We start from the raw sequence: 72,089 nt of genomic DNA on the forward strand, positions 1-72,089 counted from the left end.
TCTCTTTCCTTCTCTCTCTGCCCCTCCCCCACTCATGCTATCTCTGTCTCTCTCAAAATAAATAAATAAACAAACAAAATTAAAAAAAAAAACAGTACAAGGTGACTTCAAATACAATGATTTTATACGAATATTATTTCATTCCTGTAGACTACTAGATCTCCTTAATATCGTCATCACATTTGTCTTTCCATTTGGTATTGAAACCAGAGTTCCCCATTACAACCCTCAAATAAGAGTTCCCAAGCAAGGTTCTTTTTTGTTGAACTTCCAAGGAATATTAGAACATGGATATTTCTACTCCATTTGCCAAACCTCTTTCCATTTTCTTAGTATAAAGCTTTAAATGTACCTTCATTTCTTCCCAAACTCTCTTGCCCCATGTCAACCCCCTTGGTTCAGCCAAATGTCCCACACCTCCTATAGGAAATGCCAGGAATCTCTGGTGGGTACTTCGGTAGTTCTTAGATCCTCTTTGCCATCTTTTCCTTCTGTGAGATAAACACTTCTGTTGAATTGAGTTTGGGGAAAATGGTGTGTTTACACTTTCAATTTATGATTCGATTTCACTGCCTTTAAGCTAAGACAAACACTTCCGAAGCCATTTTAAATTTTGAAGGAGGGTTTGTTTGTTTGTTTTTCCATAGCTGTAAGTAGATTCAAAAGTATGTGGTTATAATAGTTTAAAGAAACTGGAGTTCTAACAAGCAAAGCACTGCTTTCTGAACTCTGGAGTCACCCCCATTATATCTGGGGTCCTCTGGCCTGGAGATAACAATAAGAAAGATAAGCCTGGAGAAAATATACTTCCTCATTCCTGAGCCAGAACAGGGGCATTTAGAGAGTAGAGAGAGCAGCTTTTCTTACACAGTACGCCTCATTAGAATCACCTTAGGCAACTTCTTTTCAAAACTCCAGTATTTGCCATTGGTATAGTTCCCAGAGATTTTGATATATTGATATTAGGAGCTTTCGGTGGATTTGTGGAATAGTTTTTGTAATGTCCAAGTACCATGATTTGAAAAAAAAATTCATTTGAATGCAATCATCTTAAGACCACTGTGTTTGCAAGCAGCACCCCTGGTTCAATGGAATAATTTTTCTCTGTTTATTCCCTTAAAGGTTCACAGAAATAGAAAAACCATGTGAGATTTCTTGGTGCAATTTCTTCAAATATTGAAGTCTCAAATTTAGGAGGCAATATAAAAGGAAGAAAAGGAGGAATATGTTGTGCTGATTAGGTAACAAATTGAAAAACCATGGGGCATTTCTGCTTTGGAGAATGAGGCTTGTAGCAGTGGGAAATAAAGCCCTATGTAAATCACTGATGGAATTAATACATTTTAAAGGTTATCAGAGCAAAACTGCTGAATTCTGTAGTTTGTCATCAGTAAATTAAATGCAAAATCACTAATTTAATTTGTATGAATTACCAGTTGACTTCTAATGTATGGAATAATAAGAACTAATGCTACTTTATGAGCTGGAAATAAGATTTTTTATTTTCAAAAGAGCAAAAAGACAAGAAATAAAGTTGATTCAGAGCCTAAACAGTCTTTTAGTTATAGTAATTTGTTGACTTCTGGCAAAAAAAATTCTGAGTTTTATTTTGCAATGTTTTCATTCAAATATAACTTAGATGAAATGTAGGGATGCAACTGACTTCCTTCAGAACTGGTCTGGTTCTGACCCACGAGAAGAGGATTCCAAGTCAGGGGAATGTGGACACACTGCAGTTTACCGAGGGGGAACCATCTGCACTCTAGTTTCTCATCCTTAAATTTGATTGAGAAGAATAAAAGTTGGGTGATTCTTCTTTCATATGTTTTTCAGTAAGCATGAAATTCTGAACTGCATGAAATTGACTTAATGAAAGAGACCTTAGTGGCAGTATCTGGGATAGCAGGAAAAATTCAAATTCTGAACTCTAGTAAAAAATCAGAATTACAGAATGTTAGAACTACAAGGAATTTAAGGGATTATCTTTGTCCACCTACCCACTTTGTAGATAATGAAGCAGAGACTCCAAGAGATGAGACATGGGAAGCTGTGTACCTAGTAAGGAGCAGAGCCTGAACTTAAAGCCATGGTTTGAAGCCAGGGCTCCTGACCTTTACTTAATTGCAAGTTTAAGAGATTTCTATTGGAAGGGTACCCTCTTCTGCATAAATGTAATTTTCCCTTACACACACAAGCACACACACTCACTCATTCCTACTTGTGGGGGTTGCTTGGGTAATATTTACAACCATGATCTCATACCTATGGTGACTGAGAAGAAACATACTGTGTAACAAAGGCTGCTTTCTCTTGGAGTCATATTTTTCCCTGAACGCATCTCTTGAGATATAATGTGTTTAGTATCTTCCTTAGCTGAGGGGAATGGGGCGGGGGGCAGGGGGAACTTGCCTTCAGAGAAATGAGCTACAAAGTGGCTTCCCTCTGCCTGTTCAGACACCTGAAGGATGTGCCTGAGCAGCTCTGGAAAGTAACTTTATTTATCTAACTGGCAAAAGAAGTAAAGGATAAAAACCCAAGAGGGCCTAACAAAGGATGAAAAGTAATTTTATAAATTGTTCCCATAATCAACTGATTTAAGAAGTGATGATGAATTCACTTAAGAGACACTGATATAGAGGGTCATTTGGGTTTTAGTAGGTGGTGGGCAGCCTTGTGCTTCACTGGTCAGTTCTGTGGTACAAGGCTTTTTTTTTCACTTTTTGAAAATGGATATTTAGCCATCAGAAATGCAACAATTCCCTTTCCCATTGAGTTATTAAAGCTCATTTGGATACATGCGACAGAATTAACAAAATAGGAATCAGAAGGGACCATAGTGAATATCAGAATCAAACACCACTCTTCATTTCATAGGTAGGGAAATAGTCCCAGTGACAAGGCAAGGTTCTCTAGGTTGATAAAAATAAGCAGGAATGAGAACCCATGTTTCCCGATGTCCGTATTTTCTTGTGCCTTAAACCAGTCATCTGGCTGCAGGAATGGTATGTTGAGTGGTATGCAGGCTCTGGTAGGTGGGAGTCTCTGATGAAATCCCAGCTCTGACTCTTACAAGTATTATCCAGGTGAAGTTACTTACTTTCTCTGTGCTATAGCGTCCTCACTGTATCATGGAAATAAAATAGTTCTATCACATCAGGTTGTATGAGGATTAACAGGTTTAGCTCAGTAGGAACACAGTAGTAACTCTTAGCTCTTAGGAGGAGGAAGTCCTAGACCAGTAGCAGAGAATGATGGAAAGGAAATCTCTAGTCAAGAGTCCTCTACCTACAAAAGAATTCTTCCTAGATGTCTCTCATAATATGATGTTGATGATGATAATGTATTAAGCCACTTAATCTCTCTAATATTAAAATTTATTTTATTAAACTGAAGTTACCATGCAGATGTTTTATTCATTCGGCAAACATTCATTAAACACCTTCTACATGCCACCTACCAGAGAATCAAAGGTACATAATATGGTGTCTCTGTTCTCAAAATTATTCACAATTCTGCAGGAAAATAAAATCCCAAAGGATGAAACACCATAATAGAGTGTGTGGCAACAGCAATGTTAGGATATAATGTGTCTACATTGTAGGAAGGGGACTGAGTGAGTTTAGGTTTCATGGGAAAGATGATCCAAGTCTTGCAGCATGAGTAGGCATAATCCTGGAGAGGAAGTGAGGGGAGGGGGGCATTCCAAGCAGTGAAAAGAGCATGTTCAGAGGAAGAATGGCATAAGGGAACATGACATACTGGGGGAAGTACAGGTAGTTCAACATGGCTAAACTTGAAGTTTAAAAGAAGGAATGGAGTAAGGTATGACAAGTGGAAGTCAAGTCCAGATCATGAAGTTTCTTGACTGTTATGCTAGGGACTTCCAATCTTATCCTAAAGGCAGTGAGGAATCTGTATGCAAAAGGACATGGACCTTACTTGATCAGATCCTTATGTAAAAAAGGTAAATCTGGATGTCCGTGAAGCATTGATTGGAAAAAGTGTTAAGTGGAAAAATGGAGAAGAGTTAACAGAAAATAAAAGCCAAATGAGGCAGGAGAGGTGAGAATGGAAGAGAAAAGATGGAGTCTGGTGACTTTGATGTGTCATGAGTAGGTTGGTAGTGAGGCAGAGAGAGGAGTCAGGGATGACTGTTTGCTTTCTGATTTGTGGTTCTTGGGTTAATGAAATGAAATCCTGTATGAGGAATAGATCTTGGGAGCAGAAAGTTAGAAAAGATGTTGAATTTAACATTGCATATGTTTAGTACAAAGAACATATGAGACCTGTGTTTGATTGAATTGGACCCAGAAGAAGGGCTGAATGGTAAGTATCAATTTGGGAGTTTTCAGGATTTGGGTAAAGAGCAGTCATATTCTGTGTCCCTGTATGGATTGGTAAGGCTGTGGTTCTCTGCATCCTCTGATTTGTATTTAAGTCACTGTTTTTAGTAATTTGTTACAACAGCCATAGAAAACTAATAGATCTGACAACACCCAAAAGGTCTGGAGGACAAAACTCTTTGTGGAGGTGTTGGTGCCCACGGGGCAGACTTTGGTCAACTGGGAAAGGAATTAGTGGGCAAATTCTTCTTCCCTGCTCTTCAGTCTCTTCTGACACGCTAGGATTTTATACGGTCTTTTTGAAGCCAACAGTGAGATAGCGAAATCAGCTGTATTTTACACAAAACTGAAGGAGTGATCTCCTTGTATTCCTACTCCTCACCCTTTGTGCTCATTCATGCTTCTCTGAGGTTGCACTTCCTACAGAAGTAATGGTATGTAAGGATTTGCCTCCCTCAGGCTGCTTTCTAAATGGTGTGGGAAAGTGATGACCGCTCCCAGGCATTTGGATGAGGCCAGCCAGAAAGTGTGTGCAGGGTGATCAGAAGAAGGGTCAAGGCACAGATTTCTGGGGAACCAGTATTTAAGATCTATGTGAGATGCAGGGAGCCTGAAGGAAGCTAAGGATGGGGCAGGGAGGGGGAAGTAGGAGCCATCAGTGGAATCAGAGATGCAGTGGTGGTCAGTGCACTCAAATAAAAGAAGAATGGACGTTTTAAAATTAACACCTTGGAGGTCATTGCTGACCTTGGCCCAAACTAGAGACAAAGCCAGGTTACTGGAGATTTAGGAATGAATTGGAAGAGGTGGAATATAAGCAGCAGGTGTTGACAACTCTTCAAGGGTGTTGGTTATGAAAGTAAGAAGAAAGTGGGATAGCTAGAAAATTATATTAGGTGGAAGGAAGGATTTTTAATTTCAATTTCCTTTTGTTTTGTTTTAAGATTGGAGAAACCTGAGCATATTTATATTATAAAGGAAATGAGCCAGCACAGAGGACTGCTTAAAGATTCACACAATAAACAAGGAGACCACACAGACATACATCTACTAAAAGAGTGCAGCATTTTTCTGTTACTTCCCTTGAATGCTGACCCAAATGCAGAAATGTGTTTCCCTCCCCCAAACTAACATCAGAAGTTTGGACACAATATCTGTTTGAGGAGGTGGGCAGCTCTGTTTCTAAGTGAGTCACAGGAAAGCAACATGGGCCTTTCAGGGCTGCTCTGTAGAGCAGATATAGTCAGTGGACTTGGCCCTTTGGCCTTCTGGCTTGAAACCAAGTGATCTGAGCACCCAGTGAGTTAAAACCAGCAGAAGGCAAGGTGCACTTAGGCTTCTGGAATGGAAAGAGATTTTTATTTATAAACTCTTCAGAATTCTCCTGTAGGTTATTCCAGAGGAATAAAGTCACAGAATGTGATGATTCTAAGGTAGGACAACCCAAGAACCTTCTTTCCATTAATGCTGTCCGAAACATACACACTCACACACTGAACAAGAATCAAATGAAGAGAAAGGTTGTACAATTCTCCCCTTTTAAGAACCACAGATTTTTAGTGCTTGGAGAACATTTTTAGAATGATTTAGTTCAGTACTCTCATTTTACAGTTGAAGAAATTGAGGCATAATAACAACATAATAATAACAGCATAACAATAATAAATTATAGTTATAATGTGCTTTCACATAAATGAACTCATTTGATCCTCAGAGAGATTTTGAAAGAAAGGGAACAAAACCAAAGCAAAATAGAATGCATTGAAATTGCACCTTAAATATGTTACTTTTTAATCGTCACACTTTTATCAAATGGGAGCATTTATCTTTCTCTTTTTCCTGCTTGATAAGTTGAATAAACTGTTTCCATTTTACAGGTAAAGAAATATGGTGAAGAGATATAAAAGGATATGCTTGATGGCAGACAAATTTCCTGCCTCTAAAACTCATGTCTTAATCTACAATAGACCTCAGGATTCCTCGATTTCAGGGACTTAAAAAATATATATTTTATAACATTTTATGCTTGTCAAGATAGTTTCACTTACATAGTTTAATTAGTCATCATGACAACTCTGTATGATAGATGAAACCACAAAGGAACTGAAAAACTTGTTCAGTCTCATAAGTAGTTAACCATGTGCTAGTATTAAAGCAACAATTGGACTCTGAAGTTTCTTTTCTTCCATAACAGTTGTTCTCAGTCCTGCCTGCAAATGGTAATTATCTGAGGAGCTTTCAAAAAAAAAAAAAAAAAAAAAAAAAAAAGACAAGTGTCTGGGCCCCGCCCCAGACTAACTGAATCAGCATCTCCAGTGAATGAGGGACCTGAGTGTCTGTATTTTTTTAAAACATTCCAGGTGATTCTTATAGCCTATGTTGAGAATCACTGCAACACGTCATACATTTAGAGTTATTTTTTGTTCCACACAGTCTGATTTCCTCTTCTGCAGTAATAGCTAACATTTTAGTAGCATTGTAGAGGGAATGTGAGATTCATTGCATTTTAGCTCTCCACTGAAGAGAAACAGTGCTACTGTGTGTACAAGCATCTTGTAACATAGGTTACCAAAGTCCTATGGAATTGCCCACTCTAACAGCAAATAAATAAATGAATAAATAAATAAATAAATAAATAAATAAATAAATAAATAAAATAAGATAAAGTAAAAAAAATAAAGGAAAACAAAGTCTTCAACCTATGCTACTCTAAGGCAGTCAAACACTTTATTCATATGGCACTAGATGACAAACATCACATTGCATGGGTAAAATACAGAGGAACAAATATTACACAGAATACTTTTGTTCTAATTGCTGATGATGGTGGCTATGGCGTGAGCAGAAACTCCATTGCAGGATGAGACTCAGACGCAGATGAGCACAGAGCTTGCTGCCTCTTATGCGGGAGCCCCTCGTGTATTATTGCTGGTATCCATGTGTAACAGATAGTATTGTGCACTGAGCTGGAAGATAATAAATAGATGTGAGATGATGATTTACAGAAAGGTGCTTAGAACTCCTTGAACCAGCAGGAGAAGAAACTGGTGTTGCTACAAGGTTGTACTGTCAAACTCAAAATCTTTTTTTTTCCCCTTTTTCTCCAGAGGGTAAGTTCTCCAAGACATTACTTGCTTTCTTCCATATCATCTGGAAGTTTGGTGGTTAATTACTAAAATGCCTGATCCACAAGTCTCTATCTGTCCTATTTTTTTTTCCTCCTTTTGGTTGACTTTCTTAAAAGAATGTCTCATTTTAAAAGAAATAATTCTCATTAAAACTGCCTGTACTTACGGGTTTTTATATAACTATTTCCACTTCCTTTTAGAATCCTCCCTTATTTAAGCTAGTGTGGCTTAAAGAAATTGTATATCTAAAATATATGATTTGAGATCTTAACGACAGCAGCCAAAAAAAAAAAAAAAAAAACAAACTTGAAATAGAAACAGTGAATTCTTTGCATGATTTCTTATGGCACAGTTGTTTTATTTCCTATGATTCTCCTTGACAGAGAAAGAAACAATTCTGGAGAAAGTGATGGTGGTAGATATATTAATGTGATTAATGATATTGTTAGCTTGATGGCTCATCTGTATCAAATGAAAAATAGATTATTTGCCAAGACTCTGCTTTTTTAAAAAATCATTCTAATATTAAATATAATCACGAGATGAAAGCACTACGTAACATTGCCAGAAATGGAAGGTGATTTATTTAAAAGCTCATCTCAGACCAGATGTTCCATGGAAAAATGAGTTGCTGTTAGAGGTGAGTTTTATATATAGGCTAAGCCAACTAGCCCTTGCCTCTCCCTCGTAGCAGCTTAGTTTAACACAGTGATTAAGCACACTGGCTTTCTAGTCACAGTAGTGACTATAAATGCCAGCTCCAACACTTGCTAGCTATGTGAGTTGGGCAAATAATGAAACCCCATCATGCTTCCGTTTCCTCATTTGTAAAAATGAGAATAGAAAGAGTACCCATTTCACAGAGTTGTCATGAAGCTTCAAGGGGCTAACATTCAGTGTGTGCTCCATAAATGTAAGCTGCTACTATGATCATCAATCTGGCATGTTCCCTTGTCAGTTATTTTGTATTCAGAAGGCTTGTGATAAGATATATACCTTCATGGGAAAACATGAGCATGATCTACCTGATTCATATCTCTGGTAATTCAGTCAATTCATCACCCAGGATAGGGGGTGCCAGTGTAGAGAAAAGGGGAGTCAAGGTGTGCTGAAGCGAGACTGTGAGTCACTGTCTGCAAGAGTTTGGCTATACAGAAAGCACTGGGGTGCAGGAGAGAGCATGGGTGTCCGACCAACATGCGTTTGAGAATAAGCTCTGCCTCTGGGGGTGAGAGCTTTAAAAATTATTGGATCTCTCTAAGTCTCTGTTCACTCGAAAGTAAAATGTTCTGAAGATTTAAATGTGATCATGTATTGTGAAATACCTAGCTACATGTTAGTGCTCACTTATTATTACTGTTACTATTTTTAATCTTAGGAGAGAAGATACAGGGCACTGGACAGCTGGTATAGGGAAAGATTAGGAGCCGTGTAGGAGGGCAGAGGACAGATTTGGGACAGTTTATCAAAAGGGAAGTAGTCAAGGTCTTTAGACACCAGCTAAGCCCTTCTGTCCCTCTGCCACTCCCAGTGAGCTGCCAACAGCCATCATTCAGACAAGTATTACTGAGTCCCCGCTATGGGTTGGGTATTTTTCTAGGTGCCAACTTTAAAGTAGTGAACATGACAGGCAATTTAATAAGCACTAAGCTCTTAGGGAGCTTGTGTTCTATGTGCACTCACAACAGGTAAACAAATAAGTGAGGCAGACAATTTCAGAGTGTGAAAAGACAATAGGCAGAGAATGATATGGGACAGGACACCTTAGCGAGCGTCTAAAGAAGACCAACTGCAGAGGTAAAATTTCACTGGTTTGGAAGGAAGAGGTGCCAGCCACATAAAGACCTGGGAAAAGAGCATCCCAGTCAGAGGGTCTTGCGCGTAACAGGCCTTGAAGTGGAAATGATCTTGGCCTATCCCCAGGCTAGTATGACATACTGGATCATAGTGGAGGGAGCAGCAGAGCCCAGGTTGTGGAAAGACTTGAAGGCCCTGAACAGAGTGCTCTGTGAAGCCAAGGGGGCCTCCATGGGAAGCAGGGGAATGAGACCATGGATTTACAATACAGGCTCTTGCCATGAGCTCAAAAATAGCATCAACATGTAGCCATGTAGAGTTTACAAGACTCATCTCTGTTCATTTGTTCATGGCAACAAACAAGTGGAGGTGGTAGAAATAGAGATTTTATTCTCCCAGTTTGAGAAATAAGAAAACTAAGGTTCAGAATGTGCAAGTGCCTCCAGCTAGATGCCTTATCAAGGCAAAGTAAAATTAGTTAGTGTCGGAGCTGTGGGGTCCAGTTTAGATTTTGGGATTCCAATCTTGAGCTGTATCTCTTACAAGGAATTCAGATCCCACTCGGCTTAGCAATCAGATTTATTCTATTAACTATATATTTTAAATTTTGATTATTTTTATCCTGTTTGTTTTTCACACCTTTTGATTTCTATTCGATTTCCCATTAGATCCTGCCAACTAAGGGTAAACTCCTTGGATGTATGTGTTAGGCTTCTGTGAGTGGTAATAACCACAGTGCTACAAGAATCACTAGATGCATAAATATGACGTGACTCTTCTCGCCATCTCCATCGTAACAGTGCAGACTGAGCGGAACGGGAAGCCTAGTGAGTAGTTCAGATGGGTCTGTAGACAGAACCATGTCATGGACATCAATGAAGATTGGCCCTTCCAGACCGTTCTCACAAACTGTGCCTCTCATTAAAATGTAGGCACAGTAATTTGTACTATTTGCTAATCCCAGCATTTGCGATTCAGTATTTGAAGTGTTTACAGTTTTCCATTTACTGATGAAAAAATGCACGCAGCCCAGATTGACAGCAGTCAAAGACAGCTTTACATATGTGCTCCGACCAGGAAAATGAAAGGAATTTCTTTAAAATTTAATGAGAGGCAGAAAGAAACACTGGTTCCTTTCAAAACTGTAGGATTGGCAATACTGGTGATGGCAATTGTAGGGATTTAGCAACTGAAGGTATATATACACTTGTCATAATGGTAAAGAGTTAGGAAAATGAAGCTGTATTAATCAAACAAAGTAAAGAAAATTTTCATTAACGCATAGTTTGTAAGCGCCACATTTTTTTTTCTGTTGGTTAGGAAGATGGAGGCATGCACTGGAAACACTAATTCTAATTATTACTGTAAGTGGGAGTTTTTGGCACAAGGTCAAGAAATAATAGGGGAATGTGTGAATCTCACTATTGAGCTGCAGTAAGCCTAATCATTTGAATAAAGCCAGTTGTTTTTTCTTGGACCGTCTCTGGGCTGTTCAGTGTTCTGGATGAATCTAACACAATCAGGCTGTTCTCTGGTGTATAACCACTTCCTGCTGACTCAGGGCAACTTGCTTCCTCTGTCGTTTATTAAAATGAAGCATTCATATTAAAACCCCATTTTTTAGTGATGACCAAATATACATTAGTAATGACATTATTAAAACTATTTTGTTTAAAATGAACTTTCACACTAACGTGTTGCAAAGCGGCACAAACAAATCTATCTAATTTTGCTGGAGATGGTTTTAAAAAGCTTGCAGATCTTTCTGGCACTATTACAGAAGGGGATTTGATGTGTGTTTCAGGAGACAATCTAAGTTTTTATGGCCATAAAAAATGAATACTGTTTCCACTACTCCACACAGCAAATAATGTATAATTCATGATTTTTCATTAACATGCAAATGTGAAATAGTGTCTTCTATGTTTGTATCTACTAATAATCTATTAAATATTTAGAAGCATAGTAAAGAATACTAAAAATATTTGGTCTGGATACTGTTTAAGTAGTTTTTTCTCCTCATTTTTTATTTGTCCATATATTTACACATGTAAAAATGTAGGAGACACAGAGAAGCAAATAATCAATTCAGTATCTGGCATTTGTAATATAAGACAACAACTCTAATGTTTATATAGTTGTTAGTACTTTTAATAGCATTTTCACATAGAGTGTCTTGGCCAACCATAGCAACAACCACATGAGGCTGACATTATCCCCATTTCATGGATCAAAAAACTAAGACAGTGATTTCCTGGCTTTTTTGGGTAAATATTTGCCCACTCAGCCAAGAAAACATGCCAAGTGTCTTGATTTATAATTTGTTGCACCTCAGGAACTCAATAGAATTTTGGGTATTAAATCAGAGTTCCAAGTGTTTGATAAATATATTTGGCTAAGACCATTACATATAGCTCACATTGGCTGAAGCATCTAAAATTTTCAGTATTCTTTCTAGGCTGCCAAGATTCTTCATTGGTTCATTCTACAAATGAACATTTGAATAACACACTATGCTCCTATGTGTTCAGCATCCTTCCAGGGGCCCGATGGGAGCTGGAGTTGAACACCAGCCACAGGCACACCATTAAGGGTAGAAGTGTAGAGTCCAAAAGACAAGCCAATAACTTGATAGAGCCCATGCCGTCAAGGAATTCATCTTTAGTCACTGTGCTGGAATCTCCATTTAGAAGAAGTGAAACTAAGGACAGTATCTCTCCTCTACATGCAGACCTGGTCAGCTGCTCCTTCTGCCAGTACAGGAGATTGGCTTCCATTATAAATAGTAAGCATATTAGAAACAATCTATCAAGCTGAAATTTTAGCAAAAGAATGGAGAAGTAGCTGCAAAGATTATACAAACAAAAGCAAGCACTATGGTTTAAAGTCATCCCAGACTATTTTATGAATATGCTTCAGTGACAGAGTACATAGGCAAGGTTGGGAACCACAGGTATGGGCCATGTAATTCTTTTACCCAGGTGTGTTGCCATTCCAGCAGGTCCACTGACCTGTTTCCTTTTGTTGGGATCCTTTCTACTAGAAATCTGGCTCTGAGAATGTCATTTCCCCTTTGCTGGTGAATAATTTTATGCTCCAGTATATTTTTTGCTGAGTACATTTTTAATACTTTTCGTCTCCAGGCCTCAGCGAAGCTTCCATGTTATATTACTCCTCCCAGATGTTGTATCACATCCACAGGTACCATGTGGTATTTTGCATGGAAGCTTAGGAATTTCTTCTCAGACTGGCAAGCGCTTCTTCTGCTCAGTGGCCTGAGTGTAGATTGGTGAATTCTTTGGGTCTAAATAAAGCCAAACTTTTTCTTTTCCTGCTGGGGTCATTTCCTGTATAGTCACTGTGATTGGTTCCTTTGTGTATTACTGGTGTCTCTCCCTCTTGAAGTGAGCTCTCAACCTTTATACAGTTCTCTAGGGGACCACACCCTGCATATGTAGGGTCAGACAACTGCAATAGACCTGTTACAATGAAGGATTTATTGTATTATTTTCATTTTTATAAAATAAATATTTGTACTTCGCTAATTTGATAATATCAAGAACGTCTTCACATTTCATTCAAATATTCCAATTATTTTTGCTTTGGGATTTACTTGTATCACTAATTCTCAATCATACATGACAATGTATATATCAGTCAGTGTTCAGCAGGAGAAGCAGAACACCTTTAGAGTGCCTGGTATAGAGTAAGCTCCTGGCAAATAATCACTTATACTGAATAAATGATCCTCTGATACTTAGAAAACAAAACGGATTGCTAATTTCTGTGACCAGAGAAATAACAGGAAAATCATCACAAAATGAATTTATGGGTGTAATTACCATCTACTATATCCTTAGCAAACATATAAAATCTCCTTTCTTGACAGAGTAAAGTCCTACAAAATGAACAGGAAGCACAGCAATAAGCTCCCTTGGCTTTACCAAAGGACTGACATCTTGTCCTACACAGGTTCCTTGTCTTTCAAACAGGGTAAGTGCAGTTTAAATGGTGGTCCTCGTTCGAGCCCCGCGTCGGGCTCTGGGCTGATGGCTCAGAGCCTGGAGCCTGTTTCCGATTCTGTGTCTCCCTCTCTCTCTGCCCCTCCCCCGTTCATGCTCTGTCTCTCTCTGTCCCCCAAAAAATAAATAAAAACGTTGAAAAAAAAATAAATGGTGGTCCTCATATCAGCATATCGGCAGACTCAGGCTGGGCTGGCTGGAGAGGGAACTTGTTTAAAAGATCTTTTAGGGGCGCCTGGGTGGCTCAGTCGGTTGGGCGACCAACTTCGGCTCAGGTCATGATCTCGCGGTCCGTGAGTTCGAGCCCCGCATCGGGCTCTGTGCTGACAGCTCAGAGCCTGGAGCCTATTTCAGATTCTGTGTCTCCCTCTCTCTGTGACCCTCCCCCGTTCATGCTCTGTCTCTCTCTGTCTCAAAAATAAAGAAACGTAAAAAAATTTTTTTTCAAATAAAAGATATTTTTAAATGTTAACAATTTTCTCATCTGAGAATTGTTTCCCTTAGCACTGCCGTGACCATCCTAATTCAGTAAGTTTGTGGTAGGAGATGAGAATAAACAGTTTAATATGGTTCTCTGGATAATTCTGCCACATGATCCGGGCCTCTAGCATGCACAGATGGCATCAGGATCATTCATGGTTAGCAGTGGATCCATGGTGATCTGCGTGGGGATATTCAGGGAATCCATGGGCAGTTCAAACCCAGAAGAGAACTTTTTTGTATGTTGTAAATAAGAGTTAAGCAGAAGAAACTATGGCTGTTATAGCCATAGTAATAAAGCATTGTTTTTATAGACCAACTTGGAGTTTGGAAACAAAGCTGTTTATATGGGAGCCCTTACCACTACAGTGTTTCTGTTGTGAGTTACTTGTCAGGCTAGGACACACAGCAATCTCACAGAGGAGCTCGAGGGATCTTGGGAGCATTAGGACAAGCAGGAGTACCTGCTCAGTGGCAAGGGGAGTCAGCAAATGTTTTTAAATAACATTTTTAATGCTGATTATTTAGCATTTTAGAGAATCTTGAGTATGAAAGCACAGGAGATATGACAACCAGTACTTCCAAAGATGGTACACTTCCAGAGAAATGTACCATTAGGTATAAAAGAAGGCAGTGCTAACTCAGTGGTGACTGGTAATGAGTGTAGATTCTATGGTAAGATACAGTAAGACCAGAGAAATGGAGATCTGTTCTTTTTGTTTGTTTGTTTCTGGTTTGTTTTGTGACTCCTCGGAGGCCAAACATGTTTTCCTCCTTGGCTAAAAGAGCAAACAACAAAAAGACAACCAACCAAAAAAACATTCAATGCTAAGCTATTGGCATAGAGAAGAGAATGAGCTGCAGGAATTCAGGTGTTCTCCTTTCGCGCTGTGAAGTCTATACTGTGTGCAGGATCCATGTAGTGAAGAGAGTAGTCACAGCTAAGGCAATCCCAAAGCAGCTTCAAGGCCCCAGAAAGCCGAGAAAACTGGAATATATACCCAGGATGACTTAGAGTAGTACAATAAAGAGTATAAATATCAAAGAGCACTATAGTGAAGAATATCAGGGAACAGTCTCAAAGCCAGATCATTTCTCTCATGTGTAGACACTGTGAGTGAGGTGAAGGACACCCTAACTACTGGCAGTCAGGTGCAAGCAATGGCACAAGAGACTAATTGCCTTGTCTAACAACTTCCACCTAACTCACTGTTATGAAATACTTTTTTGTATTTAATTCCATTACTTAACACTGTGCTAAGTGTACATCAAAGAGGGTGAAAAAAGGACCCTGCATGGTTCTGGGGATTGCTGTGGCTAGTTAAACAGAAACAGAGGTGATGTTCCTAAGAATCACAGTCTTGGCACTTTGAGGCAGTGAAATGACCACAGTAATTATATAAGAACTACTGATGGCTATTCGGACATGGGGGTACCAGAAACCAAAAACTACTTCTCAGATAAGATGAACAACCTAGTAGATAAGTTGAAAAATATTTCTATTCTCTGTCTCTCTGCTTTCATGTTCTGCATCTTCATGATAGTGTACCTAATAGCCATAAATATCGATAGAATAGCACTTGAGACTGTGAGGCACAATGTTGCTTAAACTCTTACTTTCAAAGAGCATGATTTCTTCCAGACCTGACCTGATTTTTGTTGTTGTTCTTCTTCTTAGCCCAGAGCTTGTGCTGATTTACATATCTCTACTAGCTGAACCACATCTGTTTCTCAGGTCCAATTTTCAAGTTCCAAGCATTAGCAGTGTGACCACAAAGATCTGTGATCTGATGCTTTATTTGATTTTTATGTGTTTGTTTTAATGGAAGAGTAGAAAAGGAGGGGGAAGGAGGGGGAATATTTGATTTGCTGTCTAGCCGACACAATTCCAAAAAGCATTAAGCTGAAACTGCTACAAGTGTTTATTTTCTAACTCTTTCTTGTATAATGGGAACAGTCAAGATCTGAACACAAGTCGATACAAGGTTTGTGGTTTTATGATAAGCATATCAGCCAGTGGATAGAATAAACCCCAGTGACAGCTGTGATGGTTCTTGGAATCAGACATCCTTCAATAACATGTTCCCCCCATAGCTTATAGACACTGTTGTAGAATAGGGTCAAGGCTTATGGCAGATGTTGAATATCTCTGAGCTATGTGAAATTTCTCTCTGTGGATCCGTGCCTAACAACCATTACATCAAACCACAGGTACAACGAAGCCTATTTCCCTCCTTGACATGCTATCGTTGTTACTCTAGAGGCAGAGCCTTATGTTATTGCTAGCTGAAAAAGACACCTCTCTAAAAGCTGAAAGAGTGCAGACACAGAATTGGGAACAGTTGGGCTATTCCAGCCATCAGAATATAAAGAAATGATGTCATCCATCACAAACCCCATAGCTCATTACAGTGTGATGTCTTGGAATGATACCTGAAATAATAATGACAATACAAAAAATAATAAATTCTGTGGAAATTTCTGTGATGTTAGCATGCTTCACAACTGCAGTCTTTGTCACAACAGTAAATATGTGTTCTTTTCATACAAAAAAAAATTGCGTCGATTGATTGATTGAATGAAATTTTTCACTGAACAATCAGATTTGGTTTACTCTAAGCATCTGATAAAAGAAAGTTAGGAAGCCTGTGATTAGCATGGGTCAGAGAGCTTCCAAATATCAGTGAATTTTCATAACACCTGTTGAACTACTTATCATTCACCAAGAAATGCTGAGTGAATAAACATTCTCTAGGTTCTGTGAAGAAAGTTAAAGGAAGAAACAGTAAAATTTTTATACTCACAAGACATCCTGGAGAAACTAAATATATTTTAAGAATAGTGGCAGGAGAGCATCTGGGTGGCTCTGTCGGTTAAGCATCCGACTTCAACTCAAGTCATGATCTCGTGGTTTGTGGGTTTGAGCCCCACATTGGACTCTGTGCTGACAGCTTGGAGACTGGAGCCTGCTTCATCTGTGTCTCCCTCTCTCTCTCTCTCTGTCCCTCCCCAGCTCGTGTGCTTGGTCTCTCTCTCTCTCTCTCAAAAATAAATAAATAAGCTTAAAAAAATAATAGTGGCAGGAAAAATGCAAGAAACAAAAATTACAAAGATCACTCTCAATGACTGCTAATTTTAATACATGAAGCTAGTAGCATCATAATAGTTTACAAAGAATATTATACTTTATCTCATTTGATAGTCAAAATAATATGGTGCCATTCTTAGAGTCAACAACATTACTCCTAGCAGATCATGGACTATGATGTCTTCTCCTCCCCACATGTCCCCCCATATCTACCCCGGCCTGGGAATGCTCTTCTTTCCACACTTTTCTGTTAGTGAGCTGCAGAGTGAATTTAGAAAAGTTCTGTAGAAAAATATGCTTGAATTTGGGGACAGTTTGTAAATGTCTCTGACCTTGAATATCAGATATTATTCGTTCTTCAATAATTTCTTACCTTTCGGTGGGAAACATTCTACAAGGCCTTGGGAAGAAAATTAGTCTGGAGAGTTCGAGATTATCGTCCAGGGTTCTGTGAAAAGAGCATTAAGACACCCAGCTTCTTGATTTTCCCGGTTCATTAAGTACTACTTCAAGGAGGAAGAAGAGCTTTCTTGAATAACTGGCTACAGTCCCCAGTCTACAGAAAACCCTTTGTCGGTGGCTCTCTTTATCTCCTACATGGAAGGAAATCATCATGTATTCTCAAACTGCCATCTTCTCAGTTTGCAAGATATATCATAATAGATATTGAGAAAAAAAGAAATGGATATCTTAGAAACTGACAGAGAATGTATGTCTTAAAAATGCAAGTACTTTGTGTGATATATTTGTTTTAGTGTTTCCTGGTGCTATGGTTTGCTTTTGGTTCTGCAGATTCACAAAACGCATACACCCCTGTGTCTATTCTCACTGGCCAAGTTAACTACGCTAACGTTAGTTTTCTTTACCAATCTGTAATACATTTCTCACAAAAAGGTCTATATAATAGTTTATCTTTTAATTTTCTTTGTATTTTATTTTTCTAAGCATTTGTCATTCAGGGTATGGCATTCTGGGAATGAATCATTACAAAGCACTACATTTGAATAGTTTAACAACAGTAACCAGTTGTCTCAAAATATTATTATAAATTGAACTTTTATGTGACCATTTAAAAAAGAACTATGCATTTAAAACTACTTACGTAGGGAATTCTATTTAGGTCTGCTATATTCCCATTAGTGAAGTTTTCTAATTCTAGAAATTAATGGACTTAGAAAATAGCCTAAAATTTAATTCTCTTTTAAAAACATGATATTACATATACAAAATTTTATCATACTTCATCTGATTAGCTAAGTAGAATGTTTTAATATTATCTGTGGTTTCACACCTTGTCACATGATAATTTGGGTTGGAGCTAGTCAGTCTGTTCTAAATCCAGTTGTTTTTTGTTCTTGCTTTGTTTTGTTTATTTTTTATATTTTTTCCCCAGTATCATAGCAAGACTCCTTTCCTCTGAGGCATATTTTATATCTTCTTCCCAGTGATGAGCCTTCAGGAAAAAGACTACCCATTTAGACAATGAATCCACAAAAAACGAAGTGAAAGTTCAACATACATCTCATTGATTTGATCTATGAAAACATAACAGAAGGAGAGCTTAATCTGAGCTATCTGAGTATCCACATGATTTCCACATATTTCATGTTTCTCCACGAAACATAAATATGAAATATGATGTCAAATAAAGTCACTTATGTCCTCTACTGCAGAAATTAAATTATTCGAGTTGGTTATCTACACTGATTTAGTTAATGGTCAAGTGGCCAAATCCCCACTTTGCTTTGTGTTGCATAAGGTCTTAGTCTTTATTATGTACCCCTGGGAATTATGGTTGAAAATGAAAGCAATTAAAGAGTTGCTGGGAATTATTTTATTATTAGGAATAACGTGCTCATCTGCCTGAAAGAAAAAAAGATGGTAGAACTCTAAGTAGTGATGGCCATAAGCACAGAGGTGGAAATGAAGATAAAATGGGGAGGAGAGAGGTGTGTGATCATCAATTAAACACATGTTTATTTTCATCTGTTCATTCAACAAACATCTATTGCATGCCTACCAGGGTCAGACACTATGCTGAGCACTGGGAATACAGAAATGAAAAAGTTAAAGTCTCTGTGATCATGGTGCTCATATCGATGGAGGATTCCAGAAATGGTAGAGTGTTATGAGAGATATAAAATAGGTATTATGGGAAAAGCATGGAGAAGCAGCCCTAAATGGCCTATCGAGGCTTAGGAAATTCTTCCAAGAAAGTAATGCTCTGTTCATGAAGGACAGTGTCATTAGCTGGTTATCTCTGACTAAAGAGAACTCCAGGTAGAGGCAATAAGTTTTATTTTCAAGAAGGGGGATATGAGTTAGGACATGGTATATTTAGTGAAATGCTAATAAGGGTGCCTGTGAGGTGGTCTTAACACAGGAAACCATAAGTCAAAAGGCAGATTGTAAAGGGACATCAATGTCCAGCTTTGTACTTTATGCTGAAGGCAATGAGAGGAGGCCATAAAATGATTTTAAGACATAGAGTGACGTGGTTAGATTTCTGAAATGACATCTAATGCATACACACGTGTCTTAATAGTAGGTCTCCTTTGCTGCTGCGGGGATTCTGTTTCATAGGGTAAAGACAGTGACACAGCACAGTGTAGTTGGAAAGCCTTGCCTCAAAGTACCCATGGGATCCTAGACAATGCTCTAAAACTCTCCAGAGTAATTTTCTTCATTGAAAATGAAGAGACTAGTTACATGTACTTTCAGGTCTCTTAGGCTTGAAATTTCTGTGTTCTCTTTCTGCATTTTGAGCTCTGCTACCTTGTAAATATAACTAATGAGAGGCTGCCCTTACCCTACCTCAATACTGAAGAGAGGGCCAGCCAGTCACATGACTCAAATGAGCCAGTCGCCAAGTAAGATTTGGTGATATTATTCACTTAACGAGGCATCCTTGGAGGCAGAATTCTGATTATAAAACCCCACAGTGTACTGATCTGTGACAGAAGCCACAAGAGGATGGTACACATGGGAGGAAAATAATTAATTTCCACACCTCCTACTTAAGCAGGAGTCCAGCTATGTAGAATAAGAATAAAAGTGAAATATTATAAGTCCATCTGTAGATTTTGTTTTTTTACTGAAGTGGGCCAATAAATTTTAACATCACTGCCAACTCAACTTTTACTTTAAAACATTCAAGTAAAACATTCACAATTCCAGCTTTGTGGTGGTTTCAATTAAAAAAAAAGATAGGGGAGGAATGGAGGAGTGAAGGACAGTTCTAGCCTCTGTGAGGGTGAGGTTTATTTAAATAGAATTGACACTTTATCTGATCTGAAATGAAGACATGTCAATGCAATGATTATGCAAGGTAATTTCAATTCTGCATTCACAGGAGTGTTCAGGGCACTTCTAACTACGGTTTGGCACTCTGACAGAGAGCCTTGTGAGGCTCCTGTACCGGCAGATAGCCATTTCACATTAATCATAAAAGGCTTTCTGGAAAGTTAGGGTCTTTGCTTTTTAAAGGACAATTTCAAAAGAGTTATGTACCACAGTTAAACTATGAAGTGATCTAGTAAATTCAAATGGAAGAAGAACTACTGTCCACAGAAAGAGCTAACATTTTAAAAGCAAAAGAAAATAAAACAAGATGTATTTGAATAGGTATTTCAGTTAGGACTAAGGAGAACTCTCAAATGCAGGGAGTGCATCATGTGAGTTACTCATAGACACCCACACAAGTGACAAAAAGTGAACTACTCTAGAGGAGGATGGAACAGTTAACTCTCAAACTACTATATCCTATACAGCCTAGAACGCTCGTCTAAAAGTTAAATACAGGGGGGTGGGGGTGGGTGGCTCAGTCTGTTATGTATCCGACGCTTGATTTTGGCTCAGGTTGTGATCTCACAGTTCATGGGTGTGGGTGGATCAGTCAGTTAAGCATCTGACTCTTGATTTTGGCTCGGGTCATGATCTCATGGTCCGTGAGTTTGAGCTCCTCGTGGGCTCTGTGCTATCAGCACAGAGCCTGCTTCGAATTCTCTCGCCTTCTCCCTGCCCCTCCCCTGCTTGCTTTCTCACTCTCTCTCTCTCAAAATGAATAAATAAACATTTAATTTTTTTTAAAGTTAAATTCAAGCAATAGTGCAAATATTTATGTTCTTCAGGTCATAAAGATGATCTAGTGATATAGGTCAAAATTAATTCTACTATCTGTTCATATGGAAATGGCTGACTGAATTAGAAACTGTAAAAGAAAAACGGGTGCCCAGGTAGTACAGTTGGTTAAGTGCCTGCTTCTGGATTTTGGCTCGGGTCATGATCTCATGGTTTTGTGAGTTGAACCCCACATGGGGCTCTGCACTGACAGCATGGAGCCTGCTTGGGATTCTCTCTCTCCCTCTTTCTCTGCTCCTCCCCTCCTCACATTCTCGTGTTCTCTCTCTCTCAAAATAAATAAACTTAAAAAACAAAGAAAAAAATTCTTGAGATGATCTCGACTAAATAAAATCTGCCTCATTTCAGACTTTTAGATAATTTGCACATAGCAATATAGTCCAGTGTTAACTCTCATCTCAGTGATCCATCAGCTTAAAGCTTTATCTTGATCATGATGTGGTCAAAGGAATCAGTATAGTCTTTTTTATATTTGCTTATAACAAAGTAACTGATTGTTCTAAGTCCTGACGTTAAGTAGATGGGCTCCAGACTCCCATTTGCTTTTGTCAAAATAGCTCAGAAGTTCTGGTACCAAAAAAAGTGAACTAAAATCTATTTGAATTTTTTTAATGAAAACAGTTCCATTTCATTATAGTGATATTCCAACTCTTTCTCTGTCTCTCTTTCTCTCTCACACACATACAATAACACACAGTTTGCACTACAAACAATAGAGGATGTATATATTTAAAGACAGTATTAAAATATACTGTTAGAATTCTGGTATAATCAATAAGCATAATCTTTTTTTTAGCATACTAAAAGATTCATTTTTATAACTTTTTAAATGATTTTTTAATGTTTATTTTTGAGAGAGACAGAGAGTGCAAGCAGGAGAGGGGCAGAGAGAGAGAGGGAGACACAAAATTGAAACAGGCTCCATACTCTGAGCTGTCAGCACAGAGCCCGTCATGGGGCTTGAACTCATGAAACGTGAGATCATGACCTGAGCTGTAGTCGGTTGCTTAACCGACTGAGCCACCAGGCGCCCCCATTTTTATTTTCTTAAGTTTATTTTATTTATTTCGAGAGAGAGAGAGCATGGGAGGGGCAGAGAGAGAGGGAGAGAGAGAAAATCCCAAGCAGGCTCTGTACTGCCAGTGCAGAGCTCAGTGTGGAGCTTGAACCCATAAACTGAGATCATGACCTGAGCTGAAATCAGGAGCCAGATGTTTAACTGACTGAGCCACCCAAGCACCCCAAGATTCATTTTTAACTATGAACATAGCAAATGAGTTAACTCTTTGTGTACCCAAATCTGTGATCTATTCAGTTATTTAGAAAATTTTATTGAGTGACTGTTATGTGCCAGATATTATGTTATCCCCTAAATGTATTATTATAACATTAGATTGCTTGTTTTTGCCCTCACAAAGGGTTTAATAGTAAGACCATACAATTGTAGTGGAAGCATCCACATAAATTATTTTTTAAAGAGTCAAGTAAAAACTAATTGAAACAAAGCTATTATTTTATCAATCTTACCCTACTGTCTCAGAGACTGATCTGTGTGCTGATGTTTATTTGTAGATTTGTTATTTACCAAACAGTTATTGAGTGCCTATTATGCACTAGATATTTTTTTTAAGTTTATTTATCTATTTATTTATTTATTTAGAGAGAGAGGCAGAGAGAGGGGGAGAGGAAATCCTAAGCAGGCTCTGCATAGTCAGCACAGAGCCCGACACGGGGCTTGAACCCACAAGGGGCTTGACCTGGCTGAAATCAACAGTTGGACACTCAACCAACTGAACCACCCAGGTGCTCCAAGTCCTAGATACTTTTTAAGGCATAGGGATGGAGTATATCTGTGAACGAATCCATCAAAACTCATTCCTTCACAGAGTTTATGTTCTAGATGAAGAGACACAATAGATCTTATAGTGGTTAATGGTGGCAGTGCTGTGGGAAAAATTAGAGCAGATTGAAAATGAGATGCAGGTAATGGATACAGGGATGGCAATTTAGAATAAGGAGTCAGTCGGGGTAGACATTACTGAGCTGATACTTGGGCAGTAACAATATTACTGATTGACTTTTATCCCACTTATACTTGGTTAAATGGTTAAAATACCTGATATTGAGCAATTGGATAGATATTATTTGCCGTAGTCTTCCAAAGATCTTCACAATCGAATCTCCAGAACCTATTAATGTTACCTCAGAAGGTGAATGACACTTGGCAGATGTGATTTATTAAAAAGAGCAGTTTATCTTGGATTATCAAGGTGGGCCTAATAAAATCAGGAAAGTCCTTATAAGAGGGATGTAGAAGGGTCAGTGTCAAAAACAGAAATTACTATCCACCAATTTTGAAGATAAAGGGAGGGACCACAAGCCAAGAGATACACTGGGCCTCTAGATGCTAGAAGAGACAGTGGAATTAATTCGATCCTGGGGATTCCAAACGGAACTAGTCTTGCTGACCCCTTATTTTAGTCCCATAAGATTTATTCCAGATTGCTGATCTCCAGAAGTGTAAAAGAATAAGTTGGTGCTATTTTAAGTCACTAATTTGAGGAAGCAAATAATGTTTCTGATTGTTCAAATCCAAGAGTCTCGTGGACAGGTTACGTCTTATAAATACAGCATGAGGTACTGGTTAAGAACAAGGACTCTAGAGCCCTAATACTTGGGTTTGAATCCAAGCTGTGCCACTGGCTTTTCATGAGACTTTGTGCAGTTATATGACCTCTCCTGTACCTCACTTTTCCCACCTATAAAATGATAATAGTAGTATTTATGGTACAGAGGCTTTACAAAGAGCTAATATTTTTAAAATGTTAATAGAGTTTTTGATAGATAACAAATGTTAAATAAACTGGGTTCAGAGACAAACATTGAACTTAAAGTTATAGTTATGCCATTTTATAGCTCAGTAAATGTGGACAAACCATATAACTTCTATGACAGCTTGTTTTATTATGTGGCAGTAATACAATACCTTGCAAGGCTGTTCTGAGCAACACAAAAGAAGATGTATGAAAAAGTTCCATAAGGTTCATTCATTTATTCATTCACTTAAAAATATTTAATGAACATCTGCCATGTGTTAGTCACTTCTGTGAGTCCTAGAAAATGTAGTGAGGACTATCACAGACATATTTATTTTCCTTATAGAAGTTTTATTCTAGTGAGGGAGATAGAAAATAAACAAGTACATGAATAAAGTAAATTCCAACACTAATGAGTGTGCTATGAAGAAAGGGAAAAAAGGAAGGTGTCTCTGATGACCTGAATATTGAAATGAAGCTAATCGTACCAATATATGAAGAGGTGGGTTTCGTGCAGTGATGATAGTTTGTTAAATGACTTTGGTGTCAATTTTAGTGCTCAAAAAAAAATCAAAAGGCCAGTTTGGTTAAAGTGTAGTGAATAAGGGAGAGAATGGTAAAATGTGAAATCTGAGAGTTAGACATGGTCCTAAACTTTGAGTTTTATTCTGCTTGTAATGGGAAACCATGGAAGGGTTTTAATCATAGGTTCTGATTTATATTTTTAACGTTTTTCTGGCCATGGTATGGAGTTTATTTGGAGCAAACATGTGTTCTTTATTTTTAATAGGAGTCTATATTCCTCCATCATTCTTAGATTGTATTTAGATACAACTCAGAAATAGGTAGGTGTGTTGCTTATAGAGGAAAAAGAATTTACATCACTAACTCTCTCTCTCTTATCTATCTATCTATCTATCTATCTATCTATATCTATCTAGACCCACCTTTCTATCTAAAACAAGCATAGACAAATTATAGTCTGTTGGCCAAATCTACCTGGTGCTTCTTTTTATAAATAAAATTTTATTAGAATACAGCTATGCCCATTTTATATATTGTATATGGCTGACAAAGTGGAGGATATAACTATATAACCTTCAAAGTCCCAAATATTTATCATCTAGCCATTTACAGAAAAAGATTGCTAGCTCCTGATTATATATTTTGCTCATTTGTACCTAGATTCTGATTTCCTACAACACGTAAGTCATCACTTATCTTGTTTTAGCCTCCTGGCCTACCTTCTCCTGGTTGCTCAGTTACTGCCAAACTTGACTCCAGTATTCCCTCATCTTTCTTGTCAGTGTCTCCGTTTTAGTTTCCATACCTTGGCCTTTTTGGGTGGTTGATATCCACATTCTTGCTTTGTCTGCTGATTCTTCTGACGTATTCTAATTAACGGTTTGCCCTGGAACAATATATATTGCATTACATATGCAAACACAGTGGGACTCCCTTCTGCCTTTTAGCTTCATGGATTTTCAATATTTGAGCAGGTTCGAAATGCAAATAAAGTATTTTCTTTCTCCCCTCCCCTTCATTTTCTACTACATATAAGCCCTTTCACATTCACATTGAGGATAAGGAAATCACATAGCTGGCAGGCAAGTAGCTTCAAGCAGAGATCTCTTGTATTGGCAGCAATAGCGTAAAATGGTCTCAGAAAGAACACTGTTCGCAGTTCCCTTCACTGATATTTCCCACATCTTCTTTTCACATTCCTGGTTTTAAATAATCGACATCCTGATTTCCCTTTGTTCTGTTATCAATCATTCTGCTGCATGGTTATGAAAGAATAAATGTGTTCCTTAATTTCTCTGGATCTCAGTTTCCTCTGTCACAAAATGAGTAAAATCAAATTGTCTCTAAAATTCCTTTGGACTCACACATTCCCTAATATATTTCTAAGTCCTTCTGAAAAGATGCCTTTGCAAAAAAATGATCCTTGAGCAAATACATAGCAAATATGAAATTAGCTTACTTCTTTTCCAAGCTCCTGGGCAAGATAAAATGTCTGCACCACCCTCTCATGCCGGTGACACAAAGCTGCTGTTTTCAGGGGTCGTTGTTGAATATAGATTCACTGTCTTGATCTCTTTGGCTAGTTCTGTTAAGCACACGTGCTCCGAAAGAGCCGGAATCACATCTCATAATTGTGATTCTTTCAGAAATGAAAAATGTTCGCACCCTGAAACAGCTCCTTTTTCCTTCTGACAGAACAGCTAGGTCTCTGTAAATTCAGGAAGTTATCGAGTGTGCCTGCCAGGAGGTAGGGGGTTTTGAAAATATTCTAAGTCAGATAATATTTTCTCACAGATATGGAAAGTACAATCCTTAGTTTATAATACGTGGTCTAGAAAGGGAAAGGAAAAATAGATCCAAATGAAAAAGTGGCCTTAAGAAAATCAAAACAACAACCAAAGCAGCCTTTCAGAAGCACTGGATTCATCTTTCTACTTTGCCATAGATTTCTTTAATCAGATGAATGTAACAAGTTGATTAGGCTTTACAAGCTTTAAGAAAAGTCAGAACCACTTATACTGAAAAATAGGACTCGGGATGTAAATTATTCACAGTTCATTAGACTAAGACAAGCATTTCTCAAACATTTCTCTATGCTTGAGAAAAGCGACATATTGAACTCTATTTTACTGTGAGGCTCAAAATGGCAATTAACAGTCTTAAGCTGCATATAAAACCCAATATGAACCGCATTTACAAGAAAATTGTGTGAGAATCAAATTATGTTATCTTTGGTTTGAAGAACTAAGAAATAATTGCCAATAAGTATTCATGTATAGGACCAATTTTTTTGAAACAAGTTATTTTAATTACTACTAGTGTCAGGAGTACGTGAGGGTGATTTTATTAGATTTAATGTGTTTAGTGAAGCTGCCTGACTGTAGCTGCTATTCTTGACAAGACATTAGAATTTATTTTATACTTGCATTGATCACTGCAGACCAAGGCTGTAATAAAACTACATTTTATTTTAAGTCTATCTCTCATGTTGCAGTACTTTTAAAAACTTCAGCTAAAAAAGCAGAGCTGAATGATGAATTGCACGGTATTATTTTTAAAAGCTGCAGAACATTTACTGATACCAGTAAGAAACAAATAAATGGATTTAAAGACTGTGAACTCTTCCCTGTATTTGTATTAGATAATGCCTGCTCCTGTTAGATCACCTGATGAAGAGTCTCCTGTTGTTTCTGTCTGTGTTCTCTGCTTTGACACAGCTTCCAGGCATTTGAAACTTCCTGATCCTTTTAAGAACACTTCTCCCCCTTTAAAGGCCCTACCCTTCCATGGCAAACAAACAAACAAAAAATGTTTCTAAGAAAAATGAAACAAAACCCAAAGCGTATCTCAAGCTACTGAAAGCAAACAAAAGAAACTGGAAACTCTCTTTCACCATATGCTAAGTTCTCTGGAAATTCACCCAGGAAGAGACCATCATTCTTTGTGGAGAGCAGATTGAAAATTCAGTATATCTGAGGTTGACATATGTGGACTTCCTTTCGCCCCATCTAAAAGTTAACTGCTTTCTCACTCAGGGTTATTTTCTCTTTTCAGTCCTTGTAAATTTTCTTCACTCTGAACACCTAAAGGCTTGGCAAACATGTCTAGATTAATGTATTTACTTGCAGCTGTGAATAGAGCAAAACTCAGAGGAGACTATATCTCAATGTTTATATTAACATCATGTGATATAAATTAACACTTTACAAGGTTTCCATTGACTATTAATTTGCAGTTATTCCACAATGAAAGAGCTTTCAGATGGTCTGGGGAAAGAGTCAGAACCTGAAATAGAAGTGTGCAGTTATAAAAATAAATCTCGAGAAAGAAGAGAAGAGATAGAAGAGGAATGTTCTAATCTTACCTTCATCATAATCTTATTAGCATTTCTAGTGAGTAGTTCAAGTATCAGTCTATAGTCTTATGACTCTGTCTCATAAATATGTCAAGAGCAAAGTATAGTTATTTTAATAGTCTGTGTTGGTGGACCATCATGGATTTAATTAAGAGACAACTAGTGTATGAAATATGACACAAAAGCACAAGACTTAATGGAGAAATGTTTTACTGCAGATTTAAATCAGGGCCACAGACTTAATGATGATCCAGGCTCAGAAATCCTACTTAAATTTAATTAATGCAGACTAGTGCAGACCTGTTCATATAGAAGAAAAAAACACAGGCATAAAATACATTAGTGATTTAAGATTCTCAAAGTACACTGCCTTATTTATAAGGTTATGTGAACATGGGTTATTAATAGCTTATTGTTTTGAATTTTATTATATGAGATATTTAGAATGTAAGCTGTATAAAAGTCTTTTAAAACATTATTTCCAGCCTCTTCATTTTTTGTGATGAAGCGCCACCTCCTTCACTTCTTAGCAAAAACACCAAAAATCACAGAAAGCGGTGTTAGCCATTTTGATCAGAGTGACTGAGGGAAACGTGACTTGATTCTGTGTTCTTTCGGAAGGGACATAGGTGTCATTTCTTTAGCCGAACCACATGTATGAACACAAACAGAGGATGGACAAAATAGTAGACGATCTTCATATTTCACTCAGCAGTCCCTGTGTTTTACATTAAAACACTGAGTTGGAGGATCTGACATCTGTTCTATCCCTAAACTTTACTATTATCCCAGGGAGAAACCATCACCAAGAACTTTTTTAAATCTATTGAAAAGATAGAATCCTTATTACTCTTAAGAACTTAACTTATGAGGTATAGCCTCATAATATTTACTTTTTCTTAGCAGACTTACATTAAGCCATACCCAAGATTACTTGACTCAGTTTTTAAGTCAGTTTTATATTTTATGTTCTATTTTTGCTTTTTAATTCCTCTCAAACATGTCTTGTTCTTAAGAATATCTTAAGAATAATTTTAAGGGAGTCTGTGAAAATGATTGCAAGTTCCTCTTGAAGTTTTCATAATCTGTGGCATCCGGATTTGGAAATTTGTGTGTGTTCAAGTTGTCTCCTCGTTCCCCTGGCATTTCTTTTGCCAATGACCCTTTTTAAAGAATCTCTGTATTTCTCAGTATTACTCAGAACAGTAACCCTTAAAGGTATTATTTATTTCATGTCTCTGTTTTTATTCTCATTAGCAGTATGTATTTTACCTTTGGCTAATCTCATCATTTCCTTTTGCTATATCTGGGGGGACAATTCTCATTCACTTTATGTTTCTATGCAAGTAATTCATTGTGCTTTATGTCTTTGCTTATTTTATTTGTATACCTTACTTGAAACAACCTATCATTTGAGTTTCGTTTCTGGTGCGGTTTCATGTGGAGAAAGAATGTGTTATTTCTTCTTTTTCTTTTTTAAAATCTATTGTTGGCTTATGCTTCTTTAGAATGTGCTTTACAATTTGCATAAGGAACATTCTGTTTTATTTTTTTAAATAAAAATGATCTTAGGTGACTTTATAAATAATATCTACATTCAAATCTTTAGCATTCATTTGTCTGATCTTGAGCTCTTCGAAGATCCAAATGCCACCCTACGTGTCAAGTTTTCACTGTTGATTTGAGCAGCTTTTTGAGATTTTGATTAAGATAACCTTTCAGAGGTTGGTTGTTTTATAAGGCAGTTAAACAAAATAATCATAGTTTGTACTAACCTTTTATTACTTTAAAAAATAGTCATTGCAGTGGGACTTTAATAATTAGAGAGCAGGTTTTTAGCGGAATTCACCTGCCTGGCATGAAACAACCAGAAATCAATTATTCTGCATCATTAGATATCTAATCAAAGCTATAAAATAATACAGAGTGAGTTTGGATGAATATTTTTAAGTAATCTAAACATTTATATGAAAAATATCAAATGGTTGCAATTCATATACAAAAGTATATATGTATATATATACACATATATACATATATCTGTATCTGTATCTATATCTATCTATCTATATATATATATATATATATATATATATATATATATATATGAAGAGAGAGAGTGAGAGACAGAGAGGGTTTTAAAGTATGTTTTAAAATGTAGTGGTCAAGGGGTACCTGGGTGGCTCAGTTGGTTGAGCATCTAACTTCGGCTCAGGTCATGATCTCCTGGTTTGTGAGTTCAAGCCCCGCATTGGGCTCTGTGCTGACAGTTCTCAGAGCCTGGAGTCTGCTTTGGGTTCTGTGTCTCCCTCTCTCTCTGCCTCTCCCCCACTCACACTCTGTCTGTCTCTCAAAAATAAATACATGTTAAAAAATTTTTAAATGTAGTGATCAAAAGTAGAGTAAATATCTTCTAATGAGACCCTGCTTTAGGAAATAGTCAAGCTATGGATTTCTAGCATGTTTGTATGAGATCTATTTTTCATCTGTCATTTGCATAAATTATCTAAAAGTTCATTCTATCTTCATTTCATTTCTTCTTTTTTTCTTTTCATACGTATCATTAAAGCAAATCTAAAAGTCACTTAAAATGACCAATATCTATTCCATATGAAGATGTGTGACTAAATCTCTATCAGTACAATGTACTTTATAGTTCACACACACAAAAAAATGCTTAATGGGATGAGTTTAAGCATGAATGCCACAGATTTTAAGACTCTCTTCCTTATTTGGAGAAGAATTCTGTTTCCTACAACATAGTAGACTAAAACCTGCATACTACAAAACACGTAAACATGCTAGATAAACTGTAACACATCCTTTATTTATTTATTTTTAAAGTTTATTTATTTTGAGAGAGAGAGAAAGCATGAGCAGAGGGGCAGAGGGAGAAGGAGCCTGGGGATCCCAAGCAGGCTCTGTGCTGTGAGCACAGAGCCCGATGTGGGGCTTGAACCCACAAACTGTGAGATCATGACCTGAGCTGAAGTCAAGAGTCAGACACTGAACTGACTGAGCCACCCAGGCACCCCTGAATATAATACATCCTTTTTATTGAATGTATGAAATTGTAATAAATTAAGTGAATTCATCTGTGGCCAGCAATACACTGGGAGGAGAAATCCCTGGAGGTAAACCAGTGATGAAGCCATTGAATATGTACAGGGTGTGCAGTCCCTAATAGTCATAGTCTTGCTATTCAATGCTGCTTCTCAGACCAGCAGTATTGGCATCACCATTGGACGTGCAGAGTCTCAGGCTCCACCACAGACCTGGTAACTGAGAGTTTGTCTTTTAACAAAATACCTAGGTGACCTGTGTACATACTAAATTCGAGAAGTAAAGTTTGAGAAGTCTAAACCACTGTTTCAATTACTGTGTATGGCCAGGTAGCAAAAGACAAAGCCCTGGCTATCACAGTATTCACAGGTCATATCAGAGACCTCTCCCACTAATAAAGCTAGGGCTCAGGAAAGGCTGTACTTCAAGAAGGGATAAACTGGGGTGGTGGGGGAGCATCTTTCCTCAGAGGTAGACATCAAGAGAGGCTATTGCTCTCAGCTTTGGTTCTGAGAGGAAAAGGGGCAAAAGTTTGTCGTGAGAAATCATAGCCTTTAGTGGGCTTGTTTGTGGTTTAAAATTTTGAATATTTTTTAATTTTGCAACTCGAATAGTCATGGTTGAGAATTTTATAAAAGTCAACAAAGGTTGATAGCATCTCAAGGTATCTGGCAAAAGCAAACAGAAATCATTTAACACCTAAAACTAATATAACATTGTGTGCCAACTATATGCAAATAAAAAAGCTTAAAAAAATAATAGGAATGAATAAAAAATATGAATTAGCTGCAAGAAACTATCAAAATGACCAGGTAAATTTGAGGGGGGAAAAACACAACTTCTACAAATGGAAAATACCGTAATTAAAATTAAAAACTCAAAGGAAGGATTATGGGGCGCCTGTGTGGCTCAGTTGGTTGGGCATCCGACTTCAGGACGTAATCTAACAGTTTGTAGGTTTGAGCTCCGCATCGGGCTCTGTGCTGACAGCTCAGAGCCTGGAGTCTGCTTCAGATTTCTGTGTCTCCCTCTCTCTCTCTGCCCCTCCCCCGCTTGCACTTTGTCACTCTCTCTCTCTTAAAAATAAACATTTAAAAAAAACTCAAAGGAAGGATTAAAGAACAGATTGAATATTGTGAAAGGGTAAATTAGTGAACTAGAAGGTAGATATGAAGTAATTACTCAAAATTGTGGCTAGAGAGACAAAGTGACAGGTAAGATGAAATTAAGCATAAGAAACTTGAGGGAAGGTATGAGGCACCAGATTTCCAGAGGAGATAATAGAGCAAATGGGAGAGACATGTAGCTGGAAAAAACAAATCTAGAATTGATTATAGCTAGCAATCTTCACATTTAGGAAGCAAAGAAATCCCAAACTACAATAAAACAACAACAACAACTCATTTGTATACTAGTCAAAATATAGATTAACAAAGAAACATAAGCAGACAAAAAGACAAATTATGTAAAAAGGAACAATAATAAACTAATAGTTAGAAATACAAGTAGAAAACAGTGAAATAATATCCTCAAAGTACTCTAAAAGAAAACAATATTCAACTTACAATGAATGCTATACTGAATGAAATAATGACAGTTTCAGATAGATTTTCTCATCTTAACCAACAGTCTGCCACTAAAGAACTTATTTTTTTTTTAATTTTTTTTCAACGTTTATTTATTTTTGGGACAGAGAGAGACAGAGCATGAACGGGGGAGGGGCAGAGAGAGAGGGAGACACAGAATCGGAAACAGGCTCCAGGCTCCGAGCCATCAGCCCAGAGCCTGACGCGGGGCTCGAACTCACGGACCGCAAGATCGTGACCTGGCTGAAGTTGGACGCTTAACCGACTGCGCCACCCAGGCGCCCCAAGAACTTATATTTTTAAAAAAGGCCTTCATATATGAGGAAAAACAGAAAATATGAAATAGAAAACCCAAAGAAAATGATAGAAAAAACCGATCTATATTAGTGATTAAAATAAATAAACTAAATGTTCCATTTAAAAAGCATGTCCTCAAAAGCCATTCAGCCAATTGGGGGTTGTAAGATTCGGATTCACACATAAAACATAAGAAAAAATAACAATTTAAATTAAAAAAAAAGATACTGGGAAAACAATATTTTAAAGATGATATAGTAATTTTTAATAATACACATTTTTCTCTAGGATAAAAAGCATTTCTAGCTATAACTAAATGGTGAAGTTTGAGTTTATCAGATGCATATAACAATTCTAATGATATATAGCTGTATTATTTTTAAATATATAAAGCAAAAATTGGCAGAAGTAGGAGAAATTGATAAGTTCAAAAAAATGTTAAAGTCTAGAAGATTTGAGCAACACAGTTAACAATCTTAATCTAGAACTTGTTCATTCAACAAATATTCATTGAGTGCCGTTAGGGACTAGACACAGTTTAACATACATGCAGCATGGACTACAACAGAAAAATAAAATCCCAGTCCTCATGGAAATTACTTATATAAAGATATTAGACACTGAACTCACATGTTGAATATACATTATTTTCAAACATAAGGAATGATTACCAAAATTCAGCAATTAAGCCTCCAAACTTTCAAAGAATTGGTATTCTACAAATCAGGGTTTTGGGTTTTGTCTTGGTTTTTTTTACCAAAATGCTATCAAGTTAGAAATTACAAACAAAGACAAAACTAAAGAAAGTGTACATTTCAAAATTAAAAACATGTTCAAAAATATTATAATGAAATATGACAGAACAAAAAAAAACTGCTCTAAAACTTAAAGCCACTCTAAAAAATTAAGACTATTAATTAAAAAGAAAAGAGTAAACCAAAGGACTTCAGTGCACAGCAGCAACACCCAAAAGAAAACTATAACCTTAAATACTCTTATTAGAAAAAAGTTGGGGTTGCCTGGGTGGCTCAGTCCAGTAAGCACCCGATTCTTTGTTTCAGCTCAGGTCATGATCTCATGGTTTGTGGGTTCAAGCCCCACGACAGGCTCCATGCTGACCGTGCAGAGCCTGCTTGGGATTCCCTCTCCCTCTCTCTACCCATCCCTGCTAGAGCACATTTATACGCATGCACACATGTGCTCTCTTTCTCTCTCTCTCTCTCTCTCTCTCTCTCTCTCTCTCTCACACAATAAATAAACTTAAAAAATGGATTAGTAAGCTAAGCACACACTTTAAAAGTTAGAAAAAGAAGGAAAAATCACTAGCCTAGAAGAAAAATTAATAAGTAGCAGAAATTGATGTAAATGAAAAACAAAGAAGTAATAGATGGTCAACGATGGAAAAATTTGACAGTGTGTCTAAAGACTAATGAAACAAATTTCTGGCAGGAATGGTCAAAAATAAAAAAAAGGCAGACATAGTCAATAATAAAAAGAAAAGAATGCATAATAGGCTTGAAATTGAGATAAAATATTAAGAAAATGTTTTTCCTGAAAAATAACTGTATGAGAGAAAATGTAAGAATTCCTGGAAAAATACAATTTGCTGTAAAACAGACTCAATATGAAATACAAAATCTATTTTAGTTACCATGAAAAAAAGAACACTGCATTGGTAATTAAATTTTTTTAACTGAGGTATAATTGACATATAATGTTGTATTTGACTTAGGTAAACAATGTGCTAATTCAACATCTGTATACATTGCAAAATGGGCACCACAATGAGTCTGGCTACATCTGTTACCTTACAAAGTTAATACAATACTATTGACTATATCTAGATCTGGATGTCTAGATCTAGATCTAGATCTAGATCTGTATACAATTGACTGTATTCCTCATGCTATACATTATATCCCCAGGACTAATTTTGGAAGTTTGTACTTCTTAATTCCCTTGCCATTCTGACAGGTGTAAGGTGATAACTCACTGTGGTTTTGATTTGCATTTCCCTAATGATTAGTGACATTGAGCATCTTTTCATGAATTTATTCACCATTTGTATGTCTTTTTTGGAAAAATGTCTATTCAGATTCTCTGTTTTTCATAACTGATTGTTGTTTTTGTTTTTGTTTCTTTTGTAATTGAGTTGTATGCGTTCTTTATATATTTGGATTAACCACTTATCAGGTATATGATTTGCAAATATCTTACCTCATTCAGTAGGTTGCCTTTCTGTTTTGTTGATGGTTTTCTAAGCTGTGCAGAAGCTTTTTAGTTTGATGTAGTCCCAGCTGTTTACTTTTGCTTTTGTTTCACTTGCCTTTGGAGTCAGATCCAAAAAAATCATCACTAAGACTGATGTCGAGGAGCTCACACATACCTATGTTTTCTTCTAGGATTTTTATGGTTTCAGTCTTAATGGAAGTCTTTTTTTTTTTTAACGTTTTTATTTTATTTATGAGAGAGATACAGAGAGCGAATGGGAGAGGGGAAGAGAGAGGGAGACACAGAATCTGAAGCAGGCTCCAGGCTCTGAGCTGTCAGCACAGAGCCCAACACAGAGATTGAACTCACGAGCTGTGAGATCATGACCTAAACCAAAGTTGGACCCTTAACCGACTGAGCCACCCAGGCACCCCTTAACTGAAGTCTTTAATCAGTTTTGAGTTAATGGTTGTATATGATGTAATATAGTGGTCCAATTTCATTCTTTTGCATGTAGTTGTCCAGTTTTCCCAATGACATTTATTAAAGAAACTGTAATTTCCCTGTTGTGTATTTTTGTCTCCTTTGTTGTCAGTTAACTGACCATACATACATAGGTTTATTACTGGACTTTTTATTCTGTTCCATTGATCTGTCTGTTTTTACGTCAATACCATACTACTTGTTTACTATAGTTTCATTTTATAGTTTAAAATAAGAGAGAATGATACCTCCAGCTTTGTTCTTTTGTCAAGGTTATTTGGCTATCTGGGATCTTTTGTTCTATACCAATTTTAGAATTTATTCTATTTCTGTGAAAAATGTCATTGGAATTTTGATAAGAATTACATTGAATCTGTAGGTTTCTTTTGGTACTATGGACATTTTAATATTAATTCTTCCAGTCTGTGAGCACATAATATCCTTCCTTTTACTTTTGTCTTCCTCACTTTCTTCCCATTAATTTCTTTTCATCCATATCAGTGTGCAGGTCTTTCACCTCCTTAGTTAATTTTATTCTTAGGTTTTTTTATTCTCTATGATACAATTGTGAATGGGATTGTTTTCTTTATTTCTTTCTGATGTTCATTATTAGTGTATAGAAATGCAACACATTATGCATATTAATTTTATACCCTGCAACTTTATTGAATTTATTATTAGTTTTAACAGGTTTGTGGTAGAATTCAGGGTTTTCCATATGTGGTATAATGTTATCTGCAAATAGTGACAATTTTACTTCTTTTCCAATTTGGATGCCTTTTATTCCTTTTCTTGCCAAATTGCCCTGGCTAGGACTTTCAGTGAAATGTTGAATAAAAGTGGCAAGAGAAGGCATCCTCTTGGATCTTCCTTATCTTAGAGGAGAAGCTTTCAGCTTTTTACCATTCAGTATGATATTACTATGACATTTATTATATTGAGATACAGTCCCTCTATATTCACTTTGTTGAGATTTTTTTTATCATGAAAGGATGTTGAATTTTTTCAAGTGTTTTTTGGGCATCTATGAGATCCCCATCTGATTTTCATCTTTCATTTTGTTAATGCGGTGTATCACATTGATTGGTGTGCAGATGTTGAACTATCTTTGCATTCCTGGAATAAATCCCACTTGGTCATAGTGTACAATCTTTTTAATGTATTGTTGAATTGATTTGTTAATATTTTGTTGAGGATTTTTGCATCAGTGTACATCAAGAATGTTGGCTTATAATTTCATTTTTTTTTTGTGGTGTCCTTGTCTGGTTCTAGTATCAGGGTAATGCTGGCCTTGTAAAATGAGTTTGGAAGCCTTCTTTCCTTTTCAGTTTTTTGAAAGAGTTCAAGAGGGCTAGGTATTAAGTCTTTTTTGAATGTTTGGTAGAATTCATCAGTGACGCTATCTGGTCTTGGATTTTTTATGATGGTAAGGGGAAAATATTAAGAAATATAAATAAGCTTTGGGGCACCTGCGTGTCTCAGCTGGTTAAGCAACCAACTTCAGCTCAGGTCATGGTCTCACAGTTCATGAGTTTGAGCCCCGCATAGGGCTGTGTGCTGACAGCTCAGAGCCTGGAGCCTGCTTCGAATTCAGTGTCTCCCTCTCTCTCTGGTCTTCCCCTGCTCATGCTCTGTTTCTCTCTCCTTCAAAAATAAATAAAAGTATTTTAAAAAATTAAAAAAAAAGAAATTAAATAAGCTTAGAGGGAAAATGCAAATAAAATATGTATGTGCAGTAATACTGAATTTTATAAAAATCTTAGCAGTACAAATTGCTAAAGAGTCTAATTTTAAGCCATCTGTTACTGAGACAAGCTTTTACTTTCTTTATCTCATTTACCTCTGTACCTCATTAATCCTTGCCATAACTCAGGGTCAGACCTGACAACAGAGGATCAGTAGTGCTTGATGAAACACTTCAACAATGATGAAATCAGAAAATAATGTTGAATCTTACACCAAAGGTGGGAAAGTCATCCCTCTGGTCTGTCATAAAGTGCTGGGAAATTAGTAATTCCATTCAGCAAAGAGGACATAAGAGGCATTCGGCAGTAAAATAAATGTTAACAAATAATAAAACAAGAAATGATTCCGCTTCCTGGTAATTAAGTTAAAACATTACTTAAAATTATTTGTCACCATCAAAATGACCCAAGTTTTTTTTTTTTTTCAAGAAATAAAATCCATTGTTAGTGGGAGTCCTAGAAACAGATATTTTCATATACTGCTTGAAGAATGTAATTGTAAAACAATTTAGATGGCAAACTTAAAAATTCCCGAATATACTTCTATTTTGAGCTCGTAATTCTACTTCTAGGAATATACACTAGAGGAATAATAAAAAAAAAAAGTGAGCAAAAATATAAATATAAGAATTTCCCCAACATTGTTTGTAGTATGAAGCCATTAAAATTAGCCTGAAAGTCCAAAAATATGCTACAAATGATTAAAAATTATTACATATGCTATGAGGCTATTTAAAGTGTGGTTTTAAAGAAAATTAGTAGTACAAAAATTATTAATGATTTAGAATGAAGTTCAAAGGGAGGTTACAAAATGATATGTATTTTATAATACTTTTTTTGTAAATATGTGTAAATAATTATAAGGCTGAAAGGAAGCATATGAATATATCATCTATTGTGGAATAATGAGATATATTTATTGCTTATTTAAAATTTTGAAGATTTCAATAATAAGCATATATTATTTTTGGAATAAGAAAAAAATCACAAGAGTTAAAAAATAGATTGAGATAAACCAGTTTGTTTTAAGGAAGATTAAAGCCCTGTAAAATAAATTGTTATAACAGATGATGAAAATTGTTATAGGTTGAAATAAGTAAGGAGACCATTCACAGGGCAAAGATCCAAATCTCTTTTCAGGATTTTACTAGGCAGCAAAAAGTGACACTGTTTAACATCGATGTGCATGTTTTTTATTAAGTTTTTATGTATTCATTTTGAGAGAGAGAGAGAAGGAGAGAACAGAAGTGGGGGAGGAACAGAGAGAGAGGGAAAGAGAATCCCAAGCAGGCTCCGCACTGTCAGAGCAGAGCCCGATGCAGGTCTCAAACTCACAAACTGTGAGATCATGACCTGAGCCAAAATCAAGAGTCAGATGCTTAATCAATAGCCACCCAGGTGCCCCAAGTGTGCGCATTCAAAACACAAACAACAGGGTGTTTGAGTTTATGGAGATTATGGTCATGTCCATGTAACATGAATAGTTTCAAATTATAGTCAGTTTTTTGTTCCAAACCACTGTGCAGCTTAGCTCTGTGAATCTACATGAGATTCTTACTGTGAGTCAAGCATTATGCTCACTACTGAAAACCCATGAAGTCCTTGCCTTCAAGAAGCTCCCTGTTAGAGTTGGCATAATAGTGCTGTGTTTCTAAAAGTGTGGTCCATTGGCAACTTCATCAGAATCACCTGGATGGTACTTTTCTTTTTTAATGTTTATTTATTTTTGAGAGAGAGAGAGAGAAAGAGAGACAGAGCATGAGTGAGGGAGGGGCAGAGAGAGAGGGAGACACAGAATCCGAAGCAGGTTCCAAGCTCTGAGCTGTCAGCACAGAGCCCTATGTGGGCTGGAACCCACAAGTTGTGACATCATGACCCAAGCTCAAGTCGAATGCTTAACCTACTGAGCCACCCAGGCACCCCATGTATGGTACTTCTTAAAAATGCAAGGCCTCAGTATATTAACTATACTGGAATTAAAAATTTTTTAAATAATAAGAATTTGAAAACAATCTAGATTTGCTGTTTGGGACAGGAACCTGCATTCACAGAAATTTCTTTAGATGCTTCCTTTGCATACTGATATTTGAGAACTACTAGTACAGAGGAAAAAACCCATGAGCTTTTCAAATCAATTAGATCTAGATTTGAATCTTTCCTACTTCTTTACATACTGCCTTTTTATACCACAATTTAGATTCTGCCACCAACACCACACTAAAACTATACAATGATAATTATTGACCTTAGCTCTTATTTCTCCTACCTTGATTTTCTTCACTGTACTTTCCTTCTTGTACTTCTTCTTCTTTTGACATCTGAGACCAAACACTGTACATAGTTCTCCTCTTGTGTCACTGATCATACTTTCTCTTTGTTATGTATTAATTAACTTTGAGGGTAAATTAATTTACTTGCTGAGCCTGAGTATCTTCATTTGTTAAACAAACACCACCAGCAGCAACAAAATTGTCTCATAGATTCGTTGAAGTTTAAATGAGATAACGTACTTCAAGAGCTGTGCCTGCCACACATAACTCTTGTTATTATCAGAGCAATAACAGGGATAAACACAAGATGCTATTGGAACCCTTGGGAAAACTGGGAGTAAAATGATAAAAGGATCAGTCCACTGCCTTGTGAGTGAGGTCACCTGTCAGCTGGCTGAATCCTAAATAAGTAAAAGGCATGCAAGAGAAAGATTTCTATAAATCAAACTGGGTTACTATTTTTACTAAATTGGCCAACCCATTTAATTAAATAATTGGTTGATTTTCAGAAACAATTAGTTGACCCAGTTAAGTCATGTAACTGATTTATTATTCCACAATTTTTTTCATGTGAAAATTCTACATTTGTTTTCTCTTGATTTAGATTTTTAGATTTAGATTCATGGAGTCACTTTCCTGTGAAAAGAAAATGATATGAACTGTAATATTACATTTAACTGAATATAAAAATAGCTGTTTTAAACAACTGAATACATTAAATTGGTGTAGATGGAAAATAATGGAAATTGCTTTACAAAGAACATCTTATCTCAAACCATTATCAGCTACTGAAAAGATTTCTTGAACCGCATTTTAAATAACAATCATACAAAGAATTGCAATAAAATGTTTATAGTGTTCTATACTCCTTTCTTTACCAAGTGGAGCAAAATATCTCCATTACCTTAGAAAATTCTGGAGAAATAATTTCCTCACTTAGTTTTCCTTTACAGCTATGTGTGCTGATCTTCCTATGATGTTAGCTTCTCTCCATGAGTTAACCTTATTGTTTGACAGCCACAGGCTATGGGTCACTTTCTTATTACTACTTGAGATTATTTAGGATATTTGGGATGTGTTTAGAAGCACAAAGTATTTCAAATGAAGTTTAGATTCTGTTAGTTATACAAACAATCCAAGTAATTTGGAGGGCCTACCATTTAAATCTTAGCCTAACTTGAGCTTTGTATCATGCCTTAATTAGGAGACTTGAAGTTGCAGTGACATAAAACCCATCTTAAACTGACTCAACCAAAACAGGGAATTGTTTAGTTCTCTTAACTGGGAAGTATCAAAATAAGTCATTTCAGGTGAGGCTTGATCTCAAGCAGCTTGATTACTTTAAGTTCTATTATATATTGAAAAAAAAAAAAACCCTGAATGATACAGTCTTATGTGTTTTAATACTCCAAACTATCCACAATAAACCCTTATCTATACCATTTATAAGAAAAATTACCAACTGGGATCAATAATCCTGTTAATACTACTATGTAATATTTTTTCTTCTAATTAGAAGATACTATAATATTGCAATCATGATCTTTTACTGGAGATCTCCCTGTGTTAGATGGACAAGTTAGATTGTTCTCTGAGCAAAACAAAAATAGACATAAGAATCCAGTTGTAAAAGCATTCATACTTAAAATATCTGCTTTTTAAAAAATTTTTCAATTCTAACAGAATATAGTAATGGGTTAATGCTTAAGTATATTAAGACTAAGAATTTTTGTGAATAAATTTTGCCATTCAGTTGGTCTAAGAAAATTTGTAGGAAAAAAATCAGGAATTCTTTCCTGTTTGCTGAAGCAGTTATATGAACATTTATTGAAGAACTTTGGCTATAGGTATATGCCATATTTTGATGTCTGTGCTCATGCAATTTAAGGCTTAGAAAGTGGAGGGTCCTATCTATGGGTAGAGAGGTCAAAGTGCTATAAGTAGTATCTAAATATTGCTTGGATATTGTGTATATTAGGGAATAAAAAGAATGTGAACTTTTTACACAAATTTCTACTTTATTGTAGGAGAATAATGGCATTTCCTTTTTTGAAAATTCCATTTAAGCTGGTATTATTGGAAGAGTCAACATTTTAAAATATGGAAGATTAAGACAAATAGGTTTACTTTTAAAAGTTAGTTTTGTTTATTCATTTAACTTTTAAAAGCCTGACACTCATTCTATTACATATGAAGACATTACAGAAAGGGTAATATGAATAATCATTCCAATACAGGTAGTAACAATTTGGGCCACATCAAGTGATACAGCATTACTTCTGCTACATTCTATTCTTTAGAAGTCCAGCCCACACTCAAGAGGAGAAGTAAGCAACACTTCTTGAGGGGAAGAGTATACAATGATTTGTGGAGGTATTTTTTTTAACCAACGAAAAGGAAAACACAAGGAAAAAGGGTATCGAAAATGAGCAGTCATTTTAGAAGAGAAAGTCCACATGACTTATAGGTATGTGAAGAAGTGGTCAAACTTATTAGTCATCTGAGGAATGCAAATTAAACCAAACAAATATCATTTTACATGCACTAGGATGGCAAAAGTTAGTAATACTATATAATGACAAGGAAGTGGCACAAAAAGCTCTTATAAACAGCCAATGTGATTGTAAAATATTTCAGCCCTTCTGGAAGGGGAAATGTCAGTATTTAGTAACATTTCTGGAAGAATGTATATGCTCTTTACTCCAGACACCTCATTCCTGGTGATGTATTTCAGAGATACGCTCACCAAGTATGGAAATGGACGTGTATGAGAATGTTCACCCAATGTTATTTGTGCTGATAGAGAGTGGGAAGTAAAGTAGGTTGCAGTGTGGTATACAGTGAATAGCAGTGAGGAGAAATAACTCACAATCATTCTAAGTGTCCTTTTAAAGAATCTCTCACTTTCATGGGCTTTACCTCCAGTTACCATGCCAAATTCTCATAATGAACATCTGAAGAAAGACCCCCTTTTATGGCTCTATCAGAGGGAGGAAAGGAGCAATCCTTGTCAAATATGTCCAGAGCCTTCTCCATAACAAAGCCATGGGGGAAGAACATCCCTCTCACTTCAGTTCCCTAGAGCTTTCATGTCTCCCCTCAGAGGGTGAGAGGAGCCATATAAGTGCAAACACCGTGAAGGTCACAGCCCAGAAACACAAAAGGTTCAGATTTAATCAATCATAAGATTATTCCTCTCCTCCACACCTTACTATCCTATTAAAAGGGCTCCAGGGGCGCCTGGGTGGCACAGTCGGTTAAGCGTCCGACTTCAGCCAGGTCACAATCTCGCGGTCCGTGAGTTCGAGCCCCACGTCAGGCTCTGGGCTGATGGCTCAGAGCCTGGAGCCTGTTTCCGATTCTGTGTCTCCCTCTCTCTCTGCCCCTCCCCCATTCATGCTCTGTCTCTCTCTGTCCCAAAAATAAATAAACGTTGAAAAAAAAATTTTTTAAAAAAAAGGGCTCCAGTACAGTAATAGAGGATTACTCTTGGAAGAGATGCAGGAAAAAGATTCTTAGACGGGGAGTGTTTAGTGAAACCAAAAGCTAAGAGGGGAGATAAAATCAAAGATAATATAGGAATTTGAGCCCTCTGACACTTATAGCAATCATTAAAACCCAACTTTTAGCCTGATTAATATAAATCCTCACACTAGAAACTTGTTTTCTTCAATTCCTATTGTGCAGTTCAACTTATGAATCTTGCAACAACAACAAACTACCAGTTATGCCTAAAGGAAAGAAAAAACACAATCTGAAATGGTGACCGGAAATTATGAATAGATTCATATATGACACAGATTTTGGAATTATCAAATAGGGAATTTTAAATAATTAATAATAATTAAGTCATATGGTAAGGACTTTAAAGGAAAAGTAAATAACATATAAGAACTGATGGATAATGTAAGTATAGCAGTGGAAATCTAAGAAAGAATCAAAAGGAAATGCTAGAAATAAAAAATAATGCCATAAGAGAAATGAAAAAAAAAAAGCCTTTTATAGGCTTATTAGTACACTCAGTGTGGCTGAGGTAAGAATCAGTGAACTTAAAAACAGGTTACTAGAAACTTCCCAAACAGAAATGTAAAGTGGAAAAAAGAAGGAGAAACAAAATGTTCAGGAATTGTGGAATGATTACACGAAAGGTGTAATTCATAATTGGAATATTAGAAGAAGAAAGAGAAAAGAGAATAGAAGAAATGTTTGAAGTAATCATGAATTTTCAAAATTAAAGGCAGACACCAAACCACAGATACAGGAAGCTTGAAGAATACAAAATAGAAAATACCAAAGAGAAAAAGAAGTTCATCAAGGTATTTCACATTCAAACTGCAGAAAACAAAAGAAAAATAGTACATCTTGTAAGAAAGAGAAAAAAGGAACACGAAAAGATAAACATTGATAAGAATTACAGAAGACTTATTGTCAGAAATCATGAATAAAATAAGACATGGAATAAAGTACGTAAAGCATTGAAAGAAGAAAAATCTCAACAACCTAGAATTCAGCATCCAGCAAAATTATCCTTCATGAGTGAAACAGAAATACTTTCTCAGACAAAGAAAACCTAAGAGAATTCACTACCAGTAGATTTTCTTTACAAGAAATGTTAAAAGATTTTTTTAGACAGAAGAAAAATTATATAGGTCAGAAACATGGATTTATATTTTGAAAAAGGAAAAGTATGAGAGAAAAATTCTATGAAGGTAAAATACAATATTTTTCTTACCCTTCTTTTCTTGATATCCCCATTAATAATAAAAACCAACATTTCAAATTATTATGGATAATTAAAGTTATGTTTATTTTCATTCAGAAAAAAAACTTTGCATGATTTTTATTTTTTAGCAGTAGTTATACATTTATTTTTCGTTATAATTTTTATTTACTTATTTTTATTTTTTATTGAGGTTATAATTGACATAAAATTATGCTACTTTCAGTTGTACAACATAATGATTTTATATTTGCATATACTGTGAAATGATCACAATAAGTCTAGTTTTACCATCTATCTCTACACAAAATTATAAATTTTTTGTGTCTGTGATGAGAAGTTTTAAGATTTACTCTATTAGCAACTTTCAAATATGCAATACAATCATTTTACATAATGCTGTACATTATATCCCAGTACTTATTTATTTAATAGCTGAAATTTTGTACCTTTTAACCCCCTTTACGCATTTTACCCATCCCTCAACCTCCCTCTCTCTGGCACCCACCGATCTATTCTGTGTATCTATGATCATGAGCTTTTTTTTGTTTTATTTTTTTTCTTTTTTCAGATTCCACATATAAGTGAAATCATATGGTATTTATCTTTCTCTGTAGGACTTATTTCACTTAACGTCATACCATTAGTGTTCATCAGTGTTGTTATAAAGGACAAGATTTTCGTCTTTTTTATGAACGAGTAGTACTCCATAGTGTATGTATACGACCTCTTCTTTATTCATTATCCATCTCTGGACATTTAGGTAATTTACATATGTTGTCTAATGTAAATAATACTGCAGTTAACACTGAGGTGTGTATATCTTTTTGAACTAGTTTTTTAGTTTTCTTTAGATAGATACCCAGAATTGGAATTGTGGAATGATACAGTGGTTCTCTTTTTAATTTTTTGTGCAGTCTTTGTACTGTTTTCCCTAGTGGCTGCACCAATTTACATTTCTGCCAATAATGTATGAGGCTTCCCTTTTCTCCACATCCTCACCAAAATTTGTTATCTCTTGTCTTTTTGATAATAGCCATTCTGACATGTGTGGGATAATCTTTCATTATGATTTTTTATTTATGTTTCCATGATGATTACTGATGTTGAGCCTCTTTTTATGTGCCTGTTGGTCATCTGAATATCTTCTTTGGAAAAATGTCTATTCAGATTCTCTGCCCATTTTTTATCTTATGTTATTTTTAAAATATTTATTTATTTTGAGAGAGAGAGAGGCACAAAGAGAGAGGAAGACAGAGAATTTCAAGTAGACTCTATGCTCAGTGCAGAGCCTGATGCAGGAGTTGATCTCACAACTGCAGTACTGTGACCTGAGACGATATCAAGAGTTGGACACTTAGCCAACTGAGCCACCCAGGCACCTCCATATCTGAGCATTTTTTAATTGGGTGGTTGTTGTGGTGGTGGTGGTGGTGGTGGTTGAGTTGTGTGTGTTCTTTATATATTTCATATATAAACCCCTTATCAGATACATAATTTGTAAATATTTTCTCCCATTCCCTAGGTTGCCTTTTCATTTTGTTCATGGTTTCCTTCACTATGCAAAAGCTCTTTAGTTTGATGAAGTCTCACTTGTTTATTTTTGTTTGTTTCCTTTGCCTTTGGAGTCAGGTCCAAAAAGTCATTGCCAAGAGTGATGTCTAGGAGTTTACTGCTTACATTTTCTTCTAGGAATTTTATGGTTTCAAGTATTACATTCAAGTCTTTAATCAATTTTGAGTTTTGTGTGTGATAGAAGGTATTAGTCTAATTTAATTCTCTTGCATGTCCACTTTTCCCAACACCATTTATTGAAGACACTGTTCTTTACTATTGTATATTCTGCCCCATTTGTCATAAATTAATTGACCATATATGCATAGGTATATTTCTGGACTCTCTGTTCTGTTTCACTGATCTATATATCTGTCATCATACCACTACCATACTTTTTATTACTATAGCTCTCCAAAATAGTTTGAAATTAGAGAATATGATGCACCTACCTTTTTTCTTCTTTCTTAAGATTGCTTTTTGTGGTTCCATACAAATTTTAGGATTGTTTGTTCTGTGTGAAAAATTCCTTTGGAATTTTGATAGGAATTTTATTAATCTGATGATGGCTTTGAGTAGTATGGACATTTTAACAATATTAACTTTTAATCCATCAACATGTGATGTCTTTATATTTATTTGTGTCTTCAATTTTTTTATCAATATCCATAGTTTTCAATGTACAGGATTTTTACCTCCTTGATAAAATTCATTTGTAGGGTTTTTCTTTTTTCTTTTCTTTTTTTTTTTTGAGAGAGAGCAAGTACATGAGTGAGTGGGGGAGGGGCAAGGGGAGGGGAAGAGAGAATCTTAAGCAGGCTTCATGCCCAGCATGGGGCCCAATGTAGGGCTCGATCTCACCACCATGAGACCATGACCTGAGCCAAAATCAAGAGTCAGACACTTAACCAACTAAGCCACCCAGGCACCTCTATTTATAGGTACTTTATTCTTTTTGATGCCTTTGTAAATGAGATTGTTTCCTTAATTTTTCTTTCTGATAGTTCATCCTTAGTGCATAGACAAACAACAGCTTCTGTATATTGATTTTGTACCCTGCAATTTCACTGAATTCATTTATTAGTTTAACAGTTTTTTGATGGAGTCTTTAGAGTTTTCTATTTATAAACTCATTCCATCCACAAATAGTGACAGTTTACTTTTCCTTTCCAATTACATGCCTTTTATTTATTTTTCTTGCCTACTTGCTCTGGTTAGGATTTACAGTACTGTGTTGAATAAAAGTGGCGAACTTGGGCATCCTTGTCTTATTCCAGATCTTAGAGGAAGGACTTAAAGCTTTTCACTGTTGAGTATGATGTTAGCTGTGAGCTTGTCATAGATGACCTTTATATGTTGAGGCAAATTCTTTCTATACCCATTCTATTGAGAATTTTTATCATAAATGGATGTTAAATTTTGCCAAATGTTATCTCTGCAGCTGTTGAAATGATTGTATGAATTTTATTCTTTATGTAGTCATATGGTGTACCATGTTTATTGCTTGGTAGATGTTGAACCATCCTTGCATTCCTGGAATAAATCACATTGGATCATTGTATAACCTGTGATCCTTTTAATGTGTTGTTGAATTTGGTTTGCTAATATTTTGTTGAGGATTTTTGCATCAAAGTGCCTCAAGGACATTGGTCTGTAATTTTCTTTCTTTCTTTCTTTCTTTCTTTCTTTCTTTCTTTCTTTCTTCTTTCTTTCTTTTTGTCGTGTCTTTGTCTGTTTTTGGAATCAAAATAATGCTGACCTTGTAAAATGAGTTTGGAAGCTTTTCATTGCCTTTAGTTTTTGGGAGGGTTTGAGAGGGAGAGATATTTGAATATTGAATGTTCTGTATGTATTTAAGTCCACCTTGCCTAATGAGTTAAGACTTATGTTTCCTTTTTGATTTTCTATCTGAATGATCTATCTGCTGATATGTATGGGTTTTGTTGTCAATTTCTTAATTTAGGTCTATTAATATTTGCCTAATATATTCAGGTACTTCTATGTTGAATGCATAAATATTTACAAATGTTCTACTTTCTTCTTAGATTGACTTTTTTATCATTATGTAATGTCCATTGTTGTCTTTTATTATGGTCTTTGTTTTAAAGTGTATTTTGCCTGATTAAAGTATAGCTAATTCACTTTGTTTTGATTTTTATTTGCATGAAACCTCTTTCTTTTTTTCCATTACTTCACTTTCAGTCTGTGTGTCCTTACATCGTTTTGTGTAGGTAGCATATAGATGAGTGGGTTTTTTAATTGACTAGGCCACTTAATGTCTTTTGATTGGAAAACTTAATCCATTTAAATTTAGAGTAATTTTTGATAGGTGTGTACTTATTGTCATTTTGTTAATTGCTTTCTGGCTGTTTTAAGAGTTTTTCTCTGTTCCTTTCTTTTTCTCTTGCTCTCTTCACTTGAGATTTGATAGCTTTCTTTAGTGTTATTCTGTGACTCCTTTCTCATTATCTTGGGTGTATGGTTGCCATGAGGCTTATACATAACAGCTTATTTATGTGTATATATATATTTGCATATATATGTATGTATACGTATGTATATATGTATGAATGTATGCATGTGTATATTTTAAGTTGCTAGCAAGTTAAGTTTGATGGCATTCTAGAACTCCACATTTTTACTCCCCCGTGCCCCACATCTTATATTTTTAATGTCACATTTTACATCTATTTTATATATCACTTAACTATTGTAGCTGTAGTTCTTGTTCCTACTTTTGTTTTTAACTTTTATATTAGCTTTATAAGTGATTACTCCACTACCTTTACTGTATATTTACCTTTGCCAGTGAGATTTTTAATTTCATGTTTTCTTATTACTGATTATTGCCCTTTCTGTTCAGCTCAAATAATTCCCTTTAACATTTCTTGTAAGGACAGTTTAGTGGTGATTAGCTTTAGGTTTGTTTTCAAAAAAACTCTTAATCTCTCCTTCAATTCTGAATGATAATCTTGCCAGGTAGAATATTCTTGTTGTTTTTCTTTGTTTGTTTGTTTGTTTGTTTGTTTTTCTTTCAGGGCTTTGACTGTCTCATGGCTACTTCATTCTGGCCTGCAAAGTTTCTGCTGAAAAATCTACTTATAGTCTTATGGGGTTTCTCTTGTTTTTTGTTTGTTTGTTTGTTTGTTTTCTCACTACTTTTAAGATTCTGTCTTTATCTTTTAACTTTTGGCATTTTAATTACAATGTGTTTGGTGTGGCTATCTTTGAGTTCATCCTTTTTGTAACTTTCTGAACTTCCTGGATCTGGATATTTGTTTCCTTCCCAAGGTTAGGAAAGTTGTCAGACATTATATCTTCAAATAATTTTTCTGCCCTTTTTTCTCTCTTTTCTCTTCTGGTCCTCCTCTAATGCAAATATTAATCCACTAGATGTTGTCTCATAAGTCCTGTAAGCTATATTCAGTTTTTTTAATTACTTTTTTTCTTATTGCTGCTCTGTTTGCATAAGTTCCACTGCCCTGTCTTCTAGTCACTGATCTTTTCTTCTGCTTCATCAAGTCTTCTGTTGAACCTCTCTAGTGTATTTTTCATTTCAGTTGTATTCTTTAACTCTGTGACTCCTGTTTAGAAATTTTAAAATATTTTTGTGTCTTTGTTGAAGTTCTCACTGAGTTCATCCATTCCTCTCCTGAGTTTGGTGAGCTAAGAAGCTCACCCTTACTGTTTACTCTTTATCAGGTAGATTACTTATCTCTATACCATTAAGGTCTTTTTTTTTGAGGTTTTGTTTTGTTATTTCAGTTGGAAAATATTTCTTTGTTTCCTCATTTTGCTCAACTTGCGGTGTTTGTTTCTATGTTTTAGGTAAAACAGCTGCATCTCTTGGGCTTGATGGAGTGGCCTTTTGTAGGAGATGAAACTTCTCCTTCCACCTTGCCCTAGCTCTTGGTTTTTCTCTCAAACCTTTATTATTGCCTGAGCAGCCTGATTTATTCTTGATAGATCCAAGTTGTTGAGTGTGTGCCAAGACCTGTCAGTGATCCAAAGGGAGGGATCTTAGACAGGAACTAATTTCAGGCTGATTGGAAGCCAGATCCTTAAACAGTAGTTTTTAAAGTAAATAAAACTGTACAGTGCTATTTTATTTCCGTTGTGAGCCCTGCTGGCTCCAGACCAAGTGATCTGAAGATGTCCCATTGGTGATAGTTACAAATATTGGGGTTCTAGACAAGTGTATAAGCTCCTTTCTGGGAAGTCTTATCAAACTGTAGCGAAGACAATGGAGAGAACTAAGATGACATCTCTTGGCCTATATTCTCTGAGTACTCCTCCATAGCTTCTAGGTGTTGGTCAGACTTGAAGCCTGTCCCTCAGGCTGAAGCTGGAAGACAAGTAAATAGGCCTTATTCCCAGTAAAAAAAAAAGTCATGTTTCAGTGTGCTGTCTGTGCTGTGTTCTGGGGGGTGATAGCCTGCTAAGAAATATCTCTCAGATTGTTTTAGTTCTGTGGGTCCAGAAACACAGACCCCACCGGCCACCATAGCAAAGACTCAAGGGAAGCTTGCATGTGTCCTCCAGCTTTAGCAAAGGAAATTGGGAACACAGGGCCAGGGCACACTGGCCAATAATTTTAGACACACAACAGGAGAGTGCAGGGCCAGGGTGCCCCTACCAACTTAGTAAGGTAAAGTAGAGTACAGGGACAGGTGTGCCTGCTGATTTTAACAAGTCAGCAGGAGGGCACAGTATTTTTCTTATTCTTAACTGGCAAAAAGTTGAAACTAATAATAGTAACAGTATGTTGGATAACTATAGGATATGGATAAAGTCAATGAATGACAGCAATGTTATAAGATATGGAGGGACAGATTGGGTATACCATGTTAAAAGATACCTACACTACACATTAAGTGAAACAGTGTTATTTCAAGGTGGGTATTTCATGCTGTGATGGGTTAGAGTTGTAAACATCAGTGTGAACTCATATTTAGCTTACTGTAGATACAGATGGTTACATATAGAAGTGTTTGTAGATTTGTGACTGTATATGGTTTCTACACCATATACATGAACACTTATACATCAAATATACACAACATATACATTAACATGTATAAACAAATATATCTCCTTGTTTTTTCTCAGCTATACTGAAAAAAGACCAGGCCCATGCCTAATTTCCATGAAAAGGAATCAAGGGTTCTTGGAGAAATAGTTGATTCTAAGGCTAGTGTAGGAAATATATAAAATTCATCTGGTGCATCTGGTAGTGGCAGAAAGTATTGAAAACAAATGAACAAATAAATTCACAACAGTGAGGATATATCAAAGGGATAAAGGAGCCAATGAAAGAGTTATCAATGGCCAAAGCAGGAAAAAGTTGAGTTAAATAAATAAATAAATAAATAAATAAATAAATAAACAAACCAGATTATATCCCAAAGTACAAAATAAATGCCCATGACTCTATGTGTTAAAAATACACAATTGAATACATAGTATTGGATTATATCCCAAAGTATAAAATAAATATCTATGTGTCCATACATTAAAAATAAAAAGTTAGATAAATTAATAAATAGTGGGAAAACAGACAACTCTCTCATACAGAGGAGTCCCAAATAATGTATGTAGATTCTCTGCCCTGTAGAAAATAGAATATAACTCTCCACTCCTTAAGTGTGTGCTTCACACTGTCACTTGCTTCCAAAAAAAGGCAGGGTGGAAAAGGGAAAAAAAAGTGCCTTGGCAGTGGAGAAACCTGACAAACACTACCTTAGGCCAAGCAATCAAGATTAATATTAACAGTGATAAGTCAAATTGATAGTATGTATCCTTGATATGATGTGATAAGAATGGCACTTCACCTCTGTGTGAACACCTCTGTGTTCTTCTTCCCGAAACACATTACCCAGTCTAATCATGAGGAAAACATCAGACAAATCACAATTGAGAGACAGTCTCCAAAATACCTAACAGGTAATCCTCAAAACTGTCAAAGTCATCAAAAACAAGGAATGTCTAAGAAACTATCACAACCAAAAGTTACATCAGTAGACATGATGACTAAATGTCATGTGTGGTCCTGGATGGGATTCTGGGACAGAAAAAGGAGTTAAGAGAAAGATCAAGGAAACTGAATAAAGCATTGACTTTAATTAATGAAAATTTACCAATATCGAATAATGAAATAATGAAAATTATACAATATTAATTGTGATAAATATACCATACAAATTTAAGGATTAATAATACAGGAAACTGAGTATGGAGTATAGGGGATCTCTCCATAGTATTCTTACAACAATTTTTTAAATCTAAAACTGTTATAAAAGAAAAGCTTTTATTTAAATTTAACCAATATTTCCAGAATTTTTAAATCATTTATTATTTTGAAATCTAGAATGATCAAATAATAAAAAAAGAAAATTTTAATATCCTAGGGTTTTTTACAGGAGAATAAAGGAAAAATTATTTCAGAATGGTGGTTTACATGTAATAAAAGGTCTATAGCTGAACTTTTCTAGGTATTCACCATGTAGAATACAGAAAGGAAAGAAGGGTAGCTGCAGGATGAGATTAAGCATAAGAAAAGAAAGAGAATATCAAGATAAAGTGTAAGAAATTAGAAATAATATACTGAAAACTGTATTGACTGGAGTTTGGAATTTGTGATCTAGCTGTAACAAAGATTATGTCTATGACTTTGTATAAGAAGTGTCATTTCATGGGCCTGAGATTTCTTGGCACCATAGTCTTTATGTCAAAGGATTAATGAGTGAATCAACTTAAATAGTACTAATAAGGCACTGAAGTAAATAGTAATGATTATAACATTAGCAGGAGCCACTGCTATTACATAAATACATAAATACACAATTAATAAATACATAAATTATGCTAATACATAAATACATTATATGCTGTCATATTACATGTATTCCTTCCTTTTATTCTCATAAGTTTCCTTGTGAGAATGGTAGGTGTTCTATTCCCATGTTTTGATGGCAAAACTTAAGTTTATAAAATACCAAAGTCACACAGTTAGCAAATGCAGAGCCAAATGAGATCTGTCTGGCTTCCAAATCTAAGCACTTTTCATGATACTAGAAAGTCCATAAAAGTGTAAAGTATTAGGGCCCCAGATATGAGTCAGATGCATGATGTCAGGATTCACAGAGCAAGAGTGTGAGTAATCTAGTCTGGTGTATCATCTACAATACATTTCTCCTGGACTGGTAATGCAGTGTTTTTAGGATATCCATGTTTGTGACATATTTATCTAATTTATATTTCGTACAGATAAATGTTAAATTTTATGTGCATTTTTGAACATTCTTCAACTAATGATGCCAAATTGGAGAAGGCAACCCAGAAGTGTACTCACTTGCTTACAGGATAAAGATTTATACTTTATCATTTATTTATTTGCAAGTAGATAATTGAGAGGCTCTCGGTGTTAAATTGTTTGCACTCTGTTAAATGATTTGATGCTGATGGGCCCCAGATGTACTGAAAATGTTCCCACACCACTGATGGCTTCCTCCATACACTCATTACTGCTTTAGCATGGCTGAACATATTTACAAATTTTAGGTCACCATCTGCAAAGATGTTATGTTGTGTCTATTTCAAATAAAAAGTGTACTCATCACATACTACAAATAATATGCTCTTTGAAAAATGTAATAATAGTAGAGTATAATGATCATTAGTGTATCTTTATGGTTAGAAGTTTCAGCCTATGTGTCAGACAGACCTGCTGACAGTCTTAGAATTCTGTTTGTTAGTTGTTTGACTTTGAACAAATTACATAACTTCTCTGAGCCTCAGTTTTCTCATCTGCATAATAGGAAGAATAATACCTCTCCAGGTTGTCATAAGAATTACATCCAAGGGCCAGTTCTGAGCATATAGTAAGTGATTAATAAATGATTGGTGGTGTTAGAAAACCAGTATAGTAATTTTGCAAATGTTAGACAAATTTTGAATTTAATTTTAACTTCTCTGCAGACAATGTTTTCCATAAACTACTCACCTTTGAGATCACTCTATTTTTCCCAATGGGGAAAAAATGGATATGGAAGTCAGGAATTGTATAGAAGTGATTTCTTACTAAATTTTTTCAACTCTCATTTAACATAACATGCTTAGTTATCCAGAATATTGAATTTAACGTGTCACAGATATGAAAAAAAAAAGTAAGAGAGAATCTACTCACTTGGGACCTTGGAAGGGATAAGAAGAAGAAATGGAATTACGGGTGGGGGTAGTTTTCTTTTACTCCCAGTTGGGACTCTGAGAAGGCCCAACTGCTTAGGAACAGACACATCTAAACAAATCTGGTACAAAGTGGTTGGCCTGAAGAACAACTTCCTGCTCAGCTTTTTTGAGCTGACGTGGACTACTCAGTATAGATAAGACTTAGAAGGTCATCACTGCCTCTTCTTTTATTATTATTATTATTATTATTATTATTATTATTTTAATTTAATTTATTTTTTTAATTTACATCCAAGTTAGTTTGTATATAGTGCAACAAGATTTCAGGAGTAGATTCCTCAGTGCCCCTTACCCATTTAGCCCATCCCCCCTCCCACAACCCCTCCAGTAACCCTCAGTTTATTCTCCACATTTATGAGTCTCTTCTGTTTTGTCCCCTTCCCTGTTTTTATATTATTTTTGCTTCCCTTCCCTATATTCATCTGTTTTGTATCTTAAAGTCCTCATATGAGTGAAGTCATATGATATTTGTCTTTCTCTGACTGACAAATTTAGCTTAGCATAATACGCTCTAGTTCCATCCACGTAGTTGCAAATGGCAAGATTTCATTTTTTTGATTGCCGAGTAATACTCCATTTTGTGTATAAGTGTGTGTGCCACTATATATAGATATAGATATAGATATACACACATAGTGGTGTATATATAGATATATACACACACACACACACATAGTGGTGTGTATAGTGTGTATATATATATATAGATATATACACACACACACACTTAGTGGTGTGTATATATATATATATATATATATATACACACACATAAGTGGCATATATATATATATATATATATATATATATATACACCACATCTTCTTTATCCATTCATCCATCGATGGACATTTGGGCTCTTTCCATACTGTGGCTATTGTTGATAGTGCTGCTATAATCATTGGGTGCATGTGCCCCTTCGAAACAGCACACCTGTATCCCTTGGATAAATACCTAGTAGTGCAATTGCTGGGTCGTAGGGTAGTTCTATTTTTAATTGTTTGAGGAACCTCCATACTGTTTTCCAGAGTAGCTGCACCAGTTTGCATTCCCACCAGCAGTGTAAAAGAGATCCTCTTTCTCTGAATCCTTTCCAACATCTGTTGTTGCCTTCGTTGTTAATGTTAGTCATTCTGACAGGTCTGAGGTGGTATCTCATTGTGGTTTCGCTTTGTATTTCCCTCATGATGAGTGACATTGAGCATTTTTTCTTGGGTCGGTTGGCCATCTGGATGTCTTCTTTGGAGAAGTGTCTATTCATGTCTTTGTCCCATTTCTTCACTGGATTATTTGTTTTTTGGGTGTTGAGTCTGATAAGTTATTTCTAGATTTTGGATACTAACCCTTTATCTGATATGTCGTTTGCAAATATCTTCTCCCATTCCATCGGCAGCCTTTTAGTTTTGCTCATTGTTTCCTTCGCTGTGCAGAAGCTTTTTATTTTGATGAGGTCCCAGTGGTTCATTTTTAAAGCTTTTGTTTCCTTTGCCTCTGGAGACATGTTGAGTAAGAAGTTGCTGCGGCCAAGATCAAAGAGGTTTTTGCCTGCTTTCTCCTCGAGGATTTTGATGGCTTCCTCTCTTACATTTAGGTCTTTCATCCATTTTGAGTTTATTTTTGTGTATGATGTAAGAAAGTGGTTCAGGTTCATTCTTCTGCATGTCACTGTCCAGTTTTCCCGCACCACTTGCTAAAGAGATTGTTTATTCCATTGGTTATTCTTTCCTGCTTTGTCAAAGATTAGTTGGCCATACGTTTGTGGGACCATTTCTGGGTTCTCTATTCTATTCCATTGATCTGAGTATCTGTTCTTGTGCCAGTACCATACTATCTTGATGATTACAGCTTTGTAATACAGCTGGAAGTCCATGCCACTGCCTCTTCTGAGTTGAAAGTTAATGAGTATAGCATGGGAAGAGGCCAGATGACCCTGAAGCAGAGTCTGAGATTATTGTACCTGATTAGGGGGCCCAATGGGAGATGAGATATAAAGATTCAGGTGGTCCAAGAGATGCAGAAGGGCTGAATTAGTGCACCCAACTGAGGTAAGAGGTATCACAGCATCAGAAATGACAGACTTTTGTTATTAGTATCCATAAAATAATCAGCAACCAGGTAGACCAGAGAGACATCATACCTGAGACATGAAGATCCAATGATACTGCCCTTGAGGTCTTCCTCTGCCTCATGTAGCCTGAGCCTCAACATTCTCCACTTGGAACCTGGATGCCTTCTGGAACAGGAGCTAGTGGAAGGGCAGAACACATAGAAATATGAGAAGCAAAGGCTTTTTTTTTTCTAAGTTAAACTGAGCATTATCTAAAAGAACATCTTAATTTTCTAGATCAGACTAAATTTTAAAACAGATATAACCAAATATTTGGGGTTTTTTTTCTCCTTCAATATCCAATATGTTGGGGCTTAGGAAGAAATTCAAATTAATGAGTCCTAAAATTAAGGTGCATTTTTTTTCTATACTTCTAGGTTGTAGTATAAGGAAATCTGTGGCCCCATTCTATTATTACTATTATTATTATTATTATTATTATTATTATTCCTACTACTCTAGCTAGGGTCATCGATACCACTTACACCCTTTAACCAGCCCACCTCTGAGTACAGTATTCAGAAATAATGATTGGTTTGCATTGAGAACCCTCTCTTTCACTCACACTGGTGTCTACCACATGTTTAGAATTTGTCCTTTCATAGCCTTTGGAAGTAGAATAGTTTTTTAATCTCAACAATCTCCAAAAATCTTTCTAGTTCAAAGTGGATCAAAGCCACAAGCTTGGTTTTCTTAGCACTGGGTACTAACCAGCTGAGCCAACTAGAACTGTAGGGAAACCAGAAAAATAAGCTAAGCAATCCATGAAGACTTTCAAATATCATTCTTGATGTTTCTAACTACTCTCCTCTTTAGGGATATTGAAAATTCCTGTCCTTTTCATGTACTTTTTCCTAGATTGTCAACAAGTAAACAAACAGTAGTAAAACAAACAAACGTAAAAGGGCTTCCATGAATGGATAGTAAATTTTGAGCATAGCATAAGAAGGCTCATTCACAGCTCTCACTCTGTATAGGGACATTGATATATTTAAAAAATGAGAGAGCAACCAACCAGTATGAAAAGTCCATCTAAGGGTTTTCATTAAAGGAAGTGGGAATAGTTAAAATTTCAGATTTTCACATGCCTGCTGGGCTGCTATCTGTTTGTGTGGTTTGCATTTTAAACAGCCCAATACCTTCTATGCTTTTTTCAGTCATGTTTTGCATATGTGTCAATGAAATAATCTGAATTTGACATCAAAAGACTTATCTGTACAGACTTATATAATATCTAAAATTTTTGGAAATCATTCGACCAAAAAAGAGCCATTTCAGCCTCTCAGATTCACATTGCTTCCACCTAAATGGAGTAGTGCTCTACTTAATTCAGTCAAGGAAGCTACAGAATACAAACACTGACTTCAGATTACTTCCACATTTTAATGTAACAATATACTATAATGGTATATAATAAAAAGTGTGTATATATATTCTATAACATATATACTCTAAGGTACATAATAATAAATACTGTATAATATCATCATCATAATAGTGCACCTACTGTATTTAGGCTCTATTCTTGGCATATACGGGTAAATAAGGCATAGCCCCTGGTCTTGAGAATGTTATTGGAGAAAAGTTACCCAATGGAAGTTGGAACCAAAGTAGGCCTGTCAGGCAGGAGTTCAAGTCATGAAGGACATGCTGCCACAGGCAGTGTGGCAGCTGGGGATGAAATGTCCTAGTATTCATGTTAAGCTTCTCTTCTCCTGTTCAACATAAATAGTTTTACAGAGTACCAGAATCAGACCATTCTGTGATTGTAATAAATCAAGACAAAAACAAGACCATTGTCTAATCTTGTATATACACAGACAAAACAAAATATTATTCCCACCACAGAAATACACCAAATATCCTATCCTGGCTAACATGAGTGTCTACAGCTTTACTACCAATCAAAATTTTAGCTTCATTCCATTCTTCTCACCTTCTAGATAAGAGGTGTTAAGATACCTAATCATAGAATTGCCTCTGCTTCCTCTTAGCGTCTGATGCAGGATAAAGCCCCAGTTCCTCAAAGCCTCCCCCAAATCACCTAACTTCAGACAAATCCTAAAACAAGTCATTTCTAACTCTGTCTTATTGAGTCAATAATGCAACAAGTCAATAAACCCTACTCAGGTCAAATGCAGTGTGTCTCTGGCTAAAGGAAAATGACACCACTTTGCCTCTTTTTTTTTTTTTTAATTCATAGAAGTGTAGACTCATAAAAATTTGAGGCCATATAGTCTGAATTCAATTATGTATGTAAAAATTTTATAACATCCTTGATATCTTATTATGTATCCTTTAATAAACATCTCTGCTGTTAAAAACATATTTCACAAGGGATTCTCTTCATGTATTATTACATAAATAACTATAATTATTAGGAAATTATTACTTACATATTGAACCACGATTTACCATTCATTAACTCTATCAAGGCTTTGTTCTTATATTCATGCACAATGAAACAAATCTCTTTTCTATGTGACATAGATTCCACTCTTTTAAGATAGCTATTATAGTCCCCATATTTTCTCATTTTCAGATTCAGTATCATTGGTATGTTAACAGTTCTTTTGACTATTGATTATTTCCTCTGATTACACACTCTATCCAGTCCCAGTCCTTCTCTGAACATACTTGTTTGCCACTGTTCTCTTAAGGAGTGTAGGCCATAATTGAGAAAAATATTTCAGAGACTAATCATTGCATAGCCTCTGCCTTGGTTTGGATCTGTAGAATAAGATCAACCCAAAAGCACATTACATGGTCTAAGTGGTTTTACCACACTGTTGAATCCAATAGATGGATAGAATATATTCTGGAGCCGGACTACTTATTTTCTTATCCAGTCTCTGTGGTTTATCAGCTCTGTGGTACTGGTCAGTTATTTTAAATTTAGGTGCTTCAGTTTTTCCATCAGTAACGGGACAAAAATGACACATTATAGGATGGTTTTGATGAGTAAATATAAGTAAACTAGTTACAAAAGTATTTTTTACTAAGTGCTATATAAGGGTTTCCTCTTACTATTTGATGTTATCTTTGAAATATATCTTTGTATCTATAATTTTGTCTATTCTGGGTTCATCTGTGCCTTTGAACTCTAAGTTTTTAAGTTTATAATTATCCTTATTAGATTTTTTTTAGGTTTGACTCATAACTCTACCCTTTTGGGGACATTCTTTTTTTTAATGTTTATTTATTTTTGAGACAGAAAGAGACAGATCATGAATGGAGGAGAGACAGGGAGAGAGGGAGACAGAATCAGAAGCAGTTTCCAGGCTCTGAGCTGTCAGTACAGAGCCCGACGCGGGGCTCGAACACACAAACTATGAGATCATTACCCAAACCAAAGTCAGATGCTTAACTGACTGAGCCACCCAAGTGCCCCTACCCTTTGGGGGGATATTCTTTACCTTGAGCCTCTAACCTACTTTATTCAATATCCATCTCAGTTTTATGTCACCTAAAAATTAGATAAACTCTTCACTGAAGACAATGAACATATATTTGAGTAGGAAAGAGGTGAGGACAGAGGTCATTAACATGTCCTTAGGCATCTCCCTCCAAATTAGTGGATTTATTAGCAATACTCTTTATAAATCATCATTACAGAAATGATGAATCTACCCAATAGTACAACTACAAGCCCAAATTTCTTCATTTTTTTTCAAATATATTTTAAGAAGTTCTATTAAATGAGTTTCTGACATCCTGATATAGTCTTTAATGTAACTCTGAGCCAATATCTAGAAATACCGTTATAAGTAATATATTCACCTGACATAACTTAATCAAAATATTCATGCTGTCACTTCTTTAAATCTTTTTAGATATATCATTTTATGATATTCTCTGTCACAATACCAAACTCACTGGCTCATAGGTGTCAACGACTTTATCCTGTGTTGTTTTGTTTTGTTTTGTTTTAATCAGGACAATATATACTAATCTTTATTATTCCTTATAGCTGCTATTTGACATAGCTTTTCATATATTATCAATATTGTTTTATCAATTTCATCTGAACTCAATAAAAAAGTTGATAAGCCGAATTCATTGAATTCTGTGAACAAATGTTTGAACAGGAAAAGTTTGAGAACTGAGCACTTTGACGTTAACAGACCACAAACCCTTTGGGGATGGCCTTTCATATCTAAATTCAGTCATTCAAGTGTTCCAATTAATTAGGTTTTATCAGTAACTCTCAAACTTTTAATGGTGAGTCACACTAAGAAATATACTTTATATCGACCTCTGCTTCTCTTTTATACACACACACACACACACACACACACACACACACAGATCATGCTTTAATCTTTACTATATGATATTTTCTATTCTGTTCTAGAAAAGGCTACACCCTAAACCCACCAAATTGATTTTACAGCTCACTAATAAACAAGCCACAATCCATGGTTAAAGAAACACTGCTCCTAAACATCATTTTTGCATCTTTTTCTGATTGAACCTACTATAACATTAACTATCCCTGTAAAACTGGTTTTGATTTCTCTCTGTCAAAATTGAATAACTATGCTGCAGTAACAGACAACTCCAAAATCTTACTGGCTCAAAACTGCAGTGGTTTATTTGTCAATCTTCATGTCCATGGCAGGCTTCTAAGGTATCCTCATGTAAGGGCCCAAACTGAGGGAGGTTACATCTCTGTGTTACTACTATTGCCAAGTAGGAAAAAGAAATATGGCAAAGTCATCAGCCAGATCTTCATATGTTTCCCCTGGGAGTTGGCACTGTAGTCGTGTCCACTCCCATTTTATTTGCCAAAGCAAATCATGTGGACACCCTCAGATTGAAGAGGTCATCAGAAATATTTTAACTTACCATATGTCTAAATGGAAGAGAAATAGAAAAATCGTGAACAGTGGTAATGACTACTGCAATCTTGTGATAACCACTGAGTACAGATACTCAATTCAGTATATCTCTTCCATCCAATCAAGACATCAGACTTAAAGGCCAGGATATCCAAGTGATGCTCAGTGTTCTCAGTGGCCTTTATCCCTGCCTTGTATGCTTTGCCTTCTCTGTTAACCCTCTTGGTCACCTCTGAAATAAGTGTTGAAAATTATAGCTTGGAGGTTGGAAAGTCAGTGGTCATCATATGTCAGATTTCCTTTTAATATAGCCTGATAGTCTTTTTGATAGTATGAATTCCTCAAAAAAAATGCTCCTTATTTATAACAGTAGATGTATATGCAAATGATCACACCCATTGTTCTGTTTTTTTAACATAATTATTATTATTTCTCCGTATTTTTTACTTTCTCCATGTCCCCACACCATGTGTCTCACTCTGTTTAAACACATAGTGATTTTTAATCTCTTTTCTGTAATCAATGTTTTTTTCTCCAATTAAAGGGATTTACCAGTTGCCAGTATTGTAATTGGGTCTTTGCTTTGAGATTAATTTAATTCATGGGTGTGAGAACCATATCCTTGATTTGATCCTCCTCACAAGGCTTAATTTTAATAGGCGTTTGTTACCCAAAAGCTTCCTCAGTTTTATCTGTTACCATGAGGGTTGAAAAGCACTTATCTTTCTAACCTTATGAAAATACTCGTCTGGGCTCCCTCTAACCCCTTTCATTCTTGCTTGCAAGCCAGCCAATGCTTTGTTGTGCTTATCTTGTTTTTGTAACGCCTTGTCAAATGCAACCATGATTAACTCTAACATACACTGACATGCTTTTCCAGTCTCTTCTCCCAGAACTCCCAAGTTCATTAGGTACTTGTTTACCTTTTAAATCATTGCAGCAACAGGTTTAATAAATAGTTTGTGACTTCATAACATGGGTCTCCAGCTTTCCAGCCTGCAATAATAGTTTACTTACTGTCAACTGAACGGTAAGCAAAAACAGTATTTGAGTACGGTTTAGGTTCATGTTATGGCACAGTTGTAGTGCTGGCAACCAGTATCTAAGCCATTCAGTGAAGGCCACATTAGGCCACATTACACCACAATGGTTTATTTTTTACTCATGCTGTGTGCTCATGTGGGTACTCTGGAGTCCCCAGCTCTCCAGTTGTCCTTGTTCTCTTCCAAGTACCAGGGGAAAGGGGATCAATTCACCTCTGCACTTTTTAATTGCTGAGGTAGGAAAGGGGAAACATGAAAAGTGTGTACTGGCTTGTAAAACTTTGGCCTAGAAGGTCACATGACAGCTCCTGATTTCAAGGACTTAGGGACATGAAATCATAATATGTGCCCAGGAGGAAGACACATAAAAATATTTGTGACTAGCATTAATGACTACCACTTTGTGTGCATGTTTCTAAATACACATGTGTATATGTGTGCAGTACACATATGTACTGCATATGTCTTCTCATGTAGTTCTTAAAATAATTGTGTAAGTTGAAAATCATTATCCATTTTTTTTACCGTGTGGAAACTTGAGACTTGGCAAAGGAGAAAGACATACTAGTAAGTGGCTGAGCCAAATATTGAAAGTGCACCTTAGTGCAGGTGCTCTAAGTTACTTACATAGAGTGAGAAAAGCAAAATTAAATGTAGGACCATCAGACCCTGGCTCTCTTCTCTGCAGATACTTACTGCTTAAGTCCCTCAGGTGTGTGATGCTCTTAAATGATTCTCTTCATTCATTCCCAATATCTTCCCAAATGTTATCGCTCACCATCTCCTCTCCCAATAGAATATTAATGAGGTTAGACTGAAGCACTATAACAAATGGATCCTAAAATATTTCTCAATATAAGAGTTCATTTCTCATTCGTGTAGTAGTGCAAGTCTTTGTTCCTGTTTATCAAAATGGTTGTCCTCTAGATTTGATTTAAGAGTCATACTAATACACTGTGGCCCTAGAGGACTTGGTGTCATCTGTATTCTGTGGTAGAAGCCTTAGCCAGAAGTTATATACCTCAATTCTGCTCATATCCGGTTGGCAAATATTAATCATATGGCCATATCCAGCTGTAGGGGAAGCTAGAAAATGTCGTCCTTAGCTGTGAAGCTGCTTCCTAGCTATGACTCTATAATTAAAGAAGAGGATAACAGATTTCTTGGACAGTTAACTCTAACACTTGCACATACATGGAAACACACACACACACGTAAATGCACACATGTACCCATACATTCCTGTCCCCTCAAAATCTATCTCTAGGGAAGGCCTATAGTCATCATTTATACCTTAATGTATGTTTCATTCAATGTCTCTTCTAAAAGGTTTTCCATGGAAAGTTCTTATCTTCCAATCTGAGATATATTGTATAAAACCTCTTCTAAATGGGGCCCCATGATCAAGAAATTTTGGTTGAAAGTGCTGGTTGAAAGAAAGAAAAACAGGTCTTTTTCTCGGGATTTTTTTTCCACAGTTTTTAGTGTGTTAATAGGAGTTACAAATCTTTTTTTTTTTAATATATGAAATTTATTGTCAAATTGGTTTCCATACAACACCCAGTGCTCATCCCAAAAGGTGCCCTCCTCAATACCCATCACCCACCCTCCCCTCCCTCCCACCCCCCATCAACCCTCAGTTTGTTCTCAGTTTTTAACAGTCTCTTATGCTTTGGCTTTCTCCCACTCTAACCTCTTTTTTTTTTTCCTTCCCCTCCCCCATGGGTTTCTGTTAAGTTTCTCAGGATCCACATAAGAGTGAAACCATATGGTATCTGTATTTCTCTGTATGGCTTATTTCACTTAGCATCACACTCTCCAGTTCCATCCACGTTGCTACAAAAGGCCATATTTCATTTTTTCTCATTGCCACGTAGTATTCCATTGTGCCCAGCAATAGCACTGCTAGGAATTTATCCTAGGAGTTACAAATCTTTAAGAAATGAATATTATATGTTGATTTTCCCCCACAAAAATTGTTGAAGACTTGCTTTTCTCATTTAGAGTTGGTAGGGTGCTGAGGGCACCCAGTTTTGGAAACACGGGTTTAGCAGAATTTAAAACTGTAGTGAGCTTAAATAAATCAGGATCTGGGTTGGTTCCCAGCCCTAAAATCATAACATATAGGGAGTTATTACTCCATCTATGTGTAAACTCGTCCTCTCTAAACTGGTGTCTGTTGTTTTGCAGTAGATCACTCTGGAAAGAAGTGCCCCAGAGCCCTGACTCTCTGAACTGCAGAATACCTTCTGCTCTGACAGATGGGGGCCTAACAAGCTGTTGTTGCCATCAATACAATGCAAATGTGAATTCTCTTTACAGCTTTGAACAGTGTTCTTTTATAGCACCAGAGGACTGGTCTTAGGCCCTCAGGAGTGCTACCAAAGGAGTAGATGTCCTCATTTCTGTGAAGTCTCCACCCCATTCTGTGCTCCCTGTCTGGAGCCAGATAATAAAAATAATCCCAAAAACAAACAAAAGATTTTGCTTGCTGGCCAAATTTCAGATCAATAGAGCAGTTGGGAAGGAGCCAAGATTCAGAAGCTTTCATGGTGAGAGAAGCTACAGATCATTAAAGACAAACAGAGCCATAAAACACCAACACAATTGGCACAACCAATCGCAGTGCTTTTGGCAGGCTGTGCACAGAGGCCACAGATTGAATATTCCTGGAAACTAGCACAGCCCTCTCCACAAACACTGTGGCTGAGGCCCTCTTAAGTCACCTGCAGGGGGGTGCTGGGGTCCACACAGGAAGCTCGCTTTGCCCCTCTGGATGATTGAGGTGTATGTTGCGTAGTGCTTGGGAGCTGTGTACTTGTCACAATCTGGCACTGCCATAAACACAGAATCCTAGGGTTCTTTTCAAACTTTTCATGCCTGGAAAGAGTTGGCAAATAAGTTTAATATCCTGAAGGAGTGGTTAGAAATCATAGCTTAAAGCCAATGCTAGTCTTTAACACATGTTATTTTCAGTTTGCTGGAAAATGGCAGTCTCCACTCATAGGTTATTTCTCATTTGTCAAAATAAATGTATGAATGCATTTGTAGATGAATGAGTAAAATCTATTCTGAGCTTGAACTTTAGAGTGTAGAGGGATAGATTGAAAATCTGTGTCCATTAGGGCTCAACCAGACTTGTCTGCTTGGTATCCCTTACTTTAAGAAAACATTAAATTTTAAAATTAATTATTAACATAACCAAAAAAAGATGGAAGTTGCTTACAAACAGATTGTTTTCTTTACAAGTGATTTTTTTATGTAATTTATTGTCAAATTGTCTTATATACAGTACCCATTGCTCATTCCAACAGCTGCCCTCCTCAGTGCCCATCACCCATTTTCCTTCTCTCCCATCCCCTGTCTACTCTCAGTTTGTTTTCTGTATTTAAGAGTCTCTTGTGGTTTGCCTTCCTCCCTCTCTGTTTGTCTTTACAAGAGATCTACCACAAATTTGCTTTTTAAAAAAAAAAAATTGAGGTTCAATTTACGTAGAGCAAACATGCAGATCTTAAGTGACCAATTTGACAAGTTTTGTCAAGTGTGTATATGTACATAGTCAATGCAAAAGTCAATATACAGTACTTAACCCCTTATCTCTAGGGGATATGTTCCAAGACATCAGGTAGATGCCTGAAGCTGCAAATAATACTGAACCCTGTGCATACTGTTTTTTTTCAATGCATACTTACTTATGATAAAGTTTAATTTATAAATTAGGTACAGTGAGATATTAGCAACAGTAAGTAATAATAAAATAAAACAATTATAACAATATACTGTAATAAAAGTTATGAGAAGGTGGTCTCTCTCTCAAAATAATTTTATACAATACTCATCCTTCCTGTGATGATGCGAGATGATAAAATGTCTATGAGATGAGGTGAAGTGAGGTGAATGAGGTAGACATTGTGATGAAGCATTAGGCTACTATTGACCTTCTGATGATTTACCAGAAGGAGGCTCATCTGTTTCCAGACTGTGGGTAACTGAAACTGCAAAAAGTGAAACCATGGATAAGGGGGGACTACTGTATAGCCACTTCCATCATCCCAGAAAGTTTCTTCATGTCCCTTTTTAGTCACTTCACCCCCACCTACCTCAGGCAGTCACCATTCTGTTTTCTATCCCTGTATGTTAGTTTTGTCTGTTCTGACCTTCATATATTAAAATCATACAACATGTAATCTTTCATGTCTAGCTTCTTTAGTTCTTCAGTTTTGTGAAACTCATTAATCTTACTGAGTGTTATCAGTATTTCCTTCTTTTTTTATTATTGTGTAGTATTCTGGTGTATGAATATAGCTTCCACTGATGGACATTTGTTTCCTGGTTTGGTTTATTATAAATAAATTTGTTAAAATATTATTCTTTATTGATATATAATCAACATATATTGTATTAGTTTCAGATGTGCAGCATAATGATTTAATATTTGTCTGTATTGTGAAATGATTACCACATAAGTTTAGTTAACTGCCATCACCACACAATTTTTTCTTCTGATGAGAACTTTTAAAAACATTCTTATCCAAATCTTCTTGTGAACATATGTTATTGCTCTTAGATAAAAACCGAGAAGTGGAATTTCTTCCTTAGAGTGTAGTTGTGTGTTTAATTTTCGAAGAAACTGCCAAATAGTTTTCCATAGTTGTTGGATGTATTAGAGTACATGTTCATCCATAATCTCACCAATATTTCCAGTGTCAGTTCTAACATTTCCAGCAAGTGTGAAGTGTATCTCGTCATGGTTTTAATATACAAATCTGACAGATAATGATGTTGAATATGTTTTTAAGTGCTTATTGGCCATTCGTATATGTTCTTTATACTGTAGAGTTATTTTTTAAAAGACTTCTATGAGAAATCATTTTAGTATCTCCAGCACACAGGAGGTACTCAATAAATGCTCACTGAATTGGGGTACCTGGGTAGTTCAGTCACTTACTAATCTGACTCTAAATTTTGGCTTAGGTCACAGTTCATGGGGTGAGTCCCATATTGGGCTCTGTGCTGATAGCATCGAGCCTGACTAAGATTATCTCTCTCTCCCTCTCTGTCTGCCCCTCCCCCGCTCACACGTGCTCTTTCTCAAAATAAATACATAAAAATTAAAAAAATAAAAAATGTTCACTGAATTAAATAGAAAACTAGCATTTTCAAAATGCAATATGATTTTGAAATTTATTTGGTTAAATATTTATCCATATATAAGCTGAGACATATTTGTGAGTGAGTTTAGCAATAGGTGTGCTTTCAGCCATTCATGCCCTGTCAGAATGGGTTTACTCAGTATCTTGATTTGTCCAAGTAACATAAGGCACAAAGAAATCCATATTTATGACTCATAACGAAATCTCTGAGTGGGGCAATGGAGTAGTCAATACTAGATATTCAACACAGAGTAAAGGAGAAAGAGACTGAACTTAACCATGAAAGGTCTAAATCCAAGCCCACACTCTGCAGTTTGCTAGCTGTGTGAATCATTCAACCCTTCTGAGTCCCAGCTAATCATCTGTATAATGGGTATAAAAATACCATCACCCTCAGCTATCTACTGATGAGAAATCAATTGCACAAATGTGAAGAAACATAATCCTGGGTTTGCATAGGAAAAAGGGTGTTCTTAGACACAACGTATGTAAAGAATTCCTGCGTTCATCTGATTATATAGGTCCCTGGACAGCTAAAAGACTGAGAGGCTCCAGAATTATATAAAGTGTCTCAAATAGTGCCAGACTTTTAAAAACAGACTGTGAAGATTATTTACTACCCATAATAAGATTATATTAGGTCTTCAGGTACAGGTCTTGGGTGAATGAAACAAGATTATTTAATTAAAAGCAAACATCTCCCAAACTAACAAAGCTTATAGAAAACTTGTAGTAATTAGTACACAAACCATATATATAATGAAGACCATTCAAACAAACAAAAATAATACAAAAATACACTTACTGTAATTACAGTCACTGATTCAAGGCTTGTTTTTATATGAATAGTAACATTCTCTTGAATCAACATTTAAAAAAATCTTTTCATGAAAATGATACACAAACTTGCTTCACAGGTTGGAAAAAGATGTTGATACTAATAAATTTCCAGTGTTATTGTTGCAAAGCATATATCCACATTTCAGCATCAATCTTAAAATAAAGCCTCTTCCTATAATTCTGTCTGAATACTTTTCCTATACTTATATAACAAATTAAGAATATAATAATGAGAAGACAAAGTGTTGATGATTTACTTACTGAAGGCAAATTTTTATCAGTCACAATTTAAAAAAAATTTTTAATGTTTATTTTTGAGAGAGACAGAGCATGAGCAGGGGAGGGGCAGAGAGAGAGGGAGACACAGAATCCGAAGCAGGCCCCAGGCTCTGAGCTGTCAGCACAGAGCCCAATACGGGGCTCGAACTTGTGAAGTGCAAGATCATGACCTGAGCTGAAGTCAGACACTTAACTGACGGAGCCACCCAGGGACCCTTATATCAATCACAATTTTGACTTAACATTTGATCATTTCAGTATTACCACCAATGTTCTTCAAATTATGAAAGTTTCTTCTTTTAATAAATGCATTAGGATGCAGTTCTGAACTGTATTTTGTTTTTGCGAGGAGATGGAGGTAAAATTTGTTGTTCAGATTTTTTTGTTTATGTAAATAACAAAAACCATAGCAAAAGTGATTTAATTATATTATATTCAGAATTTAACTCTCTCTCTCTCTCTCTCTCTCTATATATATATATACACACACACGCACACACACACACACACACAAACACACACACCCCTAGGTATAAAGTTAAAATTTACTCTATCATAATTTCTGTTTCTTTAAGATATGTCTCTAGATGTTTCTATTTTTGTTTTGGTTTTATTTACTCTAAGAGATAATCTTTTAGCTAAAACATAGTCATAAGTCTGACTGCAAATAAAACAAAATTGTGTGTGTGTGTGTGTGTGTGTGTGTGTGTGTGCATTTTCACTTATAAAGAACTAAAAGACAATTGGAGAGAAAAAAATCAAATAGTTGTCTCTGTTCTGAAAGTAAATGCAATATGACTAAGAAATTGATGTAATTTAATGATAAGTTTGAATTCTCATTGTGTATCTGATATTCAGGGAATTCTGTTCATGGTTTATAGAATGTTTTAGGTGGCTTATGTTCTCTCTGCAATTGTTGTATTGCTGAAAAAGATACTTATTGATACTTGGAAATCAAATCCATATTTCCATATTTTACATTCATTAGGTGGGTTAAAGAACTCCAGTGAGGGGCGCCTGGGTGGCTTGGTCAGTTAAGCGTCCGACTTTGGCTCAGGTCATGATCTCACGGTCTGTGAGTTCGAGCCTCGTGTCGGGCTCTGTGCTGACAGCTCAGAGCCTGGAGCCTGTTTCAGATTCTGTGTCTCCCTCTCTCTCTGCCCCTCCCCTGTTCATGCTGTGTCTCTCTCTGTCCCAAAAATAAATAAACGTTTAAAAAAATTTATTAAAAAAAAAAAAGAACTCCAGTGAATTCTGTCAAAAATCATGTCAGTCTTTTATAATCCAAATTCTTTCTCCCTAATTTATCAAGTTTAGAAACTTGAGTTCTTATAAAATTCTTATAAAGTGAGTGCTAACTCTACATCCTCCCTCCTCCACAGTGTCTAATAAGCTATAATTTGTATTATTGTAGTATGCAATACCGTGTAATTTTCGTATTGCCCAAGCAATAAATAATATCCATTAGCTGCTGTATACATTTGTTCCTATTCCTCTAAAATTGGATTTGTTTCTTGTATTCAGGGAGGAAGGGCCATAGTAGTATAATTAGCATAGGTTTGGAGGAAAATTATATTTGTTTAAGCCATATGTAATCTTATTGACATGTTTCATAACATATAGGAAACATAATTTGAAAATTTAGTCAGAAAGGATTCTCAACGTCCAAATGCAGCCCAGAATTAGAGAATTAGTAGTAGAAGGCAAAAGGAGGCCTCCATGATTTTCACTGAATCCCCTTTAATAGGAATATTCTCAGTAACTCAGGGGAAAGGGGAAGGAAGTAATTTATGGGACAGGCGGAGAGGATGGGAAAGATATTACAAGTAAGAAATCCAAATATCCTGGCGTGCCTGGGTGGCTCAGTCAGTTAAGCGTCCAACTCTTGATTTCAGCTCAGGTCCTGATTACATGGTTCATGAGTTTGAGCCCCATGTAGGGCCCTGTGCTAACAGTGTGGAGCCTACTTGGGATTCTCTCTCTCCCTCTCTCTCTGCCCCTTGCCCTCTCAAAAGAAAGAAAGAAAGAAAGAAAGAAAGAAAGAAGGGAGGAAGGAAGGAAGGAAGGAAGGAAGGAAGGAAGGAAGGAAGGAAGGGAAGGAAGAAAAAGAAGGAAATAAAGAAAGAAAAAGAAAGAAAGAAAGAAAGAAAGAAAGAAAGAAAAAAGAAATCCAAATATCCTGAGGTGGTTTAGACTGAGTTAATCTATCCTCTTGAGGATGATTGCTTACCCAAATGAGGAACAGAAATATATAAATAAGTAATTAACACTTGCATCTTAATTAACATGTGTGTGTATAGACTGAAAGAAATAAGGCTGGAAGCAATGCAAAGGGCCCGGACAATAGCCTGGGGTCAAGGGAAGAGGTCAGGGTTTCTTAAAACACAAATCCATTGTGGTACTCAACCGGGTTGTCAACAGGAATCCAGAGAAGCAAATACAGATAAAAAACAATAGATACCAGAAGCTTGAGCTTCTACTCAGCTCCACTCTGGGGGCAGAGGCAGACAATAGGTAGACGTCCATGCAGGCTGGCTGGCCAGTCTGTAGGGTAAAGCCATGAAGAATTGGATACTAGGCCTGAATTATGTACCAGTTAGGCTACAAGTCATACTACAAGTAGTATACATACAAGTATGTATGTCTGACCCTACTTCCAGGCTAGTTTCCTAAACATGTGAACACTACCTTCAGCTCAAGATTCCTGTAAAAAGCTGTTCCTAGTTATCCAAAAGTATTTCTCTAGCTTTGGCATTTATCTCTGCCTTAACTTTCCATACACCCACTCTGTGATAATCAGAATTTGGCTTTGTCCTTTGATTTTTCTCCTTTGCTTTGCCTTAATTTAGATTTGGTTACTCAGCTCCAGCCTATTTCATCACTGACTCAGAATTCCTAGAGGGTGCTTTCTCTTGTCCCTAATTCTATGCCAAGAAACTGTACCAAAGTATTACCCATTATGCTCAGATCTATTACTGAATGCCACCAGTCCACCCAAGATTCTTTGTTGTTGTTGAAATATACAGTGTTACATTAGTTTCAGGTTGTAGGACATGGTGATTTGACAACTCAATATGTTGTGCTATGCTCACTACAATTGCAACTACCGTCTATCACCATACAATGCTATTACAATACCACTGTCTGTTTTCTCCATGCTGTAATTTTCATCCCTGTAACTTATACATTCTACGACTGTAAGCCTGTACCTTCCACTCTCTCTCACCCATTTTGCCCATCTGACAACCATCAGTTTGCTTTTTGGTATTAAGAGTCTATTTCTGCTTTTTGAAAATTTTTATTTGTTTATTTGTTTTGCTTTTTAGCTTATACATATATGTGAATCATATGGTAATTGTCTGTCTGCCTTATTTTACTTAGCATAATATTCCCTAGGTCCATAGTTGTCACAAATGGCAATATCTTGCTATTTTTTTTAACTAATTTATTTATTATTGGGGCGGGGGAGGCAGAGAGAGTGAGGGAGAGAGAATCCCGGGCAGGCTCTGTGCTGTTAGCACAGAGCCCGACACAGGGCTCTATGTGATGAATTGTGAGATCATGACCTGAGCCAAGATCAAGAGTCTGACACTTAATCAACTGAGCCAACTTGGTGCCCCTCATTGTTTTTTTTTACAGCTGAGTAATATTCCATTATATATACCTACCACATCTTCCTTATCCATTCTTCTATCAGTGGACACTTAGGTTGCTTCCACATCTTGGCCACTGTAAATAATCCATCTAGTTTTTTATTTAAGAAAGGAAGTTGAGGGGCACCGAGGTGGCTCAGTCGGTTGAGCATCCGACTTCGGCCCAGGTCATGATCTCACGGTTCGTGAGTTCGAGGCCCGCATTGGGCTCTGTGCTGACAGCTCAGGGCCTGGAGCCTGCTTCGGATTCTGTCTCGCTCTCTCTCTGCCCCTCCCCTGCTCACACCCTGTCTCTCTCTCAAA

The 72,089-nt window shown here is 36.2% G+C and overlaps 1 long non-coding RNA gene across 1 annotated transcript; it reads right to left on the reverse strand.

Moving 5' to 3' along the window:
• Nucleotides 1-16,810: 16,810 nt before the first annotated feature.
• On the reverse strand, nt 16,811-26,006 carry LOC123598303. Its single transcript, XR_006712531.1, has 3 exons — nt 25,799-26,006; nt 25,145-25,225; nt 16,811-17,306 (listed from the first exon to the last, which is right to left on the reverse strand). It is a non-coding gene; the product is annotated as an uncharacterized LOC123598303 (long non-coding RNA).
• Nucleotides 26,007-72,089: the final 46,083 nt, after the last annotated feature.

The sequence above is a fragment of the Leopardus geoffroyi genome, chromosome C1 (genome assembly GCF_018350155.1).
Source record: "Leopardus geoffroyi isolate Oge1 chromosome C1, O.geoffroyi_Oge1_pat1.0, whole genome shotgun sequence".
NCBI lineage: Eukaryota > Metazoa > Chordata > Mammalia > Carnivora > Felidae > Leopardus > Leopardus geoffroyi.